Source organism: Nicotiana tabacum, chromosome 24, assembly GCF_000715075.1.
Source record: "Nicotiana tabacum cultivar K326 chromosome 24, ASM71507v2, whole genome shotgun sequence".
In the NCBI taxonomy this organism is placed as follows: Eukaryota; Viridiplantae; Streptophyta; class Magnoliopsida; order Solanales; family Solanaceae; genus Nicotiana; species Nicotiana tabacum.
In genome coordinates, this window is record NC_134103.1 from 102,510,798 (window position 1) to 102,582,886 (window position 72,089).

A 72,089-nucleotide genomic window follows, 5' to 3' on the forward strand; every position below is an offset into this window, starting at 1 on the left:
GGCAGCTACCTTGCTATCCCCGGGAAAATCTGCAATCAAAACAATCAACAACTGCTACCGTGTCCAGCTATACCTGGATCTGCACACAAGGTGCAGGGAGTAACGTGAGTACGCCAACTCAGTAAGTAACAACAATAAATAAAGACTGAGCAGTAGTGACGAGCAGTAAAGCATATAACATTCATATCATAAAATCTCAGTAAAATACCACATGCTTTTAAAATAAGGATTTGAATCAAAACATCTCGTTTAAACCCAGTTCTAGTAAAAATCATTTAAAGATATTTTTAAACAATTTTCAAACAGAGGAAAAATGCAAAGGTGAGCAAAAATGATGAAATCATAAATAACCCCTCGGACAAAATATCACTCATATACAGCCCCTCGGGCAAACCTCACAGTCACTTGTGCCACTCAGGCATACCTCACAATCACTCATGCCTCCCAGTCACTCTGCACTCGGTACTCTGCACTCGGCACTAGGCACTCGGCACTCGTACTCAGTAGGTACCTGCGCTCACCGAGGGTGTGTACAGACTCCGGAGGGGCTCCTTCAGCCCAAGCGCTATAATCTGAACGGACAACTCACGTGCTATAATAATAAAGTATGCTGCATGCGGGCAGACCCGATCCACACTTATCCTCACAATCAGGCCATCGGCCTCACTCAGTCATAAACCTTTCAAGCCACTCGGGCATTGCAGTAAAACAGGGCATTCGGCCCAAAATATTTATATGCATCAAAATAGAATTATAAAACTGAGTTATGCGGTAAACAAGTATAAACATGACTAAGTATAGATTTTCTATCGAAAACAATAAGAGGATGTAAGAAACAACCCCTAAGGGTCCAAAGAGGACTAGTGCAAGGCCCAAACATGGCATTCAGCCCAATTTACAGAAACTCTTTCTAAAACACATAAGTATCATATAGTTTCAACAAAGTATGCAACTTTACAGTTGCTACGGGACGGACCAAGTCGCAATCCCCAACAGTGCACGCCCACACGCCCGTCACCTAGCATGTGCGTCACTAAAAATAGTAGAATGATACAAAAATCTGGGGTTTCGTACCCTCAGGACTAGATTTACAATCGTTACTTACTTCAAGCCGTGAAATTTTTATTCTGCAATGTCCTTTCCTCGTGAATTGGTCTCCAAACGCCTCGAATCAGGTCATAAATAATTCATTTCTATCAATAAAATTTATTGTAATTAATTCCATAAGAAAATAATAATTTTCCATAAAAATCCTAAAATTAGCTTAAAATTCGACCGTGGGGCCCACGTCTCGGAACTCGACAAAAGTTATAAAATTCGAAAGCCCATTCAACCACGAGTCTAACCATATCAATTTTACCAAAATCCGACCCCAACTCGACCCTTAAATCTTCAATTTAAACCAAGAGGGTTTTCAAATTTTCCCAACTCAATTCACCAATTAAATGATAAAAACAACCATGGATTTGGGTAATTCAACCAATATTGAGTTAAGAACACTTACCCCATTGTTTCCTCTGAAAATCACCCAAAATCGCCTTAAATCCGAGCTCCAAATCGTCAAACATTTGCTCTACGCGATCGCGAACATTCCCACGCAATCGCGAAAAACAATTTCCATCGCCCAGATTTTACTCTACGCGATCGCGAATTTTCCCACGCGATCGCGATGTACAACATCACAGACATACACGATCGTGGACTAGTCCACGCGATCGCAAAGTACAAAATGCGTGACTTCTACTCCTCTCCACTTACTCTACGCGAACGCGACCTTCGTCACGCGTTCGCGAGTCACAAAATTCCAGAGCTACGCGATCGCAAAGCACAAATTGCCATTGCCTCACATTAACCCTACGCGATCGCAGATATCCCCACGCGATCATGTAGAACAAAAACCCTCACTGACCAACTATGCCTGCGCGATCGCAAACGCATTCACGCGATCGCGTAGAAGGAAAACATTATCAGAAATCAGAAAATTCCAGCAGCTATTCAAGTCCAAATTTTTGATCCGTTAACCATCCAAAACTCACCCGAGCCCTCGAGACCTCGACCAAATATACCAACAAGTCCTAAAACATCATACGGACTTAGTCGAACCCTCAAATCACCTCAAACAACGCTAAAATCATGAATTACACCCCAATTTATGCCTAATGAACTTTAAAAATTTTAATTTCTACAAACGACCCCGGAACAACAACTATCTGCGGAACACCATAATAATGACATAGAAGAATGAACGGAAACACAACCTAAATCCGATAATCACATAAAAAGAAACGACAAGTAACAACTCAAAAAAATGACCACTTTCAAACCAGGTTTTAGTCAATAAACTCCACGAGGTACCGAACCTCATACTATTCATAACTCACGGGTCCCAATTCCTGAACCTTAACACTTAGCATCTTGTGCTCTCATTACAATGTATAACCGCACTGACGACTCACGTACCAAATAAAGTCATTCTCACATATAAGGCAATTAAACAAGGATGTACATTTATACTCAACAATATCAAGAATCCTCTTTAACGGATAAGAGTGCTTAACTACGTGTATGCTAGTACAAGTTTTCTAACATAGTTCATGCCAGATAGTAAGTATAGGAAAAGAAATGGACAGCACGTAGAATATTTTCTCACAACTTTCCACAAGATAAAGCTCACACAGGTAAGTGTACCACTACACAAACATCAACAACAATAATGCCCCAGGCCATCACAAGTCATCACAAATCAATCCCTAATATAGTCCACCTTGGCTCACCACGTGTGCAATAGTAAAGTAAATGCCCGCCTTGTCTCGCCACACGTGCATAATAATGTTCCCACCTTATCTCGCCACGTGCGCAACCCATATATATATAGCCCGATTTGTCACGCCGCATGTGCAAATATCAATATTAACAATAGCACGGCAGAAACCTCATGCAACCCGATAACACTCGCACGGCAGAAACCTCATACATCACAATAACAACAACTGCACGGCAGAAACCTCGTGCATCACAACAACAAGTACAAAATCAACAATGACAATAATACAAGGGTACGACAAATAAGTCAACTCAGAGATTCCATAACTAAAAGAAATGGAGGAACTATGTCACAAGGAGTAGCCACAATAGATAATGCTAGTCATAATAAGAACAACTCAACAAGAAAGGAAATACTATGTAACAACGGTCCACAATATACAGTTCGACAATGAGGGACCTAACACAAGCCGAATAATTCCAAATAAGGACAATCAACTAAATTATAGGATATCTAACTTCTTTTAAGGTTGGGCAATTAGGAAAGAGATACAACAAATTCAATAAGGATAAGCAGCAGAAAGATAATCTTAGCCTCAATTAAGGGTGAACAATTACAGAAGAGATAATTATAACTTCAAATAAAGATAAGCAGTTAGGAAAGGATAACATGGCAATAGAAAAGATAACAATTTCAGTTAAGGCACTGAAGAATCAAATAAGCAACAAGAGTGGATCTTGAAGTAATTAATTCTAATTAAAGTAGGTAGAGGTGAAACTAGTAATGAAGAGACGTATTCATAACATAACAATTGCATAATCAATGAATACAAGGACCTAAGAACCCTAAAAGGCCAATTTTTCACAAATAAGTCTGAGCACGTACTTGTCACCTCGCGTATACGGACTACAATTAGCATAGAAGACTCAAATCCTAAGGGGTAGTTCCCCCACACGAAGTTAAGTAAAATACTTACCTCAAAGAAGCCAGACCGATACTCAAAAATGAACTTCTCAGGTGAAATGGCCTCTGGACGGCTCAAATCTAACCAAAATAACTTCAAAGCATAAATAAAACTCATAAGAAACTATTCTGGATCATAAAGCTTCAATCTTTATCAAAATCTAAAAAGAATCAGCCCAAAAGTCAACCCTCGGGACCGCACCTCGGAACCCGACAAATTTTACAAAACCCGAACATCCATTCCAATACGAGTTCAACCATATTAAAATTATCAAATTCCGATACCAATTCGTCCCTCAAATCATGATTTTTCATTTTGAAAATTATTTTCGAAAACCTCCATTTTTCTCAACTCAAAACAAATATTAAATGATAAAAATAAAGATAAAATCATAGAATATAATAAATTCTAGGTGATGAACACTTACCCAATCGATTTGCTTGAAAAACCCACAAGGAATCGCTCGAAACCGTGCTCTAGAACTCCAAAAATGTTAAAAATAGCCAACCCTCGGAATAGAGAACTTTACATTCTGCCTAGGTATTTGTACATCACGATCGCGAAACAAATAGTGAGATCGCGAAGAAGAAAAATAGCAATTGCCGAAATGAATTACGCGATCGCGTAAGGAACAGTGCGATCGTGAAGAGGGAAAAATGTTGGGGCCAGGTACTACACTACGCGACCGAGTGCGCATGCGATCGCGAAAGGGGAAGGGGAAAATCACCAGCTGTTATAGCTGAGCTATACGAACGCGGGCAATGAAGTGCGAACGCGGAGAAGGCAGAAGCACACGTACGCGATCGTGAACAGGACTACGTGAACGCAAAGAAGGAATGGTCAGCCCACAAAACAAGCCTTCATGATCGCGGCTTCAGCTATGCGATCGCATAGAAGGGGACACCAGATATCAGCACAGCTATACCAAACAATGAGAAAATGGCATGTAGCCCATCCGAAACACACCTGAGGCCCCTAGGACCCCGTCTAAACACACCAACAAGTTCCATAACCTAACACGAACACGCTCGAGGTCTTAAATCACATCAAACAACGTCGAAACTATAAATCGCACCATGAATCGAACTTATGAACTTTTAAATCTTCCAACTTCTAAAACTCGCGCCGAAACCTATCAAATCATCCCTGAATGACGTCAAATTTTGCAGGCAAGTCCCAATAACATAACGGAGTTGTTCCAACTCTCGGAATTGCATTCCAACCCCGATATCACCAAAGTCAACTCTTGGTCAAACCTCTCAACCTTCAAAACTTCAACTTTTCCAACTTTTGCCGAAATGCTCCAAATTACCCTACAGACCTCCAAATCCAAATCCGGACACACGCCTAAGTCCAAAATTACCATTCTAAGCTATTAGAATCATCCAAAATCTATTCCGGAGTCGTTTACACACAAAGTCAAATTTTGGTCAACTCTTACCGCTTAAGCTTCCAAAACTTGAATCCTCCTTCCGATTTGACTCTAAATCGTCCGGTAACTGAATTCAACCACGCACGCAAGTCAATACACATAATACGAAGCTGCTCAAGACCTTATGCCGCCGAACGGGACTTAAATTCTCAAAACGACCGTCCGGGTCGTTACAACTTGAATGCTTGAATACTTGTAGTTTGCAGAGAATTGTGGCTTTTGATCCACGAGCTCCCTTGTGTCTTTTTGTTATAACTTCTGGTGTCGTTACCCCTATTTATAATTATGTGAGGGAAGAGTTATGATGAGAACAAACTTTTTTCGACCAATTAGATTGAAGCGTGACAAGGCCGTATTTGATTGGCCAGAACATATCACTTGCACATGTGGCGCAGTTTCATTGGCCTTGTTATTTTGACACGTGGCATTATCTTATTGGATCTTCTGTTTGACTTGGCGTGCCACTTCATTTGACACGTGGCACCAAACTTGGCCTATTGGAAGATGACATCTTGGGCTTAATGAAGTGAGCTCATCACTTTAGCCCAATTAAATGGGCTAGCCCAATGGATTAAGACTTATTTATTTAATCCATATATATTGGACTTATATAATTAATTCAATTATATTAGCCCATAATATTTATTTGGACCAATATATCTTGAATTTAAAATATAGTTTAAATTATTTTATTGATTTAATTTTAATAAAATATATATATGCCTACAAATACCCCTACTTCAAGGCTTGTTAGAGCATAACCTTGTTGAGCTTTAATGACAAGACTTGAAGTAACAAGTGAAATAGCTTGAGCTCTTGACTCCACATCGCAATTTTTCTCAAATATAAGGCTTGTAGACTTAATACATTCAATAATCTTTCATTTCCTTTAGAAAAATTTATGTATTTTGCTAAGTTGTCGAGCTTTTGATGTTAAGCTTCAAGGAAGTTTGGTGAGAGATGATTCCAAAGTCAAAGTACTCACCTTTGTTGGGCCACGTGCGTTTAGCAATATGGAAAGAACCTGCACTTTTGTTGTTTCAAATAAAGAGACAAACAACATTTTTTTCCCCATAATAATGGCTTTGCCATATTATCTAGTTTCAATTCAACTTTGAGTAGGACAATGCTAAGTGCCTGACATGTAAATTTTTCCGTCCCACATCGACAAACTTTCTAGACGGCTGTCATTCGCTAGCTATATATATATGGCATCGTGTTCTTCAATTGTACATTTGTACATATCAAGACTCATCTTCCTCAAGCCTTTTCGAGTTCGTACTTGGCAGGCAAATTTTCATGTGTTCTCTGTTGTCTCTTTTTTCCTTCTTTTTTTTTTTGTAGGTCAAGAGTAGTCGAGTGCCAAGTTGACGGGCAACTCTATGACCTTCCATGGACGGATAAATTCATGACGGCATATAGATGATCAAATTCCTCGCAATATATAGAAGGACAAATCCCTCGCAACATATAGAAGGACAAATACATCACAATACATAGATAACAAATTCACATCACCATATAGACGGACAAATTCACATTATCATATAGACGGACAAATCAACATCACCATATAGACGAACAAATTCAAATCACCATATAAACGGATAAATCCACATCACTATATAGACGGACAAATTCACATCACCATATGGACGGACAAATCCATATCACCATATGGACGGACAAATCTATATCACCATATAAACGGACAAATTTAAATCACCATATAGTTGGACAAATCCACATCATTATATAGACGAACAAATCCACATCACTATATAGACGGACAAACTCACATCGCCATATGGATGGACAAATCTATATCACCATATAGGCGGCTAAATCTATATTAACATATAGAAGATGAAACCCAAGACAACATATAGAAGGACAAATTCTTAATCACAAATAGAAATTAACTTAAAGCACAAAGGAATAGAATTTTCTCCTCATTTTGTCAATTGTTATCGACTTAATATTTACCAATCTTCTTTTGCTTATGCAGTTTTGAAGAGATGATTCACTTCAGAGACTACACATCTCCATTTTCCAAGCGCAAGTATCTAATAATCGATGTTAAGAATGGAGGGGTTATAACCAAGTTGTTGACTTACGCTCCACTAGTTGGTCGATATGCAAATTTGTGGCCACCTTTGCACTTTTGATGTAGGAAATATATATCTCAATGTAAATATGTCAAAATATGAGCCATTTGATTTCTCAAAACCAAACTGTGAAATCTAAGACATATACAAAATTCGCAATCAACAACCTTTGAAATCGTCTCAAACAATATTTTGAAACCAACTTTATATTGCACCACGCTGTTAATTTCAGATTTATACAGTCTCATCGAAAAATTCGTATCTTTGTGCAGAAACGAATTATGAACTGTTTGATTTCTTGGAAACTAGACTTCAAAATCTAAGACATATCCAAAATTCGGAATCAAACACTTTCAGAATCGTCCCAGATATTATTTTGAAACCAACTTTATATTGCACCACGCTGACAATTTCAGATTTGCGCAGTCTCATCAAATAATTCGTATCTTGGTGTAGAAATGTCAAAATTATGAACCGTTTGATTTTTTAGAAACTAGACTTCAAAATCTAAGACATATCCAAAATTTGGAATCAAAAACTTTCAGAATCGTCTTGGATAATATTTTGAAACTAACTTTAAATTCCGACACGTTGACCATTTCAGATTTGCGCGACTTCACCAAACCTTTTATATCTTAATGTAGGAACGTCAAAATCCTGAACCGTTTGATTTATTGAAAACACGACTTCAAAATCTAAAATATTTATAAAATATAGGATTTAATACCTTAAGGATAGTTTCATATAGTATTTCGAAATCAACATCAGATTTTGATATACCGACAGTTCCGAATTGGCGTGACTTCGCCAAAATGTTTATGTTTTGGTACGGAAGCCTCGGGATCACAAGATATTTTTCTTTATATCAATCAAAAATCAAGAGATCTATTCTCACCAAATATCTTGGGTTCAAGTCTCACTGAATTTGAAACAATCTTTCTTCTTATCCTTGTGTTCCCTTTTGACACCCCTTTTCTCTTCACTTTTTTTAGGGCAGAGAGCGGATATGAAGACCAACAAGATCGAAGGTTATGTGAACATGAAGACATAGCGAATTCCCAAATTTAATACAAATACTTTGTAGCCTCCTAAAAGTCTATAATCATTTCATTGAAGATACCAATTTACTATAGCGGCTTGCCCCCTTTAAATCAAATAGGATCTAAAGTTTAACAGAGGAATGGTATCTCAGCTCGATTTTCAAGTGCTGATTGAATGGAGTACATTCCAAAATACTTCATTCGAATAACGATTGGGGCACTATGTATCTTTTGAGCTCATGCGACTAAACTTAGAATGAAACTCTAAGTTGCCTACGTACCTATGTGAAGAAGATCAAGTCATACCGTAGTTCGGAATGGGTGGGTTTTTTTTAGTTTTTTTTATGTCCTAACTTTTGCTTAGGCCGCCTCTTTTGAGGTTTTCAACCTAGCGGACTTTTATTTTTGGGGTCATACACAGTTTATGCTCTTACGTTAAGGAGCATAATGGTTTGCAATTTAAGCTCGTATTTTGAGAAGCTTTGCAACCTAAAGATTTTGCTCAAATTTGAAGAGCTTCATGACATGCAGTTTAAGCTCGTGCATCCAGGAGCGTTTCAACTTCAAGGATAATACTTCTTTAAGAACTTGTCATTGATAAGCCTGATTCTCATGCAATTTGCATCAACCAGCTTGTAGGCTCCACTTGAATAAGCTTCTTGCACTACATATGGCCCATCCCATTTTGAAGTGAACTTACCTACATGTTTATGAGAAGTAATAATGGGTCTTCGTTTAACAAGGACTTGATCTCCTACTTGAAAGGATCTTGGGAGAACTCTTTTACTGAAGGTACAAGACAATCGAGCCTGATAACATTCAAGACTCTGTTGAGCTTCCAACCTCTTCTCATCAACAGCCTCCAACTCTGCTAATAGAAGTCAAGCATTTTCCTCATCAGTGATCCCTTCTTAAATAGCTAATCGTAATGAAGGTATTTGACACTTGAGTGGCAAAATGACTTCGACTCCATAGACGAATGAATAAGGGGTTGCTTGTGTTGGCATGCGGTGAGTTGTCCTATATGCCCACATAGCTTCTTCCATACGGTCATGCCAATATCGTTTGGATTCAGAGACGACTTTCTTTAACAACTTGCATAGAGTCTTGTTAAATGCCTCAGCTAGATCATTGGCGGCAATATTGTACATAGAAGAGTTACGTTGCTGGAAGCCAAAGAGATCACAAATCTTGTTCATCAACCTATTGTCAAATGGTTTGCCATTATCCATTATTATGTAATGAGTAATGCCAAAGCGATAAATTATGTTTACTCGGATGAAACTTGCAACATTTTCCTTCTTTACTTCCTTAAGAGCAACATCTTCAGGCCATTTTGAGAAGTAGTCAGTTGCAGCTAAGATGTATAAGTGTCCATCAGAGGATTTTGGCAATGGTCCAACAACATCTAGTCCCCAAGCGTCAAATGGCCATGATGCAACGGTCGGATGTAGCACTTCAGGAGGCTGATGAATAAACCTTGTGTGGAACTAGCAAGCCTTGCATCTTCGAGCATAATCCAAGCAATCTTTTATCATCGTTGGCCAATAATATCCCATCCTTTTTATATGGAAGTGGATCTTTGGTCTAGACTGATGTGATCCACATACCCCATAATGTGCTTCTTGCAAAGCTTGGAGTGCTTCATCTTTCCCTAAGCATCGCAAGAGTATTCCCTCAAATGATCTTCTATATAGAGTATCTTTGTAGTAAAGGAAGCGAGGTGCACGACGGCGGATTTCAGTCCTTATCCCCAAATTTTCAGGTAGTATCATGTAGCTTAAGTAATCGATAATGGGTTGTCGCCATTCTTCCTTCTCAGCTTCAGAAACGGCGACAAGATGCTCGAGTTCATTTTCTTCACTTTCACCCTTATTTGGCGGCGGTACTGCCCATTTTTGGTAGATAGTAACTTGTGCTTGATTGGGTAGGGATAATGATGAAGCTAGGGCAACTAAAGTATCAGTCTTCTTGCTTTCTTTCCTAGGTATAAGTTGAATAGTCACATCATCAACCCATCCCATCAATGTTTTAGCATAATTATGATAAGGGCGTAGTTCAGGTTTCTTGACCTAATAGCTACCTAAAATCTGGTTGACCACTAACTGGGAGTCACCAAAGACTTGCAATTGCAATTGCTTCATATCGACAACCATTTCAAGCCCAAGTATTAGTGCTTGATATTCAGGAACATTTTTGGAGCAGAGTTGTGTCAACGTAAAGGAGTAGGGCAGAACCTCCCTTGAGAAGTGACAAATACTACGCCAGCATCGGCTCCTCCGCGATGTGTAGCACCATCAAAGTACATCTTCCATGGAAGTTATACTTTAATGACCATTGCATCTTTGTCAGGTAGTTCATCAGTTAGTTCCTAGTCATCAGGTATCGGATGATCTGCCAAGAAGTCTGCCAATGCTTGTCCTTTTACAGCCTTTTGAGGGACATACACAATCTTGATTTGGAGGTACGAACAACATGAGCTTGAAAGTAGTATTTCAACTTTTGAATTGAGAAGACTAGCTCCAAACACAACTTTTCAATTGGCGAATAATTCAGCTCGTTTTGTGTCATCATCCTTCTCAAGTAGTAAAGAGAGTTTTCTATCCCCTCACTATTTTCTTGGGCCAACGGTGCTCTAATAGACTTTTCGTGTGCCACAATGTATAGTATCAATGGCTTTTCAGGTATAGGGGCTGTTAAAATTTGAGGGTTCGTCAAGTAGGATTTAATGCTCTAAAAGGCATTGCTACACTCTTGGTCCCACTTGAAAGAAATGTCTTTCTTCATGAGGTGACTGAATGGTTGACACCTCCCAGCTAGGTTTGCGATGAATCTCCTAAGGTATCCTAGCTTTCCTTGCAGACTTTTCAATTCTTGAATATCGCGAGGTTCAGGCATTTTCAAAATGGCATCCACTTTGGCTTGATCAATTCGATCCCTCGATGTCGGACAATGAAACCAAGGAACTTTCCAGAAGTAACTCCAAAGGCGCATCTCAATGGATTTATCATAAGTTGGTACCCCCAGAGCAATTCAAACACCATTCTCAAGTCTTTCAAGTGGTCTCCCCGCTTTCTTGATTTTACCACCAAGTCATCCACATAGCATTCGACATTCTTATGGAGAAGGTCATCAAAGATATTCTGCATAGCCCTTTGGTAAGTAGCACTAGCATTCTTCAAGCCAAAAGGCATTAATTGGTAGCAATAAATACCCTTGGGGTGCGGAATGCAGTAAGCTCTTCATCTTTTGGTGCCATGCGAATCTGGTTATAGCCCGATGAACCTTCCATGAAAGACATTGCCTCATAAGTAGTAGTAGCATCGATCATCAGCTCTGGAATAGGAAGTGGGAATTCATCTTTGGGACACGCATCATTGAGATCCCTGAAGTCAACAAACACTCAAATTTGGCCAGTCTTCTTCCTTACAGGGACAATACTTGAGACCCATGTTGGGTATTTAACTTTACGAATAAAGCCAGCTTCAATGAGTTTGTTAACTTCACTTTCAATCAAGGGAACCAAGTCCGGCCTATAGCGCCTTTGAGCTTGCTTAACAGGACGAGCGCCATTCTTGACTGCAAGGTGATGGACTACTACTTTAGGGTCCAATCCAGGCATCTCTTTGTAACTCTAAGCAAAGACATCCTTAAACTCCTTGAGTAACTCCATATAAGTTTTTCCTTCATCGGTTGATAGTAAAGCACTTAGGTAAGTGGGCCAAGGTTCTTCATCAGTGCCAAGGTTTACTTCTTTAAAAGTGTCCATTGTTGTCTTTACCCCTTCTTCAAGTTCAGACGGAGTATCCTTTGCATCTCCATCTTCTTGAGGGTCCCCGTCATTGAAGGATATGTGATAACACGGTGAAACGTCCTCGAATTTCTCGTCATCCTCTGTAACGACCCGATCGGTCATTTTGAGAATTAGTATTATGTTCGGTGGCTTAAGGCTTCAAGAAGCTTCATATTGTGTATCATGACTTGCGTGTATGGTCAGGTTCGGTTTTCGGATAATTCGGGATGGATTTGGAAGAATGATTCTTCTTTTAGAAGCTTAAGTGGTAAAAGTTTATCGGAGTTTGACTTTTGGGTAGACTTTTGGGTAGACTACTCAGTAATGGTGATTTTGGACTTAGGCATATGTCCGAATTTGGATTTGGAGGTCCGTAGGTTGATTTGATGCATTTTGGCGAAAGTTGAAAAGTCGAAGGTTAGGAAGGTTGAGAGGTTTGACCAGGAGTTGACTTTATTAATATTTGGTTCGGATTTCGATTCTGGTAGTTGGTATAGATCTGGTGTGTCATATGGGACTTGCATGCAAAATTTGACGTCATTCCGAGTTGATTTGATATAATTCAACACTAGTTGTAGAAGTTGAATGTTCATAGGATTCGAGTCGTTTGTGCTATTTGTGTCATGTGAAATCCGTGTACGCGAAGTGATGAGTACATACTCGGGCTTATATGTGGAAATTGACCGGTTTAGACTCTTAGGCTTCTATCATATATTCATTTGGAATTGTTAGCACATGTTGTATCTTTTATTCGTCATGTCTATTATCACATGCTTTATTTGAAGTTGTCGTTACATGTCACATTCTTTACTTGTCGAGTTTGCTCTTATATGCTTTATATGAAGTTGTTATCCCTTTTATCATTATGTAATTTCTTTTATTGTGGAGTTATTCTTAGTTGAAGTTGTTGTACATGATATCCCTTTTGTTGCCGGGTTATTCTCATGCATTTAGACGTAGTACTAGTTCGTGCCATCTCTTTCATTGTTAGCCTAATTCATACACTAGGAGCCAAAGTTTGCCATTTCATGGAAACACTTTCACTATTGAGTTTATCCTTAAACAATTAATTAGAATTGAGGTTATCGAAAGTCATTAATCGATTTTAATTGAAGTTGTGTAAAAAGGGGTTTCGTTCCTTGTTGAGTTACTTTCCCATTCATGTTGTTGTTATTGAGATTTTATACACATTGTGTTTGAGCCATGGGCTATTTGTTGTGAAAATATTGATATTGTTGGATCTTTGGAAAGGTTGTGGCCTATGGGCACTTGTGTTACGAGTTTATACGTCGTGTTGTTGTGATGTTAGCATTTGTGAATTGTTGTGTGGTTTTGGTTGTTGTTATGCAGAGTATAAGGATGATATTTCACCGTTATTGCTATGCGGAGTATAAGGGTGTAATTTTACCGTTGTTGTTATGCGTAGTATATGGGTGGCATTTTACCATTATTGTTATGCGAAGCATAAGGGTGGCATTTCACCGTTGTTGAGTGTACGAAGTGATAAGAGTGGCTATTGTGTTATTGTCCGAGCGGAGTGATAAGGGTGACTATTATACGGAGTAATACGGGTGGCTATCGGAGAGATAAGGGTGACAAATGTTATTGTCAGGGCGGAGTGATAAAGGTGGTTATTACACGAAGTGATACGGGTGGCTATCAGAGAAATAAGGGTGGTAATGTCAGGGATGATGTGTGATGGTTTGGAGACATTGTGTTGGTGATTTTCGTGTGATGGTGTGTTTTTCCTTGTATTTTTCATACACCTTACGTGGCTTGCTTTGTTGTTTCGATGAGCTACTCTATGTCTTTAATATTACTTGTTGACTTGGGCTGCAGTAGTACACTCGCACAAGCATACACCGTAGCATGCCACTTATACTACCTTAGGAGTATGAAACTTGACATTTATTGATCATGTCCATGTCTTCTTGTATTATATGTTTCCATGTTGATATTGAGCCTGCGACCATGCCAGGCGGATTGTGATTATGAGCTTATGACTATGCCGAGCGGATTGTGATTGTGAGCCTGTGATCATGCCAGGCGGATTGTGATTGTGAGCCTGTGACCACGCCGGGCGGATTGTGAATGTGAACCTGTGATCATGTCAGACGGATTGAGATATTGGCACGTGAGTTATCCATGCGGTTGTGATTTGAGATGTGGGCACGAGGTGTCGTGGGTACATGATGGTGGGTTGAGACCCGTAACTTGTGACTATGAGATAAGGTATCACAAGGTGATTTCGTTATGAATCTTGTGTTAGCACTGCTTGATTAATTGATTGTCCTCTGTGTTCCATATTTGGTTTCAACAATACTTCTCGGTGTTCTTGTTGCTTTACTGTTTATATCATATGTTGATTTTGTTGTCATTTACTGATTTCTGCTTTCAATTATTAGCTTTATACTTCTATACCGCACAAGTTACTTTGTCTAGTGAGTGTCTTGACTTGTACCTCGTCACTACTCCACATAGGTTAGTCTTGATACTTACTGGGTATTGACCGCGGTGTACTTATACTATACTTCTGCACATTTTTGTACAGATCCAGATACTTCAGAGTCTGTGGATTGTTAGATAGCGGATCAGATATTGCTATGGAGACTTCAAGGTATACCTGTCGTCGCGTTCGCAGGCCTCGGAGTCACCTTTGGAAGTTATTTGTGTACAGTTTATTTCTATTCCGGAACAGTTATACTTAGAGATTTTCTAGAGAACTCAGTAGAGCTTATGACTTGTACTATAGGTTTTGGGATTGTTGGCTTTGTATAGAAATTTTTGTTTCATATTTAATAGTTGTTGGTTGAATTTTTCCATTTATTCAGTAAGTGTTAGGCTTACCTAGTCTTAAAGATTAGGTGCCATTACGACATACTACGGAGGGAAATTGGGGTCGTGACATCCTCCATTAAAAACGAAACACCATGCTCGCTTTGTGCAGTAACATGATACGAAGAATCCACACTTTCTTCGTCTTCATCACCTTCCCTAGTGTAGACCACAATATATGGCTTTACCTTCAATATTTCTTTACATGAAACCAAAAGATTTGTTTGTCGCCCCATTCTAGAAGGAACCAAACTTTGGAAATCCTTAGAGATCTTCTGGATTCTGGGAGAAGCGGGTGTTCTTATGCTCAGATAATTTCTCTGGAACTTGTTCCCCTTCTTTAATGGACCCAATCTCTCAAATACAGAAGTCCTCACAGTTGATTTTCCAAGTCGATCAAAGATAGAAGGCTTGTTAAAAGCAGAAGATTCATCTTCCATAGTGATATAATTATTGCTCGCCCTTCTTATGGAGATGCGCACTGGTGACAGTTGCTTTTATCCCAAACCTTCACATGGTTGCCTTGTAGCATCTTCTGATGGGAGCTTCCCTAATTTTGATGGCTCATTGGGATTATATCCTTGTAAGCATTGGAATCAAAGCCTTCATCTATATGCTTTGTAGGGAGTGCCACATTCTGCGAATGATTTTAGGCCACAAACCCTGCAAGTAACGTTGAGGGAAACTTTACTGCCTCAGTTCATTTGATCGGAAGAGTTAACTCTCTTAGCATATTGTTTGGAGTTTGACTTATTCTCCCTCCCCTTTCTTCATTTTAGGGATATAGCGGAGCGCAGGAGTTACTTTCTTGCCATAAAACACAGTGTTCCCTCCATGAAATTTATTTGAGTTAGGGTATACCTCCTCAACAACAGCTTTGGTTTTGTTGGCAACCACCCCAGCTCTCTTAGTCGTGGACTCGTCATTCTTTTCATTCATGACATCATTAGCTTTTAGCTTCTTCACAATGCGGTTCTTCAAGTAGAACTTTGTATCGGCGAAGTTTGACTCAGCCTCGGTTTATGGCTCATCATCAGTAACTATCTTCTTCTCGACTTCACCCTCGTAGTATTTCAAACATTAATGGTAGGTAGATAGAACCACTTTATTCTCATGTATCCAAGGCCTTCCAAGCAAGACGTTGTATGAAGTCTTTGCATCAATCACATACATCCATGTACTTGATTGCATATCTCTAATGGTGATTCCCAACCTGATCGCTCTTATGTCTCTTTGCCCCCATTGGTTAAATCTTTGAATCATCATACGACTTTCCGAGAGTTCATTCATAGAATTACCAAGTTCTTTCACAGTTCGAATTGGCAAGATGTTCACTGAGGATCCTCCATCAACCAAAATTCGATTTACCCGTTCATCGCGCATATAGCCAACCAGGTACAATGGAAGGTTATGAGGAGTGTCACTTAGTAGAAGATCGTCATTTGTGAACGTAACTGTTTCCTCACAAGCATTAACTTCTTAAGGAATGGACTCGATGAGCTTTTATTAAGATGGTGCTAACGGTAGGTCATCACTCTTTTCTTTCTCTTTGCCAGCATGGCAACAAAAGGCCTCACTACCATCATGGGAAATCTTCGTGTGGAACCAATTTGGCAAGAACTCCTCTAAGGTCACTAGATGTCGTGACTTTTGAGGGTGGTACACCGCACGCTTAACTGGATTCTATTTCTTTAATCTTTTTACCATCATTTTCCTTGTTGGTTGTTCTTTTGATTCTTTTTGTGGGTTTCTTTTGTGGCGCCTTCGACGAGTTACCTGCGTCCAACCTTCATCATCATCAGGATGATCAACTTCAACCTTGTTGTTCTCTAGTAATTCTTCATCTTTACTTTTTTTGAAACTACATAATTCATCTAGACTGAATGAGCCAAAGGTGATAGATATTTGGTTTGCGCTTGTCTTCGTTTGCGCTTGCTTTCTCATCTTCAAGCACGATCTTTTTTTCATGATTCAAGTCCATAACTTTGTCCTTGAAGACAAAGTACTTCTCCAGAGGATGGCTCACGAGTCGATGGTATTTGCAGTAATTTGGGTCATTCATTTTCCCAGCTTTATTTGGTCACTTCATCTCCGGAAGCTCAAAGAGATTTAACTCGAGAAGTTCTTCAAAAATAGCTGGCACATCAGAATACAGAAATGGGTACTCTTTCTCTTACATTTCTTTTAGAGTCAACTTTCCACTTGGCTTATCTTGAAAAGAAGTGGACTTCGTACTCTGCTTCTTGCTCACCTTCGTTGTGAACTTCACAGGTGATGTGTTGACATTCATATATTCTTTGTTATTAGACTTGGGTACAAAATTGCTCCATTTCCTGACATCTTGCTTGTCATTCCCTTTGCTAGGCTCATAGATAGGCAGCCTTTCATTTCTAGCGGAGTCCATGCTCAACTCCATTTCATGGGCACGAATCGCAAGTTTTTCAAATGTGCTAGGTTTGATACCTTGCAAGATGTAGAACGGTCCCCAATGCATGCCTTGGATGCACATCTCTATTCCAGAAGCTTCACAAAGCCTGTCTTTGTAGTTGAGACTTGCATTTCTCCAACGATTGATAAAGTCGATAACTGGTTTACCTTTTTGTTGACGAGTATTTGTAAGTTCTATCAAACTCACAGTACGTCTCGTGCTATAAAATCAATTGAGGAACTCTTGCTTTAATTGATCCCAGCTATCAATAGATCTAGACTCAAGGTTTGTGTACTAATCAAAAGCATTTTCTTTTAGTGAGCGGACAAATTGCTTGACGAGGTAATCTCTATAAGTCCCAGCATTGTTGCACATCTCAACAAAGTGTGCCACATGTTGGTTTGGGTTGTATTTGCCATCAAACTGTTGAAATTTTGGAGGTTGATAGCCAACATGCATCTTCAACATATCGATCCTTGAAGTGTACGACTTTGCGTAGGTAAGGGAGGACTTGGAAGAAACTTCATATTTGTTTTTTATAGTCCCTTCAATGAACTCCTTTAGTGGATGCAACTTGTCGTGGGGGAGGATCAATCTCTTGAACTTCTGGGAGCTTGCCATGTGCATGGGTGGATTATTCTTCCATCAAGATTCCCACCATGTTTGTTAGCTTATCAATTCTAGAATCTTGATTTTGCATGCATTTGGTCAAGCTGACGATTGCTTCCGTCAAGTTTGCCAACTGCTCCTCCACAGATGAAGTGTTTGTCACCATGGCTTGCATGATTGTTGTGGGTGATGGGGAGTATCATGTATTGTCAGATAGATTGATCCTTGATTGGATCACGTTATGTTGTGTAAGTGGAGAGGATCCATCACTTGAAGCATCATTATCTTCCTTCACAACAGAGTTCTTGGATCCGGAGAGGTCAAGCAGCGCAAGAGTGTTCTTAATCTTTTCAGTAACATCGCTTCCTCCTTCAGGTGTGTTTGTGGAAGATCTTGCTCCTTTTGAGGATGAAGATTCAAAAATAGGGATTGATGCGGATGACACTTGGGGTGCTTGTTGTCCTAATGAGCTTTCTTTGCTCCTCATAACTGGTCCAAAGCTTCCAATGGTAACATCGAGGATGCTTTCCAAATCAACATAGAATCTGGAATGAGTAGCCTTGGTGGAAGTTGATCTGGAGTTGATTTTCTTTCAATTCATTTCAATCTTCTTGACTTTTGGTGATTGAAAAGTTGAGATGAGAGGTAGAGATTGTCCCATTAGGCCTGCCAGAATTTGTAGACAATAATAAATTGTGTCAAGAAAATAATCGAGACCGAAAAATATTGCAACAATCACAATATTTGATTTTAAATAGTTTGAGTGTTACAATCTATGTGGTTCCTCTTATTCTACTTTTCCAATATAAATTTTAGGGCTTTTGAGCTTGATCTTGAATTTGAATTTATCCATTCCGAACACTTTGATTGTTGCCATGAATTTTATCACCAACAAGTAGCCTTTATCTTGAACACATTGTATTTGATTTGACTTTGTTCTTGTTCTTGAATACTTGAAATTTGTGTTGAAGTGCTTGAATACTTGAACACTTGCAGTTTACAGAGAATTGTGGCCTTTGATCCACGAGCTCCCTTGTGTCTTCTTGTAATAACTTCTGGTGTCTTTCTAAGTTATGAAGACCCCTATTTATAGCTGTGGGAGGGAAGAGTTGTCATGAGAACAAACTCTTTTTGACCAATCAGATTGCAGAATGACAAGGCCGTATTTGATTGGCCAGAACATGTCACTTGTACATGGGGTGCAGTTTCATTGGCCCTTTAATTTGACTTGGCATGCCTTGTCATTTCAATACGTGGCATTATCTCATTAGATCTTTTGTTTGACTTGGCGTGCCACGTCATTTGACACGCGACACCAAACTGAGCCTCTAAGAAGATGACATCTTGGGCTTAATGAAGTGAGCTCATCATTTTAGCCCAACGGATTAAGACTTATTTATTTAATTCATATATATTAGACTTATATAATTAATTTAATTATATTATCCCATATTTATTTGGACCAATATATCTTGAATTTAAAATATAGTCCAAATTATTTTATGAATTTTACTTTAATAAAATTTATATGCCTACAATACTATTGGCTAAAAAAAAATTAGACAAACAAGCTAGTAATGTGTGGACCTTCAAACCCTAAACCCTAAACCCCAAAACCCACGCGTGAGGAAAGAGCTCTGGCGACAAGAGATTTGCGACGACTGCGCACGAAGCTCTCTCGAGGCCTTTAATGGCTGCTCCGGCCACTGGACAGCCTCCTCCTGAGGTTGGTCAGTCGTCAAACACTGTCTCACACCCCCCCCCCCCCCCAAATCCATTATGAACCCCAATCCGTTACAAAACTACGCGCAATTACTTCAATCGAAAGCATTAAATGCTCCCATGTAAACCCAAGCCAAACTACCTCTCAAAACAGTTGAGTTACTTCATGGCGAGCTTGTTATCAAGTGGAAGAAGCAGGAAGTGAAACAATCCATCGTTCAACAAGGTTTACAATTAGTTGTTCTTGGGAAATTTTCATATGAAAAACTTATCATCAGTGAATTACGCAAGGTTATTCCTATACAATGCGAGCTTAAAGGAGCCTGTTTTATTGGAGTAATAGAGGACAATCATGTGTTGATTAGGTTATCACTTATGGAGGATTATGTTCATTTGTTGTCAAAGCCTGCTTTCTACTTAAAAACTCAAGGAGAGATGTGGCAAATGAGGTGCACGATGTAGAATCCATGGTGGAAGCCTGATGAAGAAACTCCAATTGCAGTAGCTTGGATCAGTTTTCCAGAATTGCCACCCAATTTCTTTGGTAAGGAATGTGTTTTTTCCTTGGAAAGTGTAGTTGGTAATCCTTTACATGTTGATCTTGCAACTTAAAAAGGTACTAGACCTAGTTGTGCTAAGGTGAAGGTTGAGGTTAATTTATTAGCTAAGTTTCCTCAACGAATTAAAATAGTTGAGGAAGAGGATGAGTCTGGGCCTGAGGAGTTCAAGTAGATAAAGATTAAATACGATTACATGCCCAAGTATTGTAGGACTTGCAAGAAACAAAGACATAATGAACTGGATTGCTGGGTAATTCACCTAGAGTTACACAAAAAAATTGATGAACGAGTTGATGATGGTAACAAAGGAAAAGAATTGGTTGGTACGGCAGCTAATACTACAAATGTTCTAACTAGTGGAAAGGTGTTGGGAAAGCCCATTGCTAATTCAGCAAAGCAAGAATGGATATAAAGGAGGCAGAATAAATATCAAAGAGATAGAAGTGGTCATATTATTGAGAATTCAAAGGTGAAAAAGGATGGCAAAGTCAAAGGAAAGGCCATTGAAGATGCAATATCAACCAAGAACAGGTTTGATGCATTAGAAGTTGAAGAAATTAATCAGCCAACTTTGAGAATTACTAATGGCAAAGGAGATGATAGGTCAATGAAAAAAGGAAGAAGTAATTGGTCAATAAGTCCAAGAAAGCACAGGAGAAGGAGCAGTTGAAGAATTTTGAAGATTCCAGCTCTAATCCTAAGAACACTGGATTAGTGTAGCGGCAAAGGAGGGAAATCCTAATCCTACTGGAGAAGGGATTCAAAAGGCGACAGCTATTTCAACTCCTAATCCTAATGATACTAGGAAAGTAGAGGATATAAGGAATGAAAGGACAATTGATTGGGTTGCTAGGAGGTTTGGAGCAGCTCGTGAAGATATAAATGTCACCACAAATTACTCATGCCAAGAAATACCTTCACAAACTGTAGATGATAGTTAAAGAAGAATGGAAACTTCTGAGGCTACAACCGATGTAAGGAAATCATGGGGAGAGGAAGTTGAGGAGATGGAGTTCAATAATGCAGCTAATAGGAGTGCCAATAACATGCCCTAACTAGCAGTCCACAAGCTAAGTCACAAGGTAGTATTGATGACATTTCTACAGTAAACCCTAATGCGCAAAAAATTAAGGTTGATGATTTACAAGCACCCACGAGGCAACATGCAACATGGTCAATTGGAGCAAGTAATGGTTCACCTAAGGAAGATAGAATTGATGAGAATGTTGGTACAGAAGCTACAAGGAAGGAGTTAGGTAATGGAACAGTAAACCCTAGTTTAGCTGGGCAGGTTTCTTCTGAAACTGCAGACCATGCGAAGGTTGGAGAAGGGGTAGGACCTGTTCACAATACTCCTACAAAGGTCTTAGGTGATATGGTGAGGTCAAGGCATCAATGTAACAGTAATTTCTGCACCTGGAGCTACAGTGAACCCTAGCCCAGGGTCTGTTTATGAACTTCAATTCAGGGTTATTCATGAGGCTATTGGTGATAAGAAGCAGAATAAGCAAGTGGTAGAGGTTACAGCTAAGGATCATATGGGGAAAGAATTGGTACCAAAGACTACAGGAGGCATGAAGCCACTTCCAATGGCTTGTGCTTTAGGAACTGGGCAGCCTTTGCAAATTCAGCTTAATGTACCACTGAAGAATCCATTCCATGTATTACATGACATTGTCACACACAATGTCACACCACTGGGCATGCAGAATGTAATGGTGGATCAGATGCAACTTGAGGAAGAAGGAGATGATGAATCCTCTGCATGTAACTTTAAGGCAATTGCTAAGAAAGTTGATTTGTCACCTAGAGCTCAAGCTAGAAGTGGTAAGAAAGGCAAGAAACAACAGAAAAAACAAGCTCTACAACCTATAAGAATCTTGCCCAAGAGTGCAGTCTCACAAACTAAATGATGATCAAGGCATTAATATGGAACATAAGGTCTGTAAATATACAACAAGCCTTTTAGAGGGCGATCAACATGCAAAGGGAACATGGTTTCTTTATCATTGCTCTTATGGAACCCTTTCAGATTTCAAGGCATATTCAGAGGTATCGGAGAAGACTTAATATGGAAGTTGCATTATCAAACATCATTGGGAAGATTTGGTTATTTATTGATGTTGCAGTAGTATGGGAATTGGTAATGGAGACTGAGCAACAAATCATACTCAAGATGTATCATCAAGACATTGGCCAGTACATCATGTGTACATTTTTTTATGCTAAGTGTTCTGCCCTAGAGAAATTGGAATTATAGGATAACATATACTACTTGGAAAGTGATATGGAGATGCCATGGCTGGTAGGTGGTGATTTCAATATAGTTACGCATGAAGATGGGAAGATTGGTGGGCTACCAGTGCATCCTCCAGAATATGGTGATTTTGCATTTTGTGTGAACTCAAATGGACTGTTTGACCTAGGGTATAAAGGCATCTCTTTCACTTGGTAGAACGGCAGGCCAAATGTTGAATGTATATTCAAAAGGCTGGACAGGATCTTAGTGAACTTACCATTTCAAATTGTTTTTCCTACTATTGAAGTGGAACATCTAATTAGAACAGGATCTGATCATGCTCCTATATTCTTAGTTGTGGATTTGTATAGCCATTCAAGTTTTTGAATTTCTGGACTAAGCATGAAACCTTCAAGGAGGTTGTGAGGAAAAACTGGGTGGCAGACTTTATAGGAGATCCTTTTCTTATGTTCAAAAAGAAATTGAAGATGGTGAAGATTGCTTTGACAACATGGAGCAATGTGACATATGGTGACATTTTTAAGCAGCTTGCAATCAGGGAAGACTTAGTAAGGGTGAAAGAGATGTTGTTTGAAGAGGAACCTACTGTAGAGAATAGAATTGTGTTGCAAAAGGCTCAAGCTGAATTGAAAAGCTACCTTAGCATTGAAGAATAATATTGGAAGCAAAAGGCTGGAATGACATGGTTTATTGAAGGAGACAGGAATACTAGGTTTTTTCACAATCATGTCAATGGCAAGAGGCAGAAACTACAACTGAAAAGGATTCAAAATGGTGATAGTGATTGGATTGAAAACCATGAAGAGATTGCCAAGGCTGCTGTTGAGTTTTACGAAAAGCAGTTTTCACAAGAGGAGGAACCTACTGATTTCTCTTTGCTTACAAATGTTCCTGCCATGGTTGCAGTAGACCAAAACCTGGAGTTAAGCAGATATCCTACACTAGAAGAGGTTATACAAGTTGTTTTTTCACTTAGTGGGGATAGTGCTGGTGGTCCTAATAGATTCACTAGAACTTTTTATCAGGAATTTTGGGACATCATTGGTTATGATATTCACTTGATGGTGTTGCACTTTTATGGGGGGCAGTTTTGCCTAAATCTATCACACATACTAATTTGGTTCTACTGCCAAAGAAGCCACAAGTGCAGACCTTCTCAGATTTAAGGCCAATAAGCTTGAGAAATTTCATCAATAAGGTGATGTATAGAGTACTTTATGATAGATTGGAACATCTCTTGCCTTCACTGATTTCCTTCAATCAATCAGGCTTTGTGAAAGGTAGAAGCATCTTTGAAAAAATTCTCCTAACACAAGAGATTGTGACTGATATTAGATTGGGAGCCAAACCTGCAAATGTGGTGATTAAACTGGATATGACCAAGGCATATTATAGGGTATCCTGGAAGTACTTACTACATGTATTGAGGAAGATGGGGTTTCTGAACACTTTATCAACATGATTTAGAGCCTATTGTCCGACAACTGGTATTCTGTATTGGTGAATGGGCAGTCTACTGGATTCTTCAAGTCCAGTAGAGGGGTGAAACAAGGAGATCCATTGTCTCTTACCTTATTCATTATGTTGGCTGAGGTGTTATCTAGGTCATTAAACAAGTTGTTTGATGACAAATCCTTTGTAGGTTTTGGGATGCCAAAGTGGACTGATCCACTAAATCACCTTGCTTATGCTGATGATACTATCATATTTGCATCAGCCCATGCTGAATCATTAAAGAATATTATGGAAGTGTTGAATGGTTATGAAAATATTTTTGGGCAGTTAATCAACAAGACTAAGTGTTCTTATTATATGCATGCTAGGGTGTCTAATACATTGGTACAATCAGTGGAGGATATCATAGGATTCTCTAAAGGTACCTTTCCTTTCACATACCTAGGGTACCCTATATTTTATACTAGAAGTATAAAGGATTATTATGAGGATCTTATTAAGAAGGTGAAGGCCAAATTGCACTCATGGAAGGGGAAGTTATTATCTTTTGGGGGAAAGGCAACATTGATCAGCAGTGTCCTTCAAAGCATGCCAACACACATGTTATCGGTTCTTGATCCACCTAGAAATATTATAGAACATTTGCATAAGATGTTTGCTAGGTTCTTTTGGAGTACAAAGGAGGAATGAAGAAGCATACATTGATCTTCATGGAAAAATTTGTGCTTACCAAAAGAAGAAGGGGGCCTAGGTTTCAGGTCATTATTTGATGTATCTAAAGCACTGTTTGCAAAGCTATGGTGGAGGTTTAGAACCACAAAATCTTTGTGGTCAAATTTCATGTGGAATAAGTACTGAAAAAAGAGTTGCCCACCATTGTATAGTTTAGGGAAGGATCACATATATGGAGACAAATGCTTAATGCTAGACAGGAAGTGGAGCATGAAATCTGGTGGGAGATAAAGTCTGGTACCACTAATGTTTGGCATGAAAATTAGACAGGGTTAGGGGCATTGTATCATCTAGTGCCTCCTGATCATCACATTGATGAGGAGTTACAAGAAGTGGCTAAATTGAGGCAACGAGATGGATGGAATGAGCAACTCATTGATCAATCATTCCCAGAAGACATTGTTGATAAAATTAAGTAGCAGTTTGAAGGCAATGATGGATACTAAGATACACCTTGGTGGAAACTTACTTCTTCTTGCATGTTTATTGTGAGTAGTGCTTGGCATTTGGTGAGGCATAGGGCAAACCCTAATCCAGAATTCAAGAACGTGTGGATAAAGGGCCTACCATTCAAGATTTCATTCTTCTTATGGAGATTATGGAGGGTTAAGCTGGCAACTGATGACATGTGGAGAAGGCAAGGCTACATATATATGTCCAGGTGTTGGTGCTGCCAATTTACTCAATGGGAGTCATTTGATCATTTGTTCTTGATAGGAGCTACAGCTACCAGGGTCTGGAGAACATTCCTAAATGCAACTGGGATTAGGGCTGTTCAAAATCGAACCAAAACCGTTAACCGAACCAAACCGATGGCTTATTGGCTTATTGGTGTCGGATTATCGGGGTAATGAATGGTGAACGGATTGAGATTTTATAATTAACGGCTTAATGATTTGGGGGCAGATTACTCAATTATCTTGTCGGATAAATCGTTAACCCGTTAAGAATTTTTATATTTACACTTTTACCCCTTATATATATAAAGTACTATTGAAATCCTAAATAGCTAAATCCTTAATCTCTATTTTCTAATTCTCAATTGTCTGCAGCCACCAGAGGCAGAGAAGTCACCAGTCTCATCTCTCGCTTGAACTGAGAACTGAAAAGTCAAAAAATCAAAATCTGAATGATTAATACGTGTAGGTCTGTATGAGTAGTCTTGATGGTATTAAAAATTTGGTTAATACTTGTATGACAGTATGAGTAGTCTTGAAGACTCTTCAATTTAAAAATACTATTTGGTTAGATCTTAGATGGTATTAAAATTTTGGTATTGATTTGAAATTATTTGGTATTGATTGAATGATTGTTCAAAAATTTTCTATTTGGTTTAGCCGATAAGCCGCCCGATAATTGTCCGATAATTTTTAATCTGATACTAATCCACCCGTTGTCTTATTGGACTGATGAAAATACTGTCTTTGAAATTGCATGTCCTTGCCTTTTGTTATGTTGTTATATTCTGTACAGTGTTAGAGTACTTACCAGTGGTATTAGCATGTTATCATGCTCATTCTAGGGGTATTCTAATGTTATATGGAACTGTTGGTGGAAGCAGGTAGTGGTTCTCTTTACACATAGGGCCACAATGTATTACACTATTTAATTTTAGGGTTATGCTTTGTTCGGTTGTGTTTGAGATTGTTTACAGGAAGTGCATTGCCTCTAGGAGCTTCAAGCTTAATGCTCATTGTACTCCAGTTCTACATGGTTTTCTGAAGCCTCAAAGCTGGGATCCAATGGTATTAGAAGGCCTAATGATTGATGTTGATATGTTGTGTAATGCCATGACATTGTTTAGTGGTATTGACATGTTTACATGTCCATTCTGGAGGTATCATGGCAATGCAAGCATGTGGTTTTATTTGCATGATATGGCCTTCATCACAGCTTGTCTTTGGCTGATTGTATCACTCACTAGGGTTCATTCATGGCCCAATGTGTAGGCATACTTTGGTACAAGGAATCAACTTATATCATTCTATATATGTGTTTCTTGGCCTAGTCTGCATTCTTTTAACACGGGTAAGAGAGAATTGATGCCTACAGGATAGTTACTCATTGCATTGATATTCTATCTGGATAATTGGTCATCTCCAGAAGTTGGTGGTGTTGCGTGGGGGTTCACATTTGTCTTTTCCTTTGGAATGCAAAACCTGGCGCCTGGTGAGAGCATTAGAGGTGCTACATTGAGGTTTTGCACTTGGCTTGTGGATACACACACTATCATATGTTGGGAGTTAACTATGAGACCATTTGTAATAGTTAGCATTTACCATTTTATTAGTTTTAGCTTAGCATCTTTGAGATTTGGTTGGACAAATTGTAAATATTGGATCCTTATTTTTGTTTACTATTTATATACTAGCCACTAGGCAGCCTGCCTGGTGGTATATTTGCTAAAAAATAAATGTGTGGACCTTCCGGGAAAGGAAAAAAAATGAAGTGCGGATATCATGATGGAAAAATAATAAATTGTGGAGATATCCAATATTTGCCACCAACCAAATAAAAATGCCATACTCTAGCTCATTCAATATGCACGAAGTAGAGAAAAATATGGAAGAAGTACAAATATTTTACTACTTTAGTATGGCCTGCAAACTAAAACCCCAGAAAAAGAGGCATTATTAATTACACTTCATGTCGGATAGTTCTAATAAGCTCTCCCTACATAAATATTTTTTCAATTTCAAAGCTTGTTTCGAGATCTCTGATTAAGGGCGAATTAATCTCAAATGTTCCACTACATTCTTAGGGTAAATATTTATCATCATTCAGGGTTTTTATCAAACTAAATAATTTAATGTTAACAGTTAAAAATTAATATAAATGTATTTAACATTACAATTAAAACAAATAATCTATCTTCGTCGATTTGGTGTAAATATTTAATGTGTGTTGGTAGGTTTTTACACACTTTTAGGGGTCGTCTGGTATGATGGATAAACAAAAATAATCCTTGGATAAAAATTTAGTACCGCTTTATCCCTTATTTCGTTACTATTCTTGGAATAAGTTATCCCAATATTAAAAATAGTACCGAAATAACTTATACCTACCAGATGGTGGAATCGTAATTCCAGGATAAACTATCCCAGGATAAAGTAGTAAAATTGACAATCCCATAATTAATACAATATACCAAATAATCAATAAGAATAATACCAAGATAACTAATCCCATCATAACTGATCACGATATAACTAATTCCAGCATAACTTATCGCCAAACCAAACAATCCCTTAGTGATGATAGAACCACGAGTAGTACATTACGCATCCCATGTACTAAAACGATGACTAGTAAGAAAACACAAGAGGAAATGACGCTCTATTGCCCTCCAAAAATTTTATTAGCCCAAATTTATTGACAAGTTGTAGCCATTTTTCTCAATACATTGATTTTCCTCCTCTTGGACCCCTGGTTTTCTCTACTCAAGGTATAGTTCCCTTCCCAATGTAACTTTTTTTCTCTTTCTACGTCTCCCAAGGTATAGTTCCCTTCCCCGTAACTTTTCCTTTTCCCCACACGTTTTACTTTTCTCTCTCTTTCATTTTTATTTATATTTTATTTATTTATTTGGTTACTTAGTAGTTAGCAAGTGTCTTTTACCATGACAATTGTATAAATCTAGACATGCATGTTTTCACTAGCACAATTCATTTAACATCCTCCCCTTTCTTTATATTCATTTCTTTTCTTATTAATTCATTTTATAATTTTGAGTTGTTACTTAAAAAAATGGAGAAACACAATAATTTGCTTCTTTTTATTATTATGTACAAATGTTTGCTTCTTCTTCTTATTTTTGTTTATGTGATTGCTTGTTCTTCATCATCTTCTTTTTCGGGTCCTAATGATATTTTATAAGTACAGATCTTTTGAAGTGGGTATTGGTGGTGAGTTAAAATTTTAACGATGTTTGAAAGATACAATGTAATTTCATATAACAGTTTTATATACACAGCGTATAAAAGTTGTATATGCACCGTTATATGTATATAATTACATTCTGTGTAATAATGTTATTATAAAATTATATATATATATATTGTTTTACAATGTATAAAAATTATATATACACTATTACATTGTATAAATTTTGCATATAAAGTGTATCTTGTATTCTTTAGTGTATATTATAAAAATTATATATAAATGTATATTATAAAAATTATATATAAATTGTTATAAAATGTATAAAAAATTTATATATACTATTACATTGTATAAATTTTGTATATAAAGTGTATCCTCTATATTTTAGTGTATCCCTAATGTATCGTTAGTGTATATTTCGTGGCTCCGACTTCTTTGCAGCAACCTTACAAATGTATGTATAATGTATATATATTATATAATAGGTGTATATGTACGATTATATAATTTCTAAACATCATTTATACAATGTACGCTGTTGGTTATTTAATGGTGTTTTACTGGCCATTTTGGAGTGAACTCCATGACTCTTTTGGGATGAAATTTTGTGCATTTGTTGTGAAGAAGTGAAGAGTGAAGTGTATTTGTGCAGGTAATTATTGCTGCTATGGATTCTAAAGGTCTTTATATATGAGATGTATAATTAGTGTTTCTAATATACAATAAATTCATATTTAGTGTATCTTTTGTATAATCTGTGTATTTGTATACACTTTGAGTTTTTATAAAGAATACACTAACTATATATACTATACAATATGTATATATTGTGTATGTATACTATATAATATTTATATATAGTATTTACAAATTATATATATAATTTATACATGATTGATACATATTGTGCGATTGTATTTTTGTATAAAAATTGTATATAAACTATCATGTGTATAGAAGATGTATATTTACAGTTATACAGTATTTAAAAGTTTTATATACAGTATTGTTCGAGTTTGATAATGTATTCTTAGTGTATTCCGAGCATTTTGTATATTTTAAGTGTATAAAAAATATATATATTGTTCAACAATGTATAAAAAATTATTTATACACTCTATACTAGCGTATAATATGTATAGTACATGTACAATCTATACATCACATTCTTCTTCTTGTTATATCATGGGTGTTTTTGCTTATGCAGTATTATATTTTTCTAGATTGGATCACTAATTTTTTTTAATTTTTTTTGTAAAAGATAAAAAAGGGATTGTAATTTGCGTATAATATGAAGAAGTTTGGTGGTTGTGGAGAAGACAGTTGGATTTCTCTTTTGTAATTTGGTGAAGTTTTTTTTTGCAATTTTTTTTTAGTTTCTCTTTTGAAAAATATTTTATTTTTTTTAATTCACCAGCTCTTTGGACTTTTGACCGAATTATTCTGTTTGTGTAATTGAAAAAAAACTTATTTGACTGAAATAGTTTTATACTTTACATTGCTTTGGTCTGAAGATATATTTTTTATTATTGTAAATGAGATTTCTAAAATAAAAAATCTTGACATGGGTTTAGAATGCGACTAGTAGAATTTTTATTTTACTGGCTAGTTATTATAATTATTTTTTGACTTCAACTCGCATAGTAGATTTTTCGGATAGAAATTGTCAAAAATTTTAGTCTAGCGACTAAAAGTGAAATTGACTCAAAACACAAAGCCTTATGGGTTAAGGCCCAAAAGACAAGATACCCTTAAATACCGTCAAAGTTGTGTTCCTGTCCTGTTGACAGCCATTAACCAACATTAACTTAATCAAAAAGCAAGATAAAGTAATGATCACCCCTATTCCTCCCCACATCAAAGTTACATTAAACTAATGCAAAATACTGCAAAGACAACTTCTCCATCATTCCATTTTGCACTGTACATCCACCCCACTTAGCTGTCTCATGTATTATTCTTCAGTGGCATGTCTGTCCCTTTCAATCTCTAAATGGAAGACTAATCAAACGGACCAAAATTAATTGAAGTTGGTTACATCATGAAAACTACTTATTTTAATCAACTACACCTTATTTTAAAATTAATTAAAGTTGGTTACATGAATTCTTGATACTTCTAATTACCATAAAATGGACATCATGACTCCTACTACACCTTTTGATTTCAAATTAACTGAAGTTGGTTTTATGAGTTCTTGATATTTTTATTCAAAGTCTATGCTATTAAAAAAGATTCAATTTTTATCTGAATTTTAGACAAGTTATACATAGCTGAAGGTCCCATTAGTGGGATCTTTAGAAACAGAACCGAAAGTAAGAGAAAGAAAAGAGGATTGAAAGAGAAAGGTGCAAACTTTTTCTTTTTCACTTTCTCTTTTTTCTTCTTTTCATACCTTTCTTTTTTTATTTTGTTTTAGCTTTTACACATTTGAACACTAACAAGGACCCTTTAATTCAGAAAATATAAGTAGCTTTTTTTAGCTGAGGTGAAAAAAAGAAGAAAGTTAAATTCTTGGACTGGTTGTTGGGCTTTTGTGGAGAATTGGTTTTGATCTGTACTCAAAAACTGGTATGTCACTTATCTTGGAATTTTTTTTTCTGTTATTTCAGTTCAAGAAAAGCTTTATGGGGTTTTTATATGTTCTTCAATTGATTTATTTTATGTGGATTTTCATTTTTGATGCAGTTTTGAAGTTTCTGCTATTGCCAGTTGATATAAGGGGATTGAGTTGTTTCCTGTAATTGATATTTGTATTAAGATTTTTGAGAATATTAAGTATTGTTTACCAAAAAAGATGGGTGTTGAGTTGTTAGAGATTGGAGTTCAGATGAGGAGAGTAGTGATGTTTTCAATTAAAGGATGTTATAAAACAGTGTTGAATCATCCTTTCCTTGTGAGTATGCTGTGTTTCATAGCATTTTTGTACAGATCTTTCCCATTTCTGTTTTCCATATTAGTAGCTACATCCCCAGTTCTTGTTTGTACTGCTGTTTTGCTTGGAACTTTACTAAGTTTTGGTCAGCCAAATATACCTGAAATTGAAAGGAAAGAAAAAACAACTCATGATATAGTAGAGCCTTTGAAAACTGGACTATTATGTGATACTACTCATATTGAGAGTGAAGATAGCTACTATGTGGAGAGATATACTGATAACGAGAGGGACGCCGTAGAGCAATCCATTGATAAGGTCAGCGATCTTTCCCCTTTACTCGAGGAAAGGTCTCGAGAATTTCAATTTGGGAATGGGGTTTTTAATGAAGCAGCAAGGGAGTTTTATGAGCAGAACAGTGAAAAGAAAGAAGAGAAACATAACGATGGAGAGGATCTATACTCTCCAATCCCAATGGCTGATGGGGGTTTTGAGGAAGCAGAGAGGGAATTTTATGAGCAGAACGATGAAAAGAATGAAGAGAAACATGATGATGAGGAACTTATGGAGAGTCAATACTCTCCCATTCCGACAGTTGATGAGGGTTTTGAGGAATCAGAGAGGGAATTTTATGAGCAAAACGATGAAGAGAAACATGATGATGGGGAACTTATGGAGAGTCAATACTCTCCCATTCCGACAGTTGATGAGGGTTTTGAGGAATCAGAGAGGGAATTTTATGAGCAAAACGATGAAGAGAAACATGATGATGGGGAACTTATCGAGAGTCAATACTCTCCCATTCCAACGGTTGATAATGAGAGCATTGAATTTGATTTTGATAGATCAGACTCCTTTGATTCTAAAAGGGTGAATCTTAATTCTCTTCCTGGTTCCCCTTGGAAAAAGGAGGAGTCCGACAAAGAGGAAGAACAGGAGGAGGAGGATGACGAGGATGACGAGTCTTTTGATTCGGAGTCTGATCGAGCGGAGAGCTCTTCTCCAGATGCGTCAATGGCTGACATTATCCCAATGTTTGATGAGCTCCATCCGCTTTTAGATGAAGACACTCCTCAACATGTTAGTTTGTCGCATGATGATGGTTTTGATGCTGCTTCTGACAGTTCGGGTAAGTTCAGTGCAAGCGATAATGAATCTGATGATGGTTGTGAAAACCAAGAAGAGGTAGAAGTTGCACATGACGAGAATGAAGAAGGAACACGAGACAAGGAAGATAAAAGTAAGTCAGCCATTACATGGACAGAGGAGGATCAGAAGAATCTAATTGACTTGGGAAGCTCGGAGGTGGAAAGGAATCAACGGTTGGAGAGTCTTATGGCGAGGAGAAGATCACTGAAGAAAATGAGGCTGATGATGACCGAAAAGAATTTGATTGACTTGGATACCGCTGATCTTCCGTTCAACATCCCGCCCATTTCAACAGCAAGAAACAATCCTTTTGATGTTCCTAAGGATAACTACGAACTTGGTCTGCCTCCAATTCCCGGGTCTGCTCCATCCATTTTAGTACCAAGGCGGAACCCATTTGATCTTCCCTACGACTCAAGTGAAGAGAAACCTGATCTTATGGAAGACAGTTTCGAAGAAGAGTTTATGGCATTTCGACCAAAGGAGCCAGTCTTACGGAGGAACGAAACTTTTAGTGCAAGACCCTCACTATTTGGGGTGAACAGGCAAGATAGCCATTTCAGACCTTATTTTGTCCCCGAAAGGATGGCTTCGGAAGGAACAAGCTACTCACCATTTCAACGACAATCTAGCGAACTTAGTGATTCCAAGGTAAGTTCTGTTCCTGAAACAGACTCACTAGGTTCAGTTGAAGACCTCATTGAAGAGGTCGATGTAAGACACAAAAGCCTCGATGAAGAAGAACTGGAACACAAAGACCTCATAGATGAACATATCTCCGAGGAACCAGAGCTGATATCTAAAATGGAGCATACTTCTGAGCATGTCAGGAATGGAAGTGAATCCTCTGAAGAAGTCGAGTCATTGGAGCAGCTGGGAGCTGTGGAAATTCATCATGAAGTAGAAGAAACTTTGCTCCAGGAAGGAAGAGTTTCCAATGCTTTGGAACTTAATCCAACCGAAATTCAATCGAAGTCAGAAACTTCTGATCAGATATACAGCAATCAATCTAGCTCCTCATCGTTAGAAGTAAGTGAAAGGGTCTTTGCATATAAAGAAGAAGAAGAAGAAGAAGAAGAAGAAGAGACGGTGTCAAGCTTAGAGGAGACAATGGGTGATGTTGAACAAAATGGGATCTCCAGGCAAGCTTCATTTAATGGATCAGATTTCCACATCACGAGCACTTCAGCAGAGCAGACTTCACACCGGGAACCTATTTATGATACCAGTCCTTCTGCTAGTATGGAAAACATTTTTTCAGCCTCCTTAAGTTCAGATCAGCTTGAGGAATCTGAAACAGGGTTTTCCGCTATATTGGTTAAAAGAAGCGTTTCTTTCTTAGAGAGGGAATCTGAGGAAAGTAGTCAGGACATTCAAAGGTCCATTTCTACTAATGAAGAGATTTCGGCACCAGTAGCTGACCAAGAATTTTTGTCGAGGGACGAGGTATGCAAACGTGAGCTTGATGTTGCAAAGGTGGAGATCTCTCAACATGAATTCTTTGGCAGTGCAAGTGCTCCTCCAGTGACTGAGTTTGTTGTTGGTCAGGCATCTACTGACTCAAAATTATCGGCAAATGAAGATATTGGGAATGAGGAAGGAACTATTGAGCATGCACAGCATCAAATTTCTTCTTCAGGATTTAATGCGGATACACATATTGTGTCTCAGTTTGCTGTAGACCAGACAGTGGAATTCCTTTCAAAGTCCTCAGAACATGAAAACATCCATCAGTTGGATGATGAACAGCATTCTCTAATCGCAGAAGAGGTTCCACTCGTTCAACCAGATATGCCTTCTTTGGAGAGGGATTCTGTGGACGATGCAGCTCAGAAGGAAGAAGCTATAATCTCAGAACTACATGATCTTCCCTCATCAAACTTTGTTGTAAATTTGGTTACTGATGCTCACAGTGAATTTGATGAAAAGCTGATCTCTTCTGAACATCAATTTGCTTCTGTAGAAAAGGCCTTCTCTCTGTGTGAAGAAGACGTCGCATGCTCAGACAAATCCATGGATGAACAATCCTCAGAGGATCACAACGTAATGGTAAACAAGTTCTTTTCCAAATTTCTTTCTTTTATGCATTTCCTTTTCTGCAACATTTGTTTCTTCATTAATTCTCATTTCATATGTCCTAGCACATTTTTACTAGAGTTGATCTTAGAAAGTTGAAATTTGCCTGGTTTACTTATTATATTAAACGGTGTGACTGATGCTAAGGAAAAAGGAACTATCTACTTGATTTACAAAATAACAACATAGAGACTTATAATTTACTTTACCTGAACTGATAGCAATAGACAACCGCAACTTAAGACTTCTATAGTAGGAAGAATAGTAGTCTGGTTTCCACGTTAACATATCTTTCATGATATATATGTTGCCTGTTGGAGAATAAACTATAAGCCTATAAAGTTGTTAGGCATAACGCATCAAACCAAGGTCGATCTATGTAACCTGGCCAATTTAGAAGTCTCGGGGCCTTATGCATGAATCCCAACCTTTAAAGTGTAGAGAAGAATGCAAAACCAGGTAAAGGGAAAAACCTCAATGCACAGATTTTCAAACTCATGCAATTTTCAATCTAGATTAAATTGAAGATAAATGTTCAAATTATGGATCTGGCAGAAGTCAGTGATAGAAGCACTAATTGGCTAAGAATAACTCGCGTATTTGAGAAAACTATCATTCACAATCTGGACGAGCGAATTATTGCTGGTTATTTGTAATTTGACGGTATTACACTTACTATGGATGTCCTGCATTATCTGGACGAGTGAATTACTGCTGGTTTCTTGCATGTACTACTACATCATGCCAAAATGATTGGGAGATTGACTGGTGAGTGCATCATGCCAATAAGATTTGAAGATCAACTGGTGACGTTTCTGGGGTTATGCTTTTCCTGTTTCATTGCAAGTGATGCAACTTCTATATTTTGACTCATAGTAGAATGGGTAACCGGGATTTGTGAGTTTGGTCGGGTTCCAAGATGTGGGACCATTTGTATAAAGATCGAAGCTTTATTGTTTGGGGTTGTTTCTATGGCTTTAATCGAGGCGGCGATCGTATATGCGCGTACCAAGTTTATATCATGCCCGGGTTAGAATTGAGATACTTTATGCCTTGTTTTGATTATGTGCTCATCTTGATTCATGATCTATTTGGCCTTATATGACTACGTTCACCCTCTTATTCATTGTGGGTGGGGGTGGGGAGGTGGGTTGAGGGAGTAAGATAAAGAACATTTAGAGTTTAGTGATAGGATTAACTATTGTTTCTCTTATTTCTGAAGTCATGCATCATCAGATTACTACCCCACTTATGTTATTAGCAAGTTAATTCATTTCCTTCTATTTCGCTCTTTTGTTTTCCTTTAAATGTTTCTAGTAGGAACAAATCCTGGTAATCTAAGCTGCTATCTTTTTCTGATAAGCAGGAGCCACCAGTTATCCTGGTTGAGTCAATTGAGGAAGCAAGCACCACGGAGAACTTGAATATGCCAGAAATCCATGACCTTGATGACGGAATCCCCATTATCAACTCCCCACGTACTCCTGACTCTTTCTCCAATCTGCATGTGGTTGATGAAGCCCCAGGAGGTGCTGGTCTATCAGGTTTAAGGAACAACATCCTCGATGAGGTGGAAAATGATAACCAGATCAAGGTCTTGGAAAACTATGTATTGCCACTAGAAGCAGCTGATTTTCATCATGATGAGCAATATATAGTTGAAGAGACCGATGGTATCAGCGACATTGATGAGGTATTTCTCTCTGAATTAGATACAGTTGGTGACTTTAGCATCAAGGGGTCAAGCCAGAATGAGTTTGAGAGACAAATCAACTCTAGTGCAGAGGATTTGTCTTCATTCCATGCTGTTGATTCTGGAACTACAGAAGTTTCCGAAGAGGCATGTGCTGAAGTTCATGAAAGAAAGGTTCCGTTGCACCCTGAGAACTTCAATGCATCCACATTTGAAGAGATTGATGAGCGTGAAGAAAAGGAGTGTGCTTCAGATATTCAAAACTATGGATTGAGAAGTATCGATCATATTGATGTTGTTGATCCTAGATCAATTGAAGGAGGATTCTCAGAGGATAGTGACACTGGACCTTCATATCCCAGTGTAAAGCACAATTTGGATGCTCATGAGATAGTTCCAGAAATGCCTATAGTTGAAGCTCACAACTCTGTCTTTGAGGTAGAAAACTTACAATCTACTCAAACTGGAGTGACTGAAGAGGAAACTGATTCTGGTATGCCAGTACTGGAAGCACAAACAATTCAAGATATTGAGTCAGCATTTTGGCAAGTTTATGAGAAAGAAATAGAGAAATCTAATATTCTTGAGCAATCTAACGCTGAAGATTCTGGAATGCCAGTGCTGGAAGCACAAACAATTGAAGATATTGAGTTAGCATTTAGAAGTACTTCTGAGAAAGAAATAGAGCACTCGGATGTGCTTGAGCTACCTAATTCTGAGCTAGTAACTGAACAATCTGGGAGTTCAAACAATGACGCAGTGGTTGAAATGTCAAGTTCAGTACAAGAAGATTCTGGAATGCCAGTTCTGGAAGCACAAACAGTTGAAAATATTGAGTTAGCATTTGGAAGTACCTCTGAGAAAGAAATAGAGCACCCGAATGTGCTTGAGCTACCTAATGCTGAGCTAGTAACTGAACAATCTGGGAGTTTAAACAATGTGACAGCGGTTGAAGTGTCAAGTTCAGTACAGGAAGATTCTGGAATGCCAGTTCTGGAAGCACAAACAGTTGAAGATATTGAGTTAGCATTTAGAAATATTTGGGAGAAAAAAATAGAGCACTCGGATGTGCTTGAGCTACCTAATGCTGAGCTAGTAACTGAACTATTTGGGAGTTCAAACAATGCGGCAGCAGTTGAAGTGTCAAGTTCAGTACAGGAAGATTCTGGAATGCCAGTTCTGGAAGCACAAACAGTTGAAGATATTGAGTTTGCATTTAGAAATATTTGGGAGAAAGAAATAGAGCACTCGGATGCGCTTGAGCTACCTAAAGCTAAACTAGTAACTGAAGAATCTGGGAGTTCTGACAATGCAGCAGTGTTTAAAGTGTCAAGTTCAGTACAGAAAGATTTTGGAATGCCAGTGGTGGAAGCACAAACAATTGAAGATATTGAGTCAGCATTTAGAAGTACTTCTGAGAGAGAAACAGAGAACTCAAATGTGCTTGAGCTAGCTAATGCTGAGCTAGTAACTGAAGAATCTGGAAACAATGCGGCAGTGGTTGAAATGTCAAGTTCAGTACAGGAAGATTCAGGAATGCCAGTGCTGGAAGCACAAACAGTTGAAGATATTGAGTTAGCATTTAGAAATATTTGGGAGAAAGAAATAGAGAAATCGAATGTGTTTGAGCTTCCTAATGCTAAACTAGTAACTGAAGAATCTGGGAGTTCTGACAGTGCGGCAGCAGTTGAAGCTGGAATGCAAGTGCTGGAAGCACAAACAATTAAAGATATTGAGTTAGCCTTTAGAAGCACTTGTGAGAAAGAAATAGATCACTCAGATGTGCTAGAGCTACCTAATGCTGAGCTAGCAACTGAAGAATCTGGAAACAATCTGGCAGCGGTTGAAGTGTCGAGTTCAGTACCGAAAGATACTGGAATGCCAGTACTGGAAGCACAAACAATTGAAGATATTGAGCTAGCATTTAGGCAAATTTCTGAGAATGAAACAGAGACAGAGAACTCGAATGTGCTTGAGCTGCCTAATGCTGAGCTACTAACTGAAGAATCTGGAAACAATGCAGCAGCGGTTGAAGTGTCAAGTTCAGCTCTGGAAGATTCTGGAATGCCAGTGCTCGAAGCAGAAACAGTTGAAGATATCGACACAGTATTTAGGCGAATATCTGAGAAAGAAATTGAAAAATCAAATGTTCTTGAGCAACCTAATGCTGAGCTAGCAACTGACATATCTGGGAATTCTGACAACGCAGCAGTGCTCGAAGTGTCAAGTGTGACACGCGCAATGCAATTACCAATTCTTGAAACAAGACAAACTGAATATTTTGATTTGGATCATGAAAATCTTTCAGAGAGTGATAGTGATGAGCATACGGAGAAATCCAGAGACATAGGAGCTCCTTCAGATTCACAAAACATCGACACAGACTTGGCTTTGAAACAAGTATTGGAAGGAAATCTGGAGAAACCCCTGAACTCCACTTCCGAAGGTGAGTTAGTAGAAGCTAAGCCAAGTGAAGCAGGCTTATCCAATGATACGGAATCAAGTGCTAGAGGATCTGATGTATCCGAATTTGGTGAAGGTGAAACTGGAAAAGGAGATCATGAAGTTGTAGTAAAAGAAGCTAAGGAATTAACGGCTGAAAAACCAGGTCATGTTGTTGATATGCCTACTACAGCTGATGTTAAAGGCAAGAAAGACAAACACCAAAAGTCAGGCTCAAGTTCAAGTTCAAGCTCAAGCTCAAGCTCTGATTCAAGTTCAAGCGACTCTGAAAGAGAATGAAGATGATAGAAAGAATTGGTGGAAGAAGGTAGGGGAACCTTTGGATTTTGTTTTTGGAGCTTTCGTTTACTTTATTGTGTCAATGAAATTGATCGCGAGGAGTTCAAGTTGGTTTACTTTGTGTTTATTGTTTTAGTATTTTGGCTTATTGCATGGTTTGGAGTGCCTTGTGAAAATGATGGACTCCTTCAAGAATGAGTTTTGGTTTGATTTCTTGAAGCATTCTTTTCTTCTTTTCTTTTTTCATCTTTTCAGCAGTTTTGGAGATTGTTGGGAGAAAAGGTTTTGATAACTTGTATATGGATTCTGTAATGAAACAGTTTCTGTTTGTCTGTTTTGGTGAAAGTAATGGCAAGATTCATTTCCTTTGTTTGTTGCTTCTTTTTGCTGTTTTTCTCTCTCTAGTTCTTTTAAGCTTTCTTGTTTGTTATGCGTTTAAAATATACAGGATAGGATAAAATGGAACAATAACAGAGATTTCAATTGACGGATTTGCAAATTGAATATATGGAAGGACTAAGGTTAGTAAGCAATTATCTGTAGAAAAGTAGCACTCCACTAAGTATTAGTAAGCAATTATCTAATAAGTATTCCAACATAGCAAACCTGTATTCCCTGAGTTTCTTTTTCTCTTATTTCTCTTGAATTTTAACTAAAAGTCTACTAGGTTAGCTGGGAAATCCATATGGGAAAATTGCGTTCTCTCAAAATTTTGAAAAGTTATTGACAGGTTAAAATGCATTAAGGGGTCATTTGGTTATTGGGTTAGAAATATAATGTTACTATAAAACTACTTTTGGCATGATGTAATTATTACTTTTGGTAGAGTATTTTCATGGAGCGATTCCTATATCATTTTACACTGAATCCAACCTCAGGTAACGTAAAAGAGAATTAACTTTACAGGGTAAGACCAATATACCCTGTTTCATCTGTCTATTTTCCATTTACTTTGAAAACAAGTGCTTCTGAAATTCTACATTAAACACGTATATCGAATCTGAATACGATGAACTAAACATCCGACAAAAAAATTAACGCACTAAATAATCTTGTGATTATTTAATCTTTGTATATAACCTTTAACCTATATATAATGATCCATGCATGATTTCGGAAACCAAACAACTCCTAGAAGTGTAAAGTAAGGAAGAGATCTTTCTAAACCCACTGAACCATTTCACTAAACGCTGAAATATAAAAAACATTAGCACTTGGTAGCAGTATATTGACCGTTTTACACACATTCATTAACTTACTAATATCCTACATACATCATATCTTTCCTTAGAATTACAACTTGGACGCATAGTAAGTACAATAATAACCAACATTCAGGCAAGGGATTTATGTGAACTTCCACAAAAAGTGGCTGTTCTTCTGAGCCTATTCATCAACTTTCCTAAGAGCAATTGGTGTCATAGCTAGCGAGTCCCAACAACTCCGGACCTTCAAGTCGAGGATTGTGCTCAAAGCTGCAAATTACGAGTTCAGGAAACTCATCAGAGACGATCAACTAGTAAACTATCTTATAGAGGAAGCAGTAGGAGATGACCCCTAAATTAAGACATCAAGAAGAATAGCATGGTATAAACTATAACGCAAAAGCTACACGGGTAACACCCCACATACGACAAATGGGTACAACCAGTAAACAAGTAGTCTCTTTTACTAAATTGGAAGGACAATTGCTTTCTGAAACACATACTGAAAAGATTATTCCATCTGCAGCATTATATTGTTATACCATGACAAAGACTTTATTGGTCAAACGACAGCTAACAACATGCCTAGGGGTTAAATGACAAAGACTCAGTGTCCTAGGTTTCAGATACAGATAACCGTAATTCATTTTGCATTTAATCTGCAGGCATCTACTAAGTAAGAGCTCTCAGTCCACCAAAAACAGTTCATATGTAAAGGACTGGTAGCTACAACTAGGGTGGTACTCCAATAAGCAATATTCTATTAGTCAATGAGCAGATGTAGATTGCAAAATGCTGCATTTGTTATTCAAAAAGAAGTGTTGAAAGGATTTGGAATTCTAATTTCTATAGCTCGGTACTGCTTATTAATAAGATTTTACCTAAAAAAAAAAATTATAGTTTCTATAGTTTATAAGGTCAACGAAAAACTATTACGTTATTAATTGCATTTTTTGGATATAGATTTAGGAGGTTATGTGATGAGTGGACAAGTTCTCTGGGCATCGCAAAAGTTGTCCATAACTCACACAAGAAGATCTCAAACCTAACACCCTCGGAAACTGCATGAAAATAGTGCACAGCCATAGTGAAAAATGCAATTACTCAAAATTTGTTGTAGTGAATGGAAATCCATCAAATCTTGCAGAATTGTAACAGAACAAGGCAACTAAATCCAGTTTTATCATCTATGCATCCAAAAGGACAATACAGTAGTCCTTACATTTCAAATTTTAAAATTCTGAATCATGTAAAGATTAGTGAGAACAGCCATAATCCAACTAGGCCTTGAACCAGTGGTTTACAGAGAAAATCAGACAATTAAAGAACTAAGGGAATAAACAAAAAGCAAAAAAGAACCATTCAATTGATTTGAGTTGCAGCTCTAATATGCATGACTAAAAAACAAAATAAAAGTACAATTGGGCTTCCTTTGGGCTTGAAGTAAATGGAGTCAAAGATATCTTGTGTATAACTTGAATTGATACAAACCATAATGCTAATTGAAACAACTGGAACTCTTGGAACTCTTTTTGGTTAATATATCACGCTCTTCAATTTTTTTTTTGATAAGTAATGATGATTAATTATTGATGTATGCCAGCAAAGAGCTGTAGCATTACATTCTATAATTAGGTGTTATTTTAAGGCCTTTCGAGAAATCAATGAACTGTTCTAGGATAGAAGGTCGCATATCCAAATCCTTCCCAAAGTAAGTTTTCTTATTGGAAAAAAAGGATCTTTTTTTTTTTGGTTTCCCACCCGGTGTCCGGTACCCGCATTGGAGCCCGACTATATCCGGATTCGAGCCGGGTAGCGCTCCTACCCCCCAAAGGATCTGAAGTTACCCTTTCCAAAGTCATTTACCTAATCCTTCAATAAGTCCCAAACCTGAAGCCCAAATTTAACTTAAGATGAAGAGAAATCAAGAAAATAGTCTTTTCTAAAGGTATACTTGATGGCACAAAGTATACAGAGACATGATTACTATTTGCACCATTGCACCATATCTGTTCCTACAGTTCAATATTGTAACAATACTCGTACAATATACAAAGAAATCTTACTTGTTCAGTGGAATATGCTCAAATGGACCAGAAGTAGGAATTGTTCCACACAAATTGTTATTTGAGACATCCCTGGAAGAAGTGCAAATAGTTTAAAAACTATTTCGCATAAGAATAACGATAATAACACAAGCAAAGAAATATGCACTTACACAACTTTCAGGCTAGAAACACTAGAAAGTTCTCTTGGGATTGGTCCAGTTAGCTGGTTATCATTCAGGCGCCTGATAAGTTAGATAAGAAGCTTTTCAGTCAACAGAAAAGGATTGTCCAACAACAGATTCACTACAAGCACAAGTGCTTGGTTATATGCAACAAGGGGGAGCTTTCACTCAAGACTTTACAAGCTCATTTAAGGTCAAACAGAAACTGAATATTGGTCATAAAAGAAAACGGAACTCTGCGAGTAGCCCAAGTAACTGGTAGTAGCCTTCTTTTTTCCACTCATACGTAAAAGTACATATGACTGGAACAGAATAAGGAAACATCGCAAAGGAGAACTTACAGGAAAACAAGATTTTTCAACTTTCCCAGTGAAGGAGGGATTGTCCCTGAAATATTGTTGTTGTACAGATCCAGACTTATAAGGCTCTTCAAGTTGCCAAGCTCTTTAGGGATGGTTCCCTGAATATTATTTTTGTAAAGCTCCCTGAAGCAGTAAAACAATTACATCATATATATAATTCCTTGAAAACCAATAGAATCATTGACTAGAAATGGCAAGTCAATTCAAGATTTAAAATAGTTACTCACAAATACTGTAGATGTTCCAGCTTTCCAAGTTCAGGTACCAAATGACCAGATAACTTTGAGTTGCCAAGGTCCCTGCAGAAACGTTACCACCCTGAGATACTTCAGACTTGTAATGAGTACGGGGCAAAAATAAAGCAAACCAAAGCAGTGCTCCTCTTCTGAATTTCTCCACTCTTTTTCAGGCAAACATTTAAGAGAAAAAGGGTGTGAGGAATAAAAGGAAGTTTCTCCCATTAACCTGCGGAGAATAACTAGGAGACGTGTAATTTTAACCTTAAGGAAGGACCAGTTGATTGCACACGAGTCATTCCTAATTAGAAAGGACTTTTTTCTTTGACGCTACTGTTACTCGGTATAAATATAACTACTTCAGGTTTGCAAATTGACAAGAATCTTTGTACACAAGGAATGTCAGGCTGAGCATCTCAAGTTTTCCAATGTATGAGTCTGAAACTTATTTTCTCTCTCGACCAAGCCATCATGTTTAAGAAGATACAAGAAAGTTCTCCTCTTGCATCTCAAAAAACTAGGTTTCTGTCTTATTCGTATTTAGAAATCTTCGGTTATCGATAAGGAGTCCAATCAACATACAAATCCAACCAGTAACATCTAGGTGTTCCATAGTCACCTAATAAGCCGGAAATGCAACTCTAAGACATACAATCTATCATAAACATTTTTTTATAAGTATAATATATCATAAACATCCAAATTTTTGCCAATAAAATGATCATTTGACAACAAAAAAAATGTCAGAAAATGGCCATGCTTGCACCGAGATTTCTCAAAACTTCAGTAAGGCACCCTTATTGAACCACTGCCACCAATCAACTACCTTTAAAGTACAAGGATTTTACACACTGTTTTTTTATGAAGTAAAAGTAAGTGGTGTATTAATAACAAACGCATCCAGAAGAAACATGGATTACAAAATAAAGAAGAAGGATTTTACACACTTCAAAACAAACAAATCACTTGAACTTTACAAAAGGTGTACATCCACGAGAAATCAGAAACACAAGAAAGACAAAGATCATTAAAAAATCGCACGTCTCCATCCTTCACATATAGATCATAGACATGTCAAGATAAGAACCTCGAGTAAGTGAAACTAAAGTAAATGCCGACACCCTATTCACCTTTTAGAAAAAGGAATCACTTTGCTACTAATTTCAAAACAAAGACTTGTTAGCTAGCAAGTCAAGTGAACGCTAAAACTTTTAACAAATAAATCAAATTCAAATTTAGCAACTAACCAACAACAACAACCACGTCAATCTCAAAACTAATTGAGATGGCTTATGAACCCTCTATATATATTCCACTCCAATTGGACCTATTTCACTCGAATACTCAATAATTTGTCTAATAAAAAAATAAAAGATTATCGTATTCTAAATCTCAGGCTTATCACTAAACTAAACTGTCATACAAATCTCTAACCAGAGTAAAATAATAACTACAAAATCCAGCCTCTATGAGCAAATTAAACAAAAATTAGACTATATGTACATATATGCCAAAAAATCAAAATTTGTGTCTTTCTCAAAAACATTGTGTGTTCTAATACACATACACACAAAAAAAAAATGTACTGTAAAGTATATATTAGGCTGCATCCTCGCTGAACTCAGTGACTCTTAGATCAGTCCCTCGGCAAACACAAACATACAAATCGACTAATTAAATAATAGCACACCCAAAAGCAGTAATTAAAAAAATAAAAAAATAAAAAAAGAGAGGAAATTTTGAGACATACACACGAGTGACGTGGTTATCGCCGTTGCAAGTAACATGAAACCAAGTACAAGGGTTTACAAGATTCGGATCCCAGCTCTGGAGCACGCTATCCGGGTCGGATAAGCTCCGTCGGAGAGCGTACAAAGCATCCCCTTCTGAATTTCCCCTAACACTAACAGCTAGAGCAAGTACAATTACCAAAAATCCCAAACTATGGGTTTCAATAACAGCTGCCATGGTTCTTTCTAACCCAGAAGCTGAATTTTTTTTGGGGTTTGGTTAGATTTTGAGGTGAGATTATTTGTAGGGAGTAGACCCAGATGAAGAAGAAGAATAAGAAAAAGGGAAAGGAAGACCGGAGTAAAGGATCGGTTTTGGGAATGACAGCGAAAGGGGGAAAAGCTGGGTGGGTGGGGTGGGGGTGAGTTGGGTGCGGTAGGGAATCTTTTCTTCTCTCCACTTAACTTTCTTTGCGTTTATAAATTGCAAAATAGTCATATAAAACTTTTTGTCAAATGCGATTTATAACTTCGCAAAGTGTCTATGCGATTTATAACTCGCATTTCCTATATGCGATGTATTAGTTATGGTAGAAATGCTTTTCTGTTTGCAATTGTTATTTTGGGACCATTTCTGTTGTATTTCAAAAATGCAATTTAAAATATATTTTAAAGTCAATTTCATCTACCGTCGAGATGCATATAGATCGCATTTCACATATATGTTTTGCATATTTTTGAATTCTCGTAAAAATTAGGTGCAATTTTCAGCTAAAATTATACATTTTGGAAAGGATAAAAAACTCTAACTTATGTTCCTATATTTTACTTTATACTAGTGCTTGTAGTTGTTTTGAAGAGTTCTTCTTAATCATCTGGTGTGAATTCATTCATCCCATTAATACAATGTACTTTCAAGTAAAAATAAATACAATCAAAACTCATTTTGGAGCGAGTCGACTATAAATATATTTTCAATATTTATTTGATTCCGTCTGAACTCTTTTCATTCTAATAATAGTAAAACTATGTTACTTTGACCGTCTAAAGAAGATTATAAGGATTCAAACATAACTCAGAAATTGAATTTCTCAAATTTTTTAAATGAAGTTTACATAAGTTGGAAAGTAATAGGATAAAAAGAGTAGTTTATAAAAAAAATGTAGATGTTCCATAATGTTAAATAATTTATTTTTTTTATCATATTTGCTATTATTGCAAATGTTACATTTGTTTAATTATATTATTCAAATCTCATATTAATCAAAAAGTTGATTTAAACTAGCTGACATTTATTTAAACAAACTAGAGTATGATTTATACAAAATATATGCTCTAATTTAATCAAATAAAATTATGGATTTAAGAGGAAAGGATCATTAGAATGTAAGTACGAGAAATGAGTAAGATTATAATTGGTAATAGTAAAAACAAAGTTTGCTAATGTGCTACCAAGAAGGACCAATCATTAGCTTTGCTTATGTCAATTATCTCTAAAGAGACAAAGAATTATAGCCATCAGCCTGTTCCACCTTTTTTATTAAAATATAAAAAAGGAAAATTAATTTAGAGTATATTTTAAAAAATTATTTGAAGATAAATGTTGCAATATGTCATAAACTGCACAAATAATTTGTTGTAGTAACTTGTACACGTTCTCCTATTAGACATCTTACTATCTTAAAAGTTATAATACAAGTATAATATATGTATAATTTATGTATTATATGCGCATAATTATATATAATTAATTACAATCTATGTATATGGCTAGAAAAGTAAACAATGAATATGACAAGCTATTTGTGTAAATATCCCAGTAAAATATTAAAGAGAAAATTTGTTTGAAGAGTATTTCAAGTTAGATAAAATGAATTTTGCTCTTAGATTTTTAACCCTTTTTTTCTCATATGATATACATATGCAAATATAATTGTAATTTCTAAACAATAATTTTCAACTTTAACTAAGTACTTGTTTTTCAAACTTCAATCGAATACTGTCCAAACTTTAATTTGAAATGATTTCATAGCTTTTTAAGATGCTTGCCCAAAAAAAAAAAAGCATATTATTTTTTATTTGTCCAAATTTTGATAGATAGAGTTATTCAATACATGTATTGGTGAGAGATTAATAAATATTTTATAAAATTAATTGAGTCATGCATAAGCTAATTCGAACAACACAGTTATAAAATAAAATATAAAAAGTATAGTACCCTAAGCACTACGTTATACTATTTATGATTTGTAAGCATATTAGTTAGTGTTTTGGCTTTTCCTTTGATTAGTGGGTTAGGAAGACCGAATCGTGTTGGCTTTTTTTCTTCTTTTTTCCAAGTCAACTTCGATATTAATATACTTTGTGGTTCTTTCCAAATTCATGTTCCCTTTTCTTTAACGTGTTTTCTACTGTCATCAAATTAAACTCGTCAATCTGTCAACCTAGTATTTATGAAAATTTTGATTTTGTGCCTTACACAACTAACGCTAGTTGTGTGAGGCATATTTTTTGTCTCACAACTTTGTGATCCCAGAATTTTGTGGATCCAAATATATAAGATATGAGTCCATGTGAGATAAAAAGAGGCATCACACAACTAACGTCAGTTGTGTGAGACACACCATAAAATCACTCGTATCACTCTGAATTTTATTTTCTTGGTCCAAGTTGGAGGCCAAGAAAGGGTCAACAAAGCACCCACCAAATTTCCATCATGAAGAGTGAAGACCATAGATTTAAAATTTTGTTTATTTGTAAGTTCCTGAAGATGTTTTTTCTCTTCTTTTTAATAACTAACTGGTATTCAGAATTCATTGACCCGACTAATCTAGATTTGTGTCGCATATGACCATAAAAGGAGGCGCTCCCTACAGGGAGACCTTTGATTAAAGGTGGAGAATCTCATCAATCTCACCACACCTCTTGGCAGTGGTTCCTTAAGATGTTACTCCTATCTTTAAAAAAAAAATGCACATTTTAAATTTTTATTCAATTTTTTATAAATTTTTTATATTTCTTAAAAGATTTAAAGTTTTAATTATCGGCAATAAATATACTTCTTAAGGTTCTTGTACAACTTTATATAAAACCAGATCTATATGCGAAGAAATCAAATAGCCATTTTGCTTCCCCCAGCTTTTCTAAATTGATTTTTATTTTTATTTTATATTTAATATGAATCGAGATTATATTAATTATAAGCGCATAAATAAAACAGCAATGTCTACTCGTAATGCCACACTCCATTCACTAAGTACAAAATTGATATCTATACAATATTATAGATAATCTTCTCACAAAGTCTCTGTTCACTATAAATTAATAAAAAGATTAAGGAAGAAACACAATAACAGACTAACAAACGTAATAAGAAGAAGCTTTCTAACTAACATTCCCAACAAATACATCAAACTTACTTAGTTAAAAGTAAACATTTGACTACATTAATGATGTCTTTGGCTGACACCAGAAATTGATATTCTGGATTGGAAGGAACTCTGTTCTAAATTGGGCAAGTTACATAATTGCCCGATGACCAAACATAATTACATCCGCTAGTCAATATATAAAAAATATTCACTGATTAATGTATAAAATATGCATATTTTTTTGTATATAGACATTAATATACAAAAAATATACACTTTGCCGGCTATTATTTTTTAGAGCGACTAAAGTGTGTAATTTTCCCTTCTAAATATCACTATTATCTGGCTAGTACATGCAAATCTAAATTTGTAAGTTAATGTGGAGTACTATTGCATCCACTACTAATTAATGAAATTAGAGTTGAACTAGTATTATATATTGTTTAAGAGATAATCAACTATATTTGTATAGTTGAAGTTCAAAACAGTATATAGAGTCATGGGATGGTTCTCTGAAGCCCTTATTAGGGTTTGCAAACTCAGTTTTTTTTACCTTTAAAACAAGCGTTTGGACGATTCCTTGCATTTTCAGGATTAGTTGATTGGTTATTAGAGAGACCTTTGGAGAAAGGATCAACTTACCTTGTATATTGAGCACTTCCTATAATTATTCTCAATCTCATTGCAACAAAATGAGCACACCTCCCAATCATAATACAAGTGATTAAAGAAGAACGATAGTTCAACAAGACACAGAATGAAGATAAAAATAACTAGTCTACATTTACTGTTGTGACTTCCTCTCTTTTTCCCCACGGGAAAGAGGGATGTCAATTAGATTTATACTGCCAAATTTAGCATCCAAACTGAGTTTAAATAAAAGCAAAATGGAACAAAAATCTCAAGTCCAAGACCAAAACGGAAGAGAGAGAAGTAGAGCTAGGGTGAGAAAAAGGTGGTCTACGAAAGAGGTAAACTGCTAAGCAATAGAAGGAAGAGAGCTCATCTTCCATAGATTTCTTCTCTTTTATCAATAGCATTAGGCAGCAAAAGGCTTCCAAGGCAACGTTCAGGCTCTTCTGTTGGCATAATCACTGGATTCATTGTCATCTCTGTAATCTGCACCTGCATCAACTGGGCTATTAATATCACCAGTTTCAGCTTGGTTACTGGTATCATCATTGCCAAATTGATCACTGCTGCCAACATTGCTAGTGAAACTGTTGCTCGCAGCATCGCCAGTACCATAAGTGTCACCACTGCCTGCAGCAGCAGCACCTATGTTCTGGTTTTCACTGGCATAGCTGTCACCGCTTGGAAAGTTGTTCCCGCCACTTGTCCCAAAGCCAAAGCTGCTTTCTCCGCTTCCATAATTATTGGCTCCATAACTACCAGCAACATTAGCATCACCACCACCTCCGCTGCCATAATTGCCACTACCACCATAACCAGTAGCGCCATAATTACCACCACCACCATAACCAGAGTCTCCATAATTACCACCACCACCATAACCACCAGCTCCATAATTACCACCACCGCCATAACCACCAGCTCCAAATCCTCCACCACCTCCTCCTCCGTATCCTCTTGTCCTGTCGTTCGCTATATTTACCCTAATCCTACGACCATCAAGCTCCTGAAAGAAATGCATTAAAACTAATTGTCATAACCAGCAAACAGAAATGCATGGATGTATACAGGCATGTCCACACAGAACTCTCTCCCCTCCCCCTGAAGACAACTATCATGCATATCTAAACACACAAAGATTTCTGGATAAACACTGATAGATACCAAGAAAGAACATCCCTTTAAAGTTATTCGCATCATGTGATACCAAACACCAAGAAAACAGGTTTTTTCCCCTGGAGCAGCAAAGTGATGAAAATCCAACACACCTGTTGGTCCAAAGCCTGGATAGCAGCGCTGGCATCCTCAGAACTATTGAAAGTAACAAAGCCAAATCCCCTAGATCTTCCAGTTTCGCGATCCACAATTACTCTTGCTGCAACAAATTGAAAACTTTTTCAGTAATTCACCAAGAAATTAGTGTACATATGCATGCCTTCCCATATAGATATATACACGCGTTCATAGTAGCTTCAAACAGTAAAAATTGGTGAAGTAATTCTTCCATTAGTCAAAGTGACACACTTATAATTCCAATCAGAAATATACTAATGGTCACTTCATCACTAAGGCCCTCCTTTGACTCAAAATTAGTGCTTTTCATCCTTACACAACATCTGGAAATTCATTTTGAGGAGCATCCACAAAAAGAGTACTCCCTACTTTGCCAAATATTTTAACTCAAAATTATTCAAATCCTACCCTGGCATTCTCTATTATGTGCAAATAACCATCTCTATAATAATGAAAAGGATGCACCAGAATGCAATAGTATGTAACATGCGAAAGCACGCCTGCAGCTGTCCAGCTTTAACTTCAAGCACAATGCCTAACTTCTATAGTCAAAATCAAACAGAGGTCTAAATTAGACAAACCTTCAACAACGTCTCCGTACTTGCTGAAAGCTTGTTTGAGAGCGTCGTCATTCGTGTTCCATGAGATTCCTACATTTTCAAACTAGAGGAAGTCAGCAGAAATTAGAAGAAATGTTGCAAATACTGAGCTTAGCATAAGAGAAACTACATGCACCTCCCACAAAAAGTTTTGAAGAAGACATGCATCTAATAAGTTGAAAAATTGAAGGCTTGGATGCAGATATTTCATGATTGATGTGCTGCTTGCTAACAGCCTGCCGAAGAATGTTCCCAGCTTTGGTAAAGAAAGCCATTCCTGAAAAAGGGGCAGAACAACTCATTTCAATAAATAAATGAAAAAGGTAAAAGTGTGAATGCCATGATTATGATTTTGATCAGGTAGCATGCTGTTTATCAACTTACCCTTTGAGATTAATCTTTCAGTTTCAAACTCAATATAACATTTAATGTGGCACAGCAGCTAAGCTACATAAGAACTAGTTTCAATATTCTGAATTGTCAACTACCCCTAGTTTAAGAGGGGGTAGAAAATAAACCAACTGACTATCACAAGTAACCTTTAGTTCCCTTCGGGGGTGCTCATGTGGAGGGGAGAACAAGGAGAAGGGTGCAAAAACAATTTTCCCCAACCATTTAAGGGTACCATTTCAGATTTTTTATTTTCACAGACCACTGCTACTATGATTCACTCCCTAATAGTTGAAACTGAAAGTAGTAGTTAATTGTCAGAGAAATTAGTCAACCCTTTGAATGTTAGAGATATTACAATTAGTTCATATATAATGCTTAGAGTTGAGAAGCTCATGACTTGGACTAGGCCGGTTGGATAATTTAAAAATCACAAAATTCACTCCTTTTCTTATATTTTAGGGTTCTTACACTACTTATCAAACAAAAGTATTCCATGTTCTGGGATATATTCTATTTTACTTTTTCTTCCATAAACCGGACTACTAATACTCAAGGAGAGAAAATACACCCACAACTACGAATCCATTTTCACACGATGGCAAATAAGAAAGCATATTAATTCGTAAATATCAGTGTGAGAAAAAAAACTAGCGACAATCACAGAGAATATAAAAATAAACTTTTGCACCTTTCCTTAAGCATAAAGAATAGGTACAATCATTACAAACTAATCAAAAGTTCCTATTTTTAACATTAAAAACACTGGAAAAAGGGTTTAGGGTTTTAGGGTTTTGATACAGAATATGAAGTGTAAAGAAGCAGCAAATAGATGTAGTAAGAGAAAGGAAAAAGAAAATGAACTTACGAATTTAAACTTGGCTTAGCCGGAAAAATAGATGGAGAGGAGAAGCGACGTGTTTTTGAACTTTCTCCTTGGCCGGAGAAGAGACTGACTGCCGTAATTTGAAATTTAGGGCGGAAATGATTCTTATATAGGGTTGTCAGTATTTTGATTTTGGACTCAGCACGACCCGTTAGGTGGAATTTGGGCCTGCTAGGTTGGATTTTGAAATCGTAAAAATAATACTAGGTAGCCACTCTAAGGGCTACTATTTAGGAATTAACCAATATATCTTGAATTTCAGTTTTTCAGTTTAATTTTTGGGATACAAATAAACTGAATTGTCCTGAAATTAAGATTTTTAGGACAAAAATAAGTATTGATTAATCCTTAAATAGCAACTCTAAGAATGATTATTTGTGTACTTTTCCCTTTGAAATTTGCAACTTCTGTATCTTATAGGACCCAATTTTTTTTGGAATCTTTACACAAATAATATGCGAGTTTACTGCTTACTTTTTCTAGCCGTTAATATAAATTATACACTAATTATACTGATGGTAAACTAGGAACTCACGTTTTAACCGTATTCCGCACTCTAATTACTATGCTTTGATTGTATTTGAGTTTAATTTCTAGTATTTTGTACTTATTACGCGTGTTATACTGTGTAGGATGTGTTTTGCTTTAGGAAGCAAGATTGGAGTGAAAATGGACAATTTGGAGCTTTGTAGTCGGAGTAGAAGCCCAAGGAATTAAACCAAGATCATGTTCAGGGTTCGAGAACCAAGTCTGGCTATTAAAAAGTTGAAGAAAAATTCGGAGCGCAAAAGAATGCACTAATCCACCACGCTAGTTCAAAATTTCTACAGAGTAAAAAAAATAGCTCTTTGAAAAACCTCACATGCGCGGCGTATGGTGTGCCGCAGGGTGCCCCACGCTAGTGTAATTTTCCGTCCAATTTTCTCACTTATGCTCAGGGAGGGTAGTTTGGTCTCGGTCCGTTCCTACTTGATATAAATATAACGACTTGGCCGGTCGTTTTGAGTATTACAACTTTGTTCCCCCATTTTGATGTCAATCGGACTTGATTTGAAAGGTTTCGGCGTCGAATGTAGAAGTTGGAATTTCGTAGTTTCATTAGGCATGAATTGGGGTGTGATTCATATTTTTAGCGTTATTTGATGTGATTTGAGACTTCGACTAAGTTCATATGATATTTTAGGACTTGTTGGTTTATTTGGTTGAGGTCCCAGGGGCCTCGGGTGGGTTTCGGATGGTTAACGGATCGATTTTTGGACTTAAACAGTTGTTGGAATTTTCTGATGCATGTATCTTGTTTCCTTCATCGCGTTCGCGAGGGGAGTCTCGCGTTAGCGAATAGGAAATTTGGACTGGCCCATTTTGTGCTTTACGTTCGCGACCGGGGACACGCGTTCGCGACCGGGGGAACGCGTCCGCGAAGGGTCGAGGGGAAAGGCTACACGTTCGCGGTAGAGGCCTCGCGTTCGTGAAAATAAAAGCCGGTCTGGGGGAATTGGTCTTCCCGTTCGCGAGACCAGGCTCGCGTTCACGAAGGAGGAAATCGGAGCAACACAAAAAAGTGCTTCGCGAACGCGAGAGAGCTGTCGCGTTCGCGAAGAAGAAAGGCCTAGACATAATGTATAAGATGTGAAAATGGGACTTCGTCCCATTTTTCATCGGATTGGATCTTGGAAAGAGATAATTTTTGGGTGATTTTCAAGAAAAATAACGGGGTAAGTGTTCTTAACTCAATATTTATCAAACTACCAGAATCCATGGTTGTTTTTAACATTTAATAGGTGAATTAAGTTGGAAAATTTAGAAAATTATTTTGGTTTAATTTGAAGATTTGAGGGTTGAGTTGATATCGGAATTAGGTAAAATTGGTATGGTTAGACTCGTGGTTGAATGGGCTTTCGAATTTTATAACTGTTGTCGGGTTCCGATACATGGGCCCCGCGGGCAATTTTTGGGTGCAATTTTGGATTTTTGTTGGAAAATTAATATTTTCAAATGGAATCAATTCCTATAATTTGTATTGACTGAATCAAATTATTTGTGGTTAGATTCGAGGCGTTTGGAGGCCGATTCTCTAGGCAAAGGCATTGCAGAATAAATAATTACACGGTTTGAGGTAAGTAACAGTTCTAAATTTGGTCCTGAGGGTATGAAAACCCGGATTATGTGTTATGTGATTGGTTTTGAGGTGACGCACATGCTAGGTGACGGGCGTGTGAGCGTGCACCGTAGGAATTGTGACTTGGTCAATTCCATAGAACTGTGTAGTTGAATAATCTGTTGATATCCGTACAGTTTTTTTTACGTATTTAGAGAAATAGATTTATAAATCATGTTCAAACCATGTGTTGACACTGTTGTGACCCACATAGGTCGTGTACATGTTGAATTATCTGTTAAATTACTGTTCTATACTCAGTCACAGTTTTACTTGCATATTACATCACAGTCTCTATTATTCATTATTGATGCATTATATCATTGTTGCTTGGACTGCTTATCATGATTTTCGAGAGCCCGAGCGACTGAAGAGGTTGATGACTGAGTGAGGTCGAGGGCCTAATTGTGAGGATATTTATAGGATCGGGCTGCACACCGTAATATGTTTTATTGATTTATGTTATGATTGGCTTGTTATAGCACTTGGGCTGAAGGAGCCCCTCCAGAGTTTGTACACACCCCCATTGAGCGCAGGTACCTACTGAGTGCGAGTGCCGAGTGATTGAGAGGAAATGGTGACTGTGAGGAAAGAGTGATTGTGAGGTTGGAGTGAATGGGAGGATTGAGTGACTGTTGTTCTGAGAGGATGCATTGATTTCATTATTGTTGTATTTCAGCTGTCATATATCACTGTTTTGAAATTTTTGAAAGACATTATTTCTGTTTCAGTCGAAGTTGATATGAAATTACTGTGGAGTTTTAAATGTTGAACTTGAAAGCATGACTACCCTTTTTATGTTGGAAAATACTGTATTTGGACTTAGCTGTGAAGCCCGTCACTATCTTCAGTTCTTTATTTAGTATTGTTACTTACTGAGTTGGTTGTACTCATACTACACCGTGCACTTCGTGTGCAGATCCAGGTGATCCCGAACATAGTTGGTGTTGATTCCTTCGCACAATTGATTTTTCAGAGATTCCAAGGTAGCTGACGTGTTTCGCAGACCTTGTCTCTCCTTCCCTATCTTTTGTTTACTGTATTTGGTCTCAGGCTATTATAAACCGTATTTTCCAGACTAGTGAAGTAATGCTCATGTACTTAGTGACACCGGGTTTTGGGAGTGTTTGTATCGGTATTTGAGAGATTTTTGTATTGTATTTAAATATTATATTTTCAAACTTAAAGGGTATTGTGGTTTATTGAGGTTGTTGGCTTGCCTAGTATTCAGATAGGCGCCATCACGACATGTTAGAATTTTGGGTTGTGACAATAAATACACCCAAAACACGTTCTTGAATGGACTTTTGACCTAGCAAAATGCTGGTAGAGCATTGGAGGCTTCAAGATACAATAATTCACCAGCCTTCCACCAATTCAATATGCGAGTTTGGATTGTAAAGTTGGATTAATATTTTCTTATTTTTTAACTCTATTTGTGATGACTTTCTCCATATATATGGAGTAGTTTACCTTAGGGTTTGACGAGATTTAGTGACTTGTGATGAATATAAATTATTCATGTATTTTCATATGTATAGATAAGGATTTTTAAATAAAACATGAATAAATATATTCGATTCTCCTATATTTTCTAACAAGTTTTGCGGAGGAAAGATGAATTAAGGAAAGAGGACTACAAGTAAAACAAGGAGGAAAAAAAGCAATGCACGTGATAAACAAGAGTGAATTTAACTTTGAAGTCATAACATCAAACTTTGAAGTCACAACATCAAATTTTGAAGTCACAACATCAAGACTTAAAGTTACAACATCATCTCACCTTTGCTACATATTTTCTATAAATAGGCACTCATATTTTATTGTGAGGGGGAGAGTCTTGGGCAGAGAAAACTACTCTTTGGTATCTGTATTTTGCCTTTAGTATTTTATCCTAGTTGTCTTTCTTTTAGAAGAATAATATTTCTTCATAAGTTCTTTGTTTCTAAATTAATTTTTTTTCTTACTTCATAATGGAGTAATCTTTTTTTTGTTGGGATAGTTGATGAAGCTTGATATATATTATAATACTATCTCAGTTTTAATACATTCTTGGTTTGAAACTTTCGATTTATATTTTATATTGTACTATAATAATGGTTTTTTAACTAATCATTGTTATCACTTCTATATATTTTATCTCTAAGTTATTCTTATATTAATTTTGTGTCATGACCCAATTTCACATATAGGTCGTGATGGCGCCCAACATAACAACTAGGCCAGCCAACTAGTGAATTAAACATATATAATTTCTTAAATAATTATCCGAGTAATTAAACTCTACTTACTTGCAAAAATTAAGAAAATATGAAAGATCTGATTAATTAAAAACCAAGAAAAACAATTAAATCCAAAATTCTACTAGTCTCTGTGCCAAGACTTGGTGTCATAAGTGTATGAGCATCTAGTAGATTATACAAAAATTCTAAATACTGTCTGAAAAAAATAGACAGAATACAAATACAAGAAGAGGAATTAGTTGCTGCAGAACGGCTCAGAAAGGCAGCTCACCACTAAGCCTCGGGATAATGTGGGTACGCGCCGGTAGGTCCACCTATAGCACTTATCTCAGGTCCTGCACAAAAAGTACAGCAAGTGTAGCATGAGTACGTAAACAACGTGTACCAATAAGTATCAAGCCTAATCTTGACAAAGTAGTGACGAAAGGTCGACTTTGACGCTCACTATGGATCAATAATATTAAAAAATAGAAACATTTAATTAAATATGATTTATATGAACACCAATAATTTTTTTAACAAGAAGAATCAATTAACTCTTTAAATTTCAATAATTTCCAATTTATTGATTAGCTTCACAAGCTACAATAAATAACGATGTATCATGTAATTATTATTATTTGGCACAATTTCTGCCGAGGTCGTTCGGCCCGCTCCACAAGAAAATAGGATATTTTCTTATGAACCTCCGGAATGAGAAGTCATTATTATAAGGCTAACACATAAGGATGTACAATTTCTATTAACAGTTAAATAATTTGTACAAAAATTCATTTATGCAAAATTTCAGTCTTTTACTATTTCTTCTAACAATTCACAATATAATTCCGGTAATTTAATTAAATAAAAGATGCAATTATCAAAAGTAATTCATGATTTGAGTCCTAAACTACCCGGACATAGCATAATTAGTAGCTACGCACGGACTCTCATCACCTCGTGCTTACATAACCCCCACAATTAGCAATAATTATTATTTTAAATCACCTATGGGGTAAATTCCCTCTTACAAGGTTAGACAAGAGACTTACCTTGTCTCAAAGTCCACTTCCCGATCACAATGTCGCGTTAAAGTCTCAATTCGGTGCCGAAAATCCGAACTATCCAAATATTATATAAAATAATTAATACATGATCAATAATTCGAAATTAGACTATTAAATTAATTACCCAACCCAAAAATGGTAAAATTCCTAAAATTCATCCGGGCCCACATGCCTGGATTCCGTAAATTTTCGGAGGAAATTGTTATCCATAATCTCAAGAACTCAAATATACAATTTCCATCCAATTCCATAACCATTTTCGTGGTTAAAATCTTATTTTTATAAAAATCTAGGTTTTTCATCTAAACCCTTGATTTTCACGATTTACAGGTTATAATCTACCCATAATCTATGTTTTTAACTAAAAGTGTATAGAATTAACTTACCTTCAAGCTGCTAGTTGAAATCCCCCCTCAAAAAGCTCCAAAATCGCCCAAGAAATGAAGAAAAATGGGCAAAAATGGGTGAGCCTCGTTCTCTTTAAACATTCTGCCCAGCAGTATTTTCACACCTGCGGAGAAATCCTCGCAGGTGCGAGTTTCCCTCACCTGGCCAAGCTCTGCATATGCGTCCAAAGGACCGCACCTGCGCGTCCGCTTCTGCGACTTGGCCTTCGCACATGCGCCCATTCCGCTTCTGCGAGCTAAATGTCTCACCTGCGACTGCCCAAGCGCATGTGCGATTGTACCATAAGCAGAAAGCTTCAGCTTTTCTCCCAAGTCCAAAATTGGTCCGAGCCTCGTCAGGTTAACGGCCGAGGCCCCCGGGGGCCCGTCCGAACATACCAACAAGTTTCAATCATAAAACGGACTCGCTCGAACCCTTGGAACGTGTAAAACAACATCAAAACTAAGAATCATACCCCCAAACCAAATTGATTCAACTTAGAAATTTCAAATTCTTCAAACTTACTCTGAACGCGCCGAAACATACTTAAATTACTCGGAATGACACCAAATTTTACGTGCAAGTTTTAAATCACCATACAGAGCTATTCCTAGGCTCGGAATTCCTAACAGACCTCATTTACTCCAAAACCTACTCCAAACCAAATTTTAAGAAAATTAAATCTTTAAATAGTTGATTTTCACTATTAAGCACTAAAACGCCCCCGGGTTGTCCAAAACCCGATTCGAACATTCGCCCAAGTCCAAAATCATCATACAAACCTATTGGAACCGTCAAATCTCGATTCTTGGGTCATTTTCTAAAAATGTTGACCGAAGTCAAACTTGGCCTTTTAAAGCCAAGTTAAGGAGCTAAGTGTTCCGATTTCAACCCGAACACTTCCAAATCCCAAACCAACTATCCCCGCAAATCATAAATTAGTAAAAGCACATACAAGGAGTTTTGTTTTGGGGAACGAGGTTCTAAAAGTCAAAACAACCGGTTGGGTCGTGACATTCTCCACCTCTTAAACAAACATTCGTCCTCGAATGAGTTTAGAATTATACTTGGAGTGCTGAATAAGCGTGGATATTTGCTACGCATGTCCTCCTCGGCCTCCCAAGTAGCTTCCTCGACTGGTTGGCCCCTCCACTGGACTTTTACCGCTGAGATCTTCTTGGACCTCAACTGACAAACCTGTTTATCAACAATGGCAACTGGATCCTCTTCATAACCCAAACTCTTATCTAGCTGAACTGTGTTGAAGTCTAACACATGTGATAGGTCGGCATGATACTTCCAGAGCATAGATACATGGAAAACCGGATGAACTCCCGATAGACTGGGAGGCAAAGCAAACTCGTAAGCAACCTCCCCAACTCGTCTCAACACCTCAAATGGGCCTATAAACCTTGGGCTTAACTTGCCCTTTTTCCCAAATCTCATGATCCCCTTCATCGGTGAAACCTTCAAGAGAACTTTTTCACCCACCATAAATGATAAATCATGTGCTTTCTGATCCGCGTAACTCTTCTGTCTGGACTGTGCTGTACGAAGTCGCTCCTGAATCAACTTTACCTTTTCCAAGGCATCCTTCACCAAGTCAGTACCATATAACTTAACCTCACCGGGCTCAAACCATCCGATGGGCGAACAACATCGCTGACCATATAAATCCCAAATGGATCCATCTCGATGTTGGATTGGTAAATGTTGTTATAAGCAAACTCAGCCAAAGGCAAGAAACGATCCCACTGACCTCCAAAGTCAATCACACATGCCCTTAGCATATCCTCCAAAATCTGAACTTCCCGCTCCGACTGCCCATCGGTCTGCAGATGAAAGGCTGTGCTCAGCTCTACACGGGTCCCCAATTTGCTCTATACTGCTCTCCAGAAATGTGAAGTAAACTGAGGGCCTCTATATGATATGATGGAAATTGGCACACAGTGTAACCGAACTATCTCCTGAATATAAATATAGGCCAACCTATCTGAAGTATAGGTAGTCACAACCGGAATAAAATGTGTTGACTTGGTCAACTTGTCGACAATGACCCAAACTGCATCAAACTTCCGCAAGGTCCGCGACAACCCATCTACAAAGTCCATAGTAATGTGTTCCCATTTCCACTCCGGTATAGTCATCTGCTGAAGTAGACCACCTGGCCTCTGGTGCTCATTTTTAACTTGCTGGCAATTTAGGCACCTAGCTACATACTCCACTATGTCCTTTTTCATCTGCTGCCACCAATAATGTTGCCTCAGGTCACGATACATCTTCGTAGCACCTGGATGAATAGAATACCGAGAAAAGTGTGCCTCATCTAGGATCTTTTCCCTCAGTCCATCCATATTAGGAACACATAGACGATCCTGGAGTCGCAGAACACCATCCGCGCCAATAGTAACTTCCTTGGCACCACCCCGTAGTACGATTTCTCGAAGAACCAATAAGTATGGATCATCAAACTGGCGAGCCTTGATCTTCTCAAATAGTGGAGACTGGGCCACAACACATGCAAGAACTCAGGTGGGCTATGAAATATCCAGCCTCACAAGTCTGTTAGCCAAGGACCAAATATCCAAAGCTAATGGCCTCTCCTCTGCTGAAATAAAAGCCAAATCACCCATAATCTCCGCCTTTCTACTCAAGGCATCTGCAACTACATTTGCTTTGCCTGGATGATACAGGATAGTAATATCATAATCTTTTAGTAACTCAAGCTATCTGCGCTGTCTCAAATTTAGGTCCCTCTGCTTGAACAAATGCTGTAAACTGCGATGATCAGTGTAAACTTCACAAGACACCCCATAAAGATAATGCCTCTAAAACTTAAGAGCATGAACAATTGCAGCTAACTCCAGATCATGTACCGGGTAATTCTTCTCGTGGGGTTTCAGCTGACGTGAGGCATATGCAATAAATCGCCCCTCCTGCATTAATACACAACCCAAATCAACGTGTGAAGCATCACAATACATTATATACATCCCTGACCCGGAAGGCAACACTAACACTAGTGTTGTAGTTAATACTGTCTTGAGCTTCTGAAAGCTCACCTCACAATCATAGGACCATCAAAACGGAGCATCCTTCTGGGTTTATTTGGTCAAAGGTGCTACAATAGATGAAAAGCCCTCCACGAACCGACAATAATAACCTGTTAAACCTAGGAAACTCTGGATCTCAGTCGTCAAAGTGGGACGATGCCAATTTTGAACTGCCTCAATCTTTTTGGGATCAACTTTAATGCCCTCGCCCGATACAATATGCCCCAAAAATGCTACGGAATTTAGCCAAAACTCACATTTGGAGAACTTAGCATATAGATTTTGTTCCCGCAGGGTCTGTAGCACCACTCTCATATGCTGCTCGTGCTCCTCCTTACTGCGCGAGTATATCAAAATGTCATCAATGAAGACAATGACAAACAAAATCAATATATGGCCTGAATACCATGTTCATCAAATCCATAAACGCCATCGGGGCATTAGTTAACATCACTAGAAACTCATAATGACCATATCTAGTCCGGAAAGCAGTCTTCGGAACATCCGAATCCCGAATCTTCAACTGATAGTATCCCGACCTCAAGTTGATATTATAGCAACGGATATCCCAACACCCTAGCACCCTGCAACTGGTCAAATAGGTCATCAATACGCGACAACGAATACTTGTTCTTAATAGTGACTTTGTTCAATTGGCGATAGTCAATACATATTCGCATAGTTCCATCCTTTTTCTTCACAAATAATATCGGTGCACCCCAAGGCGATACACTCGGTCTGACAAACACCTTTGGCTAGTAACTCCTCAAACTATTCTTTTAACTCCTTCAATTCTTTCGGAGCCATGCGATACGGTGTGATAGATATAAGTTGGGTATCTGGAGCCAAATCAATACGGAAATCAATATCATGATCTGGTGGCATGCCTGGAAGATCTGAAGGAAATACATCAGAGAACTCCCAGACTACAGGCAATGAATTAATCGCCGGAGTCTCTGCAGTAGTGTCCCGACCATAGGCTAGATAAGCCAAACAACCCTTCTCGACCATGTGTCGAGCCTTCAGAAAGGAAATAACCTGATTAGATGCGCTGACAGACAAACCCTTCCACTCCAACCTAGGTAATTCCAGCATTGCCAAAGTAACAGTCTTAGCATGGAAATCTAGGACGACATGATATGGAGATAGCCAGTCCATGCCCAAGATGATCTCAAAGTCGGTCATATCAACAGCAGAAGATCTGCTCTAGTTTCATAACCACAGAATGTAACAATGCAGGACCGATAGATCCGATTCACAACCACAGAATCGCCCACATGAGTCGACACATAAACGGGAGTACTTAAGGACTCACGAGAAACTCCCAGGAAATGAGCAAATAGAGATGATTCATAGGAATATGTAGACCCTGGATCAAATAGTACAGAGGCATCTTTGCCGCAAACAAAAATAATACTTGTGATCACGGCATCTGAGGCCTCTACATCTGGTCTGGCCAGAAAAGCATAGAACTGAGCTGGAGCGCCAACTGGATGGCCTCCACTTGGCTGGCCTTCACCTCTAGGACGTCCCCTACCCACTTGCCCTCCACCTCTTGGTGGTCGGACGGCTGGTGGAGTAACTGGTGCGGTAATCATAGGCTGCTGACCCTGTTGCACTGGTCTACCCCGAAGCCTGGGGCAGAATCTCCGCATGTGACTGAAATACCCGCACTCGAAACAACCTCTCGGTGCAATGGGCTGCTGACTTAAAGTCTGGCCCTAGTGACCTGAATACCCACTGGAAGAACCATGAATAGCCGGTGGGCGGTAAAAGCTCTCTGGCATAGCACTGAAATAAGGCCACACTGGAGCACCCAGAGGAGGAATTGGTGCTGGATATGGGGGCCTGCTAGTCTGCCCTCTCACAAACTGACCTCTACCTCCAGACAGAGCACCTCTGAACTCTCGAGAATACCTAAATCGCTTATCTCTCAAAACCTGCTCTCGGCTACGCCGACGCACACCCTCAATCCTCCGGGTTATCTCCACAACCAACTCATAAGAAGTCCCATCTCAACCTCTCGAGCCATAGTGGCCTGAATGCCAGTATGCAAACCCATAACAAACCTCCGTGCTCTCTCTGCATCAGTAGGGAGTATCATAAGTGCATGGCGAGATAACTTAGAGAACCTCGCCTCATAATCGGTCACTGACATCTGACCCTGCTGGAGCTGCTCAAACTGAAACCGCAACTCTTCCCTCTGTGAGGGTGGAATAAACCTATCCAGGAAAATATGGGTGAACTTATCCCAAGTCATGGGAGGAGAATCTGCTGGTCTGCCAAGAAGATAGGACTTCCACCACCTACGGGCTCTGCCTTCCAGCTGAAAAGTAGCAAAGTGTACCCTGTGAGACTCCAATATCCTCATGTTGTGTAGTCTATCCCTGCACCGATCAAAGAAGTTTGGGGGATCCTCATGTCGCTTTCCCCCAAAGACAGGAGGATGTAGTCTAGTCCATCTGTCCAATAGCTTCTGCGGCTCGGCGGCTTTAGCTGGTCTGGGCTCAGGTGAAGCTGCTGCCACTGGTTGGGCTCCACCCACGGGTAGTGCACCCTGGGTCTGATATACAGCAGTTTCCTACCTATGGACATGTGCGGTAGGGGTCTATGCTCCCCCACCAGCCTGAGATGTGGCTGGGTCTGCCGGAATAAACCGGCCTAAGTCATAGTGTCCATGACCTCCTGAAATCTCGGTGTGGATGTGAAATCCATCGGAGCTGGCTCGGCTGCGGGAACCTCGCCCTGCTTCTCGATAACATGATCCTCCCTGGATCCACTAGTGGCATAACTAGAATAACTTTGGGACGTCCCCATCCTCTACCACGGGATGGAGCCCTCTCTCGGCCTCTGCCTCGGCCTCTCACAACCGGGGGAGTATCTCTTCTCTGGTCTGGAACCTCATTTGAGGGCGTTCTCACCATCTGTGAGAGAATAAGAGAAAGACATTTAGTACTACATCAATTGCACGATGGGAGATGAAGAAAGGTAGTTTCCTAACACCCTATAGCCTCTCAAATATAAGTACAGATGTCTCCGTACCGATCCGCAAGACTCTATTAGGCCTGCTCATAACTTGTGAGACCTACGTGAACCTAGTGCTCTAATACCATATTGTCATGACCCAATTTCACCTATAGGTCGTGATGGCGCCCAACATCACAGCTAGGCCAGCCAACTAGTGAATTAAACATATATAATTTCTTAAATAATTATCCGAGTAATTAAGAAAATATGAAAGATCTGATTAATTAAAAACTAAAAAAAATAATTAAATCCAAAATTCTACTAGTCTGTGTGCCAAGACCTGGTGTCACAAGTGTATGAGCATCTAATAGATTATACAAAAATTCTAAATACTGTCTGAAAAAAATAGACAGAATACAAATACAAATACAATGAAAGGAATTAGTTGCTGCAGAACGGATCAGAAAGGCAGCTCACCACTAAACTTCAGGATAATGTGGGTACGCGCCGGTAGGTCCACCTATAGCACCTATCTCAGGTCCTACACAAAAAGTATAGCAAGTGTAGCATGAGTACATAAACAACGTGTACCCAGTAAATATCAAGCCTAATCTCGATGAAGTAGTGACGAGAGGTCGACTTTGACGCTCACTATGGGTCAATAATATTAAAAAATAGAAACATTTAATTAAATATGATTTATATGAACAACAATAATTTTTTTAACAAGTTGAATCAATTAACTCTTTAAATTTCAATAATTTTCAATTTATCAATTAGCTCCACAAGCTAAAATAAAATATCAAGATATCGTGTAATTAATATTATTAGGCATAATTTCTGTCGAGGTCGTTCGGCCTGGTCCAGAGTGTTGTGTACACTGCCGAGGGACGAGCAACACGATCCATAGATGCATCTATACTGCCGAGGCATTCGGTCCGCTCCACAAGAAAATAGGACATTTTCTTATGAACCTCCGGAATGAGAAGTCATTATTATAAGACTAACACATAAGGATGTACAATTTCTATTAAAAGTTAAATAATTTGTACAAAAATTCATTTATGCAAAATTTCAGTATTTTACTATTTCTTCTAACAATTCACAATATAATTCCGGTAATTTAATTAAATAAAAGTGCAATTATCAAAAGTAATTCATGATTTGTGTCCTAAACTACCCGGACATAGCATAATTAGTAGCTACGCACGGACTCTCGTCACCTCGTGCTTACATAGCCCCCACAATTAGCAACAATTATTACTTTAAATCACATATGGGGTAAATTCCCTCTTACAAGGTTAGACAAGAGACTTACCTTGTCTCAAAGTCCACTTCCCGATCACAATGTCACGTTAAAGTCTCAGTTCGGTGCCGAAAATCCGAACTATCCAAATGTTATATAAAATAATTAATACAAGATCAATAATTCGAAATTAGACTATTAAATTAATTACCCAACCCAAAAATGGTAAAATTCCTAAAATTCATCCGGGCCCACGTGCCTGGATTCCGAAAATTTTCTGAGGAAATCGTTACCCATAATCTCAAGAACTCAAATATACAATTTCCATCCAATCCATAACCATTTTCGTGGTTAAAATTTTATTTTTATAAAAATCTAGGTTTTTCATCTAAACCCTTGATTTTCACGATTTACAGGTTATACCCATAATCTATGTTTTTAACTAAAAGTGTGTAGAATTAACTTACCTTCAAGCTGCTAGTTGAAATCCCCCATCAAAAAGCTCCAAAATCGCCCAAGAAATGAAGAAAAATGGGCAAAAATGGCTGAGCCTCGTTCTCTTTAAACATTTTGCCCAGCAATATTTTCACACATGCGGAGGGATAGCCGTACCTGCGGAGAAATCCTCGCAGGTGCGAGTTTCCCTCACCTGGCCAAGCTCTGCATATGCGTCCAAAGGACCGCACCTGCACGTCCTCTTCTGCGACTTGGCCTTTGCACCTGCGTCCTTTCCGCTTCTGCAAGCTAAATGTCACACCTGCGACTGCCCAAGCGCAGGTGCGATCGTACCAGAAGCAGAAAGCTTCAGCTTTTCTCCCAAGTCCAAAATTGGTTCGAGCCTCGTCCAGTTAACGCCCGAGGCTCCCGGGGCCCTGTCCGAACATACCAACAAATTCGAAATCATAAACGGACTCGCTCGAACTCTCGGAACGTGTAAAACAACATCAAATCTAAGAATCATACCCCAAATCAATTTGATTCAACTTAGAAATTTCAAATTCTTCAAACATACTCCGAACGCGCTGAAACATACTTAAACTATTCTGAATGACACCAATTTTTGCGTGCAAGTCTTAAATCACCATAAGGATCTATTCCTAGCCTCAGAATTTCAAATGGACCTCATTTACTCCAAAACTTACTGTAACGACCCGACCGTTCATTTTGAGTATTACAATTATGTTTCCATATTTACTGCTCAATTTATGCTTTAAGGTTGTTATGTGACTTGCCGGGGTAATTGGTTCGGGTCCGGTGAGGTTTGGGAATGAATTGCAATACTTAGTTTCAAGGTTTAAAGCTTAAGTTAAAATAGTGACAGAATATCGACTTATGTGTAAACGACCCTAGAATGGAGTTTTGATGATTCCAATAGCTCCGTGTGATGATTTTGGACTTGGGAGCATGTCCAAATTTTTTTTTGGAAGTTTGTAGTGGAATTTGACTTGAAATGGCGAAAATTGAATTTTGGGAAGTTTGACCGGGGAGTTGACTTTATGATATCGTGGTCCGAATCCAGTTCTGAAAATTTAAATAGGTCTGTTATGTCATGTATGACTTGTGTGAAAAATTTGAAGTCATTCCGGATTGATTTGATGTGTTTCGCCACAAGATATAGAATTTGAAAGTTCAAAGTTCATAGATTTTGATTTGAGGTGCGATTCGTCGTTTAGATGTTGTTTGATGTGATTTGAGGCCTCGAGTAAGTCCGTGTTATATTATGGAACTTGTTGGTGTATTTGGAAGTCTCGAGGGTCTCGGGTCAGTTTCAGACGAGGTTTGGAGCATTTTGGAAGTTTTGGCCAAGGCTAGAATATTTTTGTTCCTGGTGTCATCGCACCTGCGGAAATGGGCTCGCAAGTGCGATTGTCGCAGAAGCGACAAAACAGTCGCAGAAGCGACTATGCGACCGCAGATACGATGTGCGCAGAAGTGGACCAACGCACACAGAAGCGCGACCACAGATGTGATCTTTGTCCGCAGAAGCGGATGTCGCATATGCGACCTCTTGTCCGCAGATGCGAAAAACGCTGGGCAGAAGCTTTAAATCGTGGGTTTTGGTCTCTTTCTTCATTTTCGGATTTTGGAGCTTGGTTTGGGCGATTTTAGAGAGGAATTTTTCCACACAACTTGGGTAAGTGTTCTTGACTCCCTTATGATTATATTCCATGAATTAATCTTCGTTTTCGGCGTTAGATTATTGATTTTTCAAGAGAAATTGGAGAAATTTCTACAATTTCATAAAATGTATTTTTGAGATTTGAACACTGATTCGGAATCGGATTTGGGTAAAATTGGTATGGTTAAACTCATAATTGGATGGGTTATTGGATTTTGTAACTTTTGTTGGGTTCCGAGACATGGGCCCCACGGGCGATATTTGAGCTAAATTTCAGATTTTTGTTGGAAAAATTAGTATTTTCTTATGGAATTAATTCCAATGATTTGTATTGATTGAATCGAACTAATTGTGACTAGTTTCGAATTATTTGGCATGGAATTGAGAAGATATGAAGGCGTTCAGAAGTTGATACGCGCATAATAGAATTTCTGGAGCATGGTTTAACTTGCTCGACATTTGATTCATCTTGTTCGAGATAAGTAACACTTCTAAACCTGGTTCTAAGGGTATGAATCCCCGAATTGGTGATATATAAATTGTTGGAGGTGACGCACACGAAAGTTGACGAGCGTGTGGACTTGCACCATTGAAATTGTGACTTGAATAAATTCTGTGAAGTCGTAAAAATTAAAGAATCATGTTATTATCTGAACATTCTCCACGTGTTAGAGAAATTGAGCTGAGGCTCCTATTAAAGATCATGTTTAGGCTACGTGCCAATATTTTTGGGACCCATGGGATTGTGTTGCTGTTGAATTAATTGTTTCAAAAATATACATTTCACACTTAGTCATATTTGTCCATTGTGAGGATATTTATGGGATCGAGTTGCGCGCCGCAGCAGGCCATATTGGCTTTACATATGTTATTATTAAATGGATTGAGATTGCCGCCTGCAGGAGGCCAGAATGGCTTTACACATTATTATTGTTCTGGATCGGGGCTGCCCGCCTGCAGCAGGTCTTATTAGCTTTACTATTTTATGGATCGGGGTTTTCCCCCTGCAGCAGGCCTTATAGGCTTTATTATTATACGGATTGGGACTTCCCGCCTGCAGTAGGCCATATAGGCTTTATATCATGCTAGGGCTGAAGGAGCCCCTCCAGAGTCTGTACACACCACCAATGAGCGTAGATGATTATATATATTCGGGATGGACTTCCTAGGGCATGTACTTGCCTTAATTATTTATATTGTGATGAATTTTCCCTGGACATGGATCTTGTCCGTATTATTTACATGTGGGGGTAAATTACCCCAGGGCTAGATTGGCCTTATACGGTACTGAGGGACTGACTGTCAGTCGATGTGAATATATATACGGGATAGAATATCCCTGGGCTGGATTGGCCATAGACAGTACCGAGTGACCGAATTATGACCAGTAGTACAAGAAGTCTTTCCGCACATATGTCACATACACACAGTACCCAGTGACCGAATGATTTGTGACCAGTATTACATGAGGTCTATCCACTGAGATGTCATATTCCTCATATCATATAGTATTGATCTATTTCACTTATACTGAGTTTAACTGTTGAACTTGAAAGCATGCCTACATTTCTATACCATTATTTATACTGGACTGTACCTGCGGAGCTCATCATTACTTTCAGCCCAGAGGTTAGTCTTGTTACTTATTGAGTTGGTTGTACTCATACTACACTCTACACCTCTTGTGCAGATCTAGGTGTTTTTGGATACAACGACTGTTAGATTTCAGAGTACTATCAGTTGGAGACTATCAAGGTAGCTGATTGGCGTCCGCTGACCTTGTCTCTATTTCCTTCAGTTATTGTACTATTCTATACTTTCAGACAGTGGTTTTTATCAATCAGACATTGTATTCATATTAAATGCTCATGTACTCAGTGACACAGGGTTTTGGAAGTGTTATATTTGTATTTGTGAGATTTCTTCCACTGAATTTAATTATTATATTTTCAAATTTAAAAGATATGGTGGTTTATTGAGATTGTCGGCTTGCCTAATATTGAGATAGGCACCATCACGACATGTGAGATTTTGGGTCGTGATAAGTTAGTATCAGAGCCTAGGTTACATAGGCCTCACGAGTGATGAGCAGGTTTAGTAGAGTCTTGCGGATCGGTACGGAGATGTCTGTACTTATCTTTGAGAGGCTACCGAACCCTTAGGAAAATTTCATTTTCTTGTATTCTATCGTGTGAAATTGATTCAGCTTGAAACATAACTTTTTGAATTCCTTCCATGCATTCTTGTGCGTATGTGAGCGCTCAATATCAGCTGTGCATCGCTGGCTTGTGATTCCATGAATGAGGTTCGAGATGTGTATTCTGTGTTTTGTTGATGGGCTAGTCTGGAGGACTTGAGGCCAGGATTAAACCGCAACTTAAGCTCGGTAGCTTCAGTTGTAACATGTATATTTGGACTCATATATCCGGTAATGTCTCTACGAGTGGAATTTGTCGCTCGATGAGCGATGGGATGGCTTTCTGATGAGTATGGTGACTGTGGGATGTGTTAAGACGATTTGAATATGACGATGACTGTTTCTTTAAAATGAAAAAAAGAGGTATTAGGTGCTTGATTTTCGTTTTGATGTGACGTACAGTCTCGAGTTTGAATGTTTTGAAGGATCTTTCACATTGTTAAAGTGGGAAAAATTAAATTCTCATGTCTTGTTAATGAGTTTTGACTCAGAAAGATTAAGTGATTGTATAGTAATTGTGATTTCGAAAGGGTATAACAAGATGCCAATTTGAAGCTAAGCAGATGGGTTATCCCCTGCGGAGTAATCTACGTAGGTGTGCTCCTTATAATGTTGAGTGGCGAGTTTCTTTTCTACCAGCGAGGCGTATGTGTTGAAATTGACTTTGAATCTGGTCGAGAAAGTTGACTCGACTGTCACGAGAATAAATGTGAACTTAGCGGATGATTGAGGTATTTTATAGTGGGTGTTGCATAAGCTTGAGAAGAATTTTTGTGGAACAAATTGCAGTATTATGGCAGTAATAAAGTATGTGTATTGTGAGTTATCGAGTGTTTTGTTCTATTGTTTTGAGCCAAGTGGGGGAGTCTGCTATTGACAATTCAATTTCACGGATATATGTTAAATTTTAGTTTTGGTCTGAGGCATACTTGTGGGTTAGTTATGACTTGCAGATGTGAAAATCGAGGATGATTCGGGTAAGTAAATTCCTGGATATGGGTTACATTGCACTTTATTAAAATATGTAAATTTTGGAATGATTAAGTTGTTATTTTGAAGGACGTAGTGTGCACGAAGTATGAATTTGATTGGTCGTGTTAAAGCAAGGTTACTTCTTTGAGTGTTGATTGTGCTAAAGGAGCACGTCTTTTGGCCCGTTTGGGGCGGAAGTAAATTAGATTTGAGCAGAGTGGATGACTCTCGAGAGGGTCCTAATGGATTCAAAATGTATATGTGGCAATTGAAAATTTTCAAATTTGAATATCACTAGAATTGGTTACTTACATTAGATGGTATCGGGACGTGCGATAATTTTGTTTGACTATGGATTCTATATTTGTAATGACCTGTCCGGTCGTTTCGAGTATTACAGCCCCGTTCTCCCATTTACTACTCACTTTATGAATTACAGTCGTTGTATGACTTGCCGGGGTAATTGGTTCGGGTCCGGAAGGATTTAAGAGAGAAATGGGGCATTGCGTCTCATAATTGAAAACTTAAGTTGGAAAAGTTGACCGGATATTTACTTATGTGTAAACGACCTCGGATTTGAATTATGATAATTCCAATAGCTATGTATGGTAATTTTGGACTTAGGAGCGTGCCCGAAAAATTATTTGGAAGTCCGTAGTGGAATTAGGCTCGAAATGACAACAATTGAATTTTTGGGAAATTTGACCAATGGGTTGACTTTTGATATCGGGGTTGGAATCCGAATCTAGAAATTGGAATAGGTCCATAATGTGAAATGTGACGTGTGTGCAAAATTTGAGGTCAATTGAACGTAATTTGATGGGTTTCGGCATCGGTTGTGGAAGTTGAAGTTTCAAAGTTCATTGAATTTGAATTTAGGTGTGATTCGTCATTTAGATGTTGTTAGGTTTGATTTGAGGCCTCGAGTAGGTCCGTATTATGTGATGGGACTTGTTAGTATATTTGGTTGAGGTCCCGGGGGCCTCGGGTGAGTTTCAGACGAGGTTCAGATCAATTTCATTGCATATTGCATTGTTGAAGGTTGTTGGTTCTGGTGTTTCCGCACCTATTGAAATGGGCTCGCAGGTGCGACAAAGGCATCGCAGATGCGAGATGAGAGCTGGATGAGGAGGCCCGCAGAAGCGGAAGCCATGGCGCATATGTGCATGCGCAGAAGCGGCCAATGCGCGCAGAAGCGCGACTGCAGGTGCGACCCTAGACATCGCAGAAGCGATCAAGGCCGGCCAAGCTGTTCTCGCAGAAACGAGATTTTTCCCGCAGGAGTGAAGGTTGCAGATGCGACCTCTTGTCTGCAGGTGCGGATTGATTGGATAGAACCCTTTAAGTTCGAGGGTTCACGATTGTTCACCCATTTTCGGATTTTGGAGCACGGTTTAGGCGACTTTTGGAGCAAGTTTCATCACAAGGTTTGGGGTAAGTGTTCTACACTTGGTTTTGATCTTATTCCATAAATCTACCTTCATTTTTGGTGATTGGATTGTGAATTTTAAAGAAGAAATTATGGGTTTTGGCCTAAAGTTTCATAATATGAATTTTTAAGTTTTGAACATCGAATTGGAGTCGGATTTGCGTGAAACTAGCATGATTGGACTCGTAATTGAATGGTTGTCGGATTTTGTGAGT

The 72,089-nt window shown here is 38.0% G+C and overlaps 4 protein-coding genes across 5 annotated transcripts; 2 read left to right on the forward strand and 2 right to left on the reverse strand.

Annotated features, from left to right (window-relative positions):
• The first annotated feature begins 23,192 nt into the window (after nt 1-23,192).
• Nucleotides 23,193-25,121, forward strand: LOC142178353 (uncharacterized). Its single transcript, XM_075247690.1, has 4 exons — nt 23,193-23,559; nt 23,784-23,911; nt 24,028-24,391; nt 24,973-25,121. Exons 1-4 carry the CDS (start codon nt 23,193-23,195, stop codon nt 25,119-25,121), a joined length of 1,008 nt encoding a protein of 335 aa, XP_075103791.1.
• A 5,619-nt stretch (nt 25,122-30,740) lies between these two features.
• On the forward strand, nt 30,741-39,501 carry LOC107795667 (uncharacterized). Of its 2 annotated transcripts, XM_016618340.2 has the most exons (4): nt 30,741-30,935; nt 31,048-31,158; nt 31,276-34,660; nt 36,054-39,501. In XM_016618340.2, the coding sequence occupies exons 3-4, from the start codon at nt 31,385-31,387 to the stop codon at nt 39,120-39,122; spliced, it is 6,345 nt and encodes a 2,114-aa protein (XP_016473826.2). In that variant the 5' UTR covers nt 30,741-30,935; nt 31,048-31,158; nt 31,276-31,384; the 3' UTR covers nt 39,123-39,501. The 2 variants fall into 2 exon arrangements, with proteins under 2 accessions (XP_016473826.2, XP_075104160.1); XM_075248059.1 differs by having other exon boundaries at nt 30,741-31,158.
• A 779-nt stretch (nt 39,502-40,280) lies between these two features.
• LOC107773027 (leucine-rich repeat protein 1-like) lies at nt 40,281-45,366 on the reverse strand. Its single transcript, XM_075248060.1, has 6 exons — nt 44,906-45,366; nt 43,147-43,218; nt 42,899-43,042; nt 42,546-42,617; nt 42,394-42,465; nt 40,281-40,597 (listed from the first exon to the last, which is right to left on the reverse strand). Exons 1-6 carry the CDS (start codon nt 45,121-45,123, stop codon nt 40,525-40,527), a joined length of 651 nt encoding a protein of 216 aa, XP_075104161.1. The 5' UTR covers nt 45,124-45,366; the 3' UTR covers nt 40,281-40,524.
• Nucleotides 45,367-48,997: 3,631 nt separating this feature from the next.
• Nucleotides 48,998-52,185, reverse strand: LOC107797091 (uncharacterized). The gene is made up of 5 exons (XM_016619955.2): nt 52,040-52,185; nt 50,918-51,058; nt 50,764-50,832; nt 50,158-50,264; nt 48,998-49,895 (listed from the first exon to the last, which is right to left on the reverse strand). The coding sequence occupies exons 2-5, from the start codon at nt 51,054-51,056 to the stop codon at nt 49,326-49,328; spliced, it is 885 nt and encodes a 294-aa protein (XP_016475441.1). The 5' UTR covers nt 51,057-51,058; nt 52,040-52,185; the 3' UTR covers nt 48,998-49,325.
• Nucleotides 52,186-72,089: the final 19,904 nt, after the last annotated feature.

Excerpts from the sequence above, each read along its gene's own strand:
- LOC142178353 (XM_075247690.1), top strand. The coding sequence starts at position 23,193 with ATGACATGGTTTATTGAAGGAGACAGGAATACTAGGTTTTTTCACAAT. Across the intron at positions 23,560-23,783 it reads GGAATTTTGGGACATCATTG|GCTTTGTGAAAGGTAGAAGC; the intron begins GTTATGATATTC and ends TCAATCAATCAG. Across the intron at positions 24,392-24,972 it reads TATCATAGGATTCTCTAAAG|GGTTAGGGGCATTGTATCAT; the intron begins GTACCTTTCCTT and ends AAAATTAGACAG.
- LOC107797091 (XM_016619955.2), bottom strand. The coding sequence starts at position 51,056 with ATGGCTTTCTTTACCAAAGCTGGGAACATTCTTCGGCAGGCTGTTAGC. Across the intron at positions 50,833-50,917 it reads TTCAAAACTTTTTGTGGGAG|GAATCTCATGGAACACGAAT; the intron begins GTGCATGTAGTT and ends TTGAAAATGTAG. Across the intron at positions 49,896-50,157 it reads TCCAGGCTTTGGACCAACAG|GAGCTTGATGGTCGTAGGAT; the intron begins GTGTGTTGGATT and ends CATTTCTTTCAG.
- LOC107795667 (XM_075248059.1), top strand. The coding sequence starts at position 31,385 with ATGGGTGTTGAGTTGTTAGAGATTGGAGTTCAGATGAGGAGAGTAGTG. Across the intron at positions 34,661-36,053 it reads CAGAGGATCACAACGTAATG|GAGCCACCAGTTATCCTGGT; the intron begins GTAAACAAGTTC and ends TCTGATAAGCAG.
- LOC107773027 (XM_075248060.1), bottom strand. The coding sequence starts at position 45,123 with ATGGCAGCTGTTATTGAAACCCATAGTTTGGGATTTTTGGTAATTGTA. Across the intron at positions 43,219-44,905 it reads GATAACCACGTCACTCGTGT|GGACCTTGGCAACTCAAAGT; the intron begins GTATGTCTCAAA and ends ACGTTTCTGCAG. Across the intron at positions 43,043-43,146 it reads CTGGAACATCTACAGTATTT|GGAGCTTTACAAAAATAATA; the intron begins GTGAGTAACTAT and ends TTACTGCTTCAG.